Here is a 69,644-nt window from a genome sequence, read left to right on the forward strand (position 1 = left end):
TATGTGTTTCAAGTCGCCCCAGGTGAATTCATATACAAATTTGTAATTTTTAGGGTTTCTAATAGGAGGTTACCCAATTGCCTAAATTTTATGATTTCGCTTAGGTTATTGATTCGCTGATCGAGTATTTAGTGAAGACGATCATCAGCGTTTTGTCATCTTCGGTTACTTTCAAGGTTTCGCGGCTTCAAAATGAAGAGTTTTTGCTTATGGATAGCTCAAATTTGGGTCTACATTGCGTGGAATTGGTTGAAATGTTTAACAACATTCACGCAAAGATACAAGGAAAAGGTCAATTTTTTTATGCTTCATTGTTAGTACTAGTTTGAAATTTATTTGAATTATACTAAATAAAGTAGTGGAGGATTAAGAAGATTGATCTTGGAGAGCGGAACCTCCTTTTTTATTTTTTGAAATAATATGCTTTTGGTTATTTGTTCTTTAGATTTGGGATTGAAATATTTTGCCTTGTTTATTCTATGATTTTGGTGGATCTCATTACCTGTCACATAATATGATCTTTGTTTTGCAGGGTTATTTTCTCATTTGCTGTTACGAGCTGTTTTAAGGGTCGCGGTTTTGGCATCTTGCTATCTGTCTTCATCCCCGCATAAACCTATTCTTGTAGAATCAATTGAAGGAAGAAGTGCTGCTGTTTCCAAGTTGCATTGTCATTTACCTGCTGAACTGTCCCTCGAAAACGAGGAACTACCATTGAGGTTCGTTGTGAACAAAAATTGCTACTACACTATACAGAAGTTAACCAACTTTAGTTCTTGGTTAACTGTTGATAAACTTAGCATAAGGGGAAAACGGGAAGAGTGAGAAGTATATTGAAGCTTGATTTACATATTTTAATAGACTTTTTACTACTATTTACCACTTTACACATAAGTGCTCAAATGTTTTGTTTTAGTCGAGTTATGTAAGTTATTTTTCTTAAGATTTATGTTTTATTCTTTGAGCAGGTTGTTCTTCTGGTATCTGGACCCCCTAACTCTAAAGCAAGCTGTTTCAAAGATATTACAAGATACCAGAGAAAGGCCTTTCCTTTGTTTGAGTGAGGAATTTCACCAGAGAATGGATTGGCGTGCCATCATAATATGCTTGGCACTTTCTCCTGTTATGTTTATCGAGACCAGAGCTCTATTGCATAACTGGTTTCTTAGAACGTAAGTTCCCGTCTCACATATATTTCAGTTTCTTGTGACTATTGTTTTAATATCTTTGTTGGATGCACTAATTATTTTCAGAATGTGTTTTCCAATTGGTTCCACATTACTTATAGCATAAATAATTTCCAACAACCTGATTTCTCTCATTTTCTGCAAGTACTTATTTGTCTCTTAGGTGTATAGAAGCAGCTTTGAATTGTCTCTTCTTTCATGTATATGTTATGCACTTTTTCTTTTCACCACTGTGATGGTCATTGTGATTGATTCATAATATGTTGAGATATTGTAATGGAAGCATGTTATGGCAAACTCCAAGGGACTTAAAGTTGTTTACAGTTTGCTGATTCTATTGACAATATATTTTGACTAATAGATGCATGTAAGATGTGTTATATCATTAATTGTATTTGTTTTCATCTAGTGTAACTTAATTAACAAGCATTTCCTCATTATTAATTTAGTTTTAACACAGGGGTCTGGCTTTTGTACTAGATCTTCTGGCTGGACTAGTGGTAGCAATTTTGGATGTAATTTCCAGACCAACATGGTGGGGCTTATCTGTGGAAATGGGATCTAAGCTACCATTTTCTAATGCATATTTCCCAAATAAGAACCATTTATTGAGGATTTTAGTTGGAGCCTTCTCTGTTGAAAACTTTATACATCTAGTGCATGCCACCAGTGAACTAGTATCTCTTGGTGGGGAACAACTGTGTCCAGCTATCAAGTCGACAGCAGTGGCAGTTCAGAGCATAGATCACAGATCTCTCTGGTAAACTCCAGTACAAAGTGGTTAGCCCTCACCCCCACCGTATTCTTTACTCGAAAAATTTAAGATGAAATCTTTTCCTTGCAGGGCTTTGGCAATAGACTTTCCTGATTGGTTCTATTTTGCTTCTGTTTTACTCTTCTCTGAGAAAACTCCCCAGAAGAATTTTCAAGCTAAATGCTCATTATCACCCAAAGTTGGAGAAGTACATGATAAGGAATCATTGTCTACGTTTGCTGCAAGGTATATTGCCTGGATTCTGAGTCCCACTAGTAAAACTAATCAGGATTTTTTAGTTGATTTTTTGACTAAAATATCTCTGTCTTGGGGTCTGAAACAATTCGACTTAACTATGCACAACAAAGAAGGAGCTACAAGCAAGAAGAAACTTAAGAAACCAAAAGTTCATAACAAGATGGAGGATTATGCTCAGGCAAAAGAGTATGATTGTCAAATGATTGGGATCTGGCTCAATGAAACTGAAAAAATGTACCTTGAGTATGGTAGTAATACAACCATCAATGGTTCTGCATCTGCTGATTCAAATGCATTCTGTGTTCTTAACCTGCAGCAAAATGTTCTTTTAAGGAGAATCCTATTAGGCGTATTGATTGGTTGCCCCAGTTGTATCACTGAGAATGGATGTGGACTTCTGCTGCACTATGCTGCAACAGGGAAAATACTTCAGCCAAGGGAAACTATGCACGCCGGACTAAGACATATAAAACATAAGTCTGAAAGGGAGGACTTAACTACCTGGATTGACAAATGTAGTGAAAAAGATGTTTTAGCAGGTGCCTGTCTTGTTTTTGGCTTGACAGATGCTCTTGATAGTATATCTGCTTCATTTTTCGAGACTGAAGAGAGTGGGATAGATTTTATTTACCAGGTGAAAGTAAAGGCTGGGAAGTATTTAATGAAGTGCATCAATAGACTATGCCAGCTTAACAATGAAAAAGGAGTTTCGACGTTAAGGGACGTACATAATAGATTGGAGCGATGGAGGCATCAAGGGCGGGAAATATTACTAGTTCAGACAGATGTAGATGATATCATCAATTACTTGAATCAGAAAATCGTCAAGTCAAGTAAATAGATCAAAGAGACACTAACATCTTCTGTCAAAGGATTCATCATGCAAAATGCTATTGAAATGCTTGGATTTATTACTTTTCCATTTACTATTACAAGGAGAAGCAATGAAATTGCTTGCCGCTAAAGACTTTACAAGCATAACTTGATTCCAGCAAAAGCTAGAGGAATCCTGGGTATTAGAAAGTGATCCTAAGTATGCTTTATAAAGCTGTGTCAGACAAATAATAGCTTCTCTATGTACATAAAGCTTTCTTTTCCGACCATTTCACAACCAATATTTGTTGTTGGCCGAACAGAGTATGCTGTACTTCACTTGATTCACACTTTATTGCCTTCTATCATATTCAAATCAATATCTTCTTTGCAGTAACGGAATGTGTAAAGCTTGAATTACCTTTGAAACTCACAAGGAGACTGAGTATATATGTACTGAATATGAACTAACTGAACTTCATTATCACAAATCTATCTCTTTAGACATCAATTGCAGGCAGCTTCAACTGAGAGCTTCTTCATGCGGTTGCAGTTCTTTTAACCAAAGCAATCCTAGATGGATCACCACCCCATTCTTCAAACACAACCAAAAGGTTTCCACTTGGCTTCACCCATGAACGTGGAACATGGTACCTGTAAGTATAAACTCTACCATGAATACTTTTGAATCGGCTAAATGAATCTAACATAAACTGAATATAGTTTCTCACCATCTTTGAGAAGGCTCTCCACAGTTAGTTCTACATTTCTTGTCAGTATAAGTTCCGGCATAATCACAAGCACCGCAACTACCTCGAGCTATATATCCAGGCCAGTGGCGTCCTATGCTCTGGCCATTTATCCATACTTGCCCTTTTCCCATGCTACTCATATCTAAAGCTAACGGTTCATTGCCTCTCGGTGCGTTAAAAGTTGTCTGTAAAACAACAGATGTTAAATATTTATATCTGATTTGATCTTTTCTGTCAAACATGGTATCTATTGAATCAAACATGGAAAGTGGAAACTTCCTAACCTTGTACCAAGTCATAGGTTGTTTCTTCACCAATTGTGATCCTTGAACCCATTCAACTGAAGAGCTTCCAGTAACAGTGTGAAGGTTTAAGGCTTCCCCTTTTAGACCAATCTGAAAACATCATGCCGACATTGTCTATTAGTATATCGACATGCTTGTAACTGCAACAACTCAAAACTCCTTTTGAAATGCTTTAACAAGCATTCAAAAAGTTCCAGTCTGGTAGAGCAGTAATCAGAACAAACCTTGTAAGACCAGTTTTGCTTGGATATGTCTCTTGTCCCTTCATTGAGACCCTTCAATGTAACCGGACCTAGAACGCCGGCATTCCATGTCTCAAAATGAGTGCCAACATTCTGAAACATATGAAATTCAACAATATATCATTGAAAATGAAAAAAAATCAAAGTCAACATTAGAAAACTGACTGAACTAACCGGGAGCCCAACTGCAACACTTAATAAAGAAATCCTGTTAATCCCAGCTCTTAGCTTGACATTGTTGCTGAATGTTAGTTTTGGATTGTCTAATCCGCCATACACGGTACCTGAAAACAAGAATATCAGTTCCAAGTTTTTGCTTATATTTAGGGTTTAAAGTTTAGGGTTGAGGGTAATGAATGAAGAGTGCCCGAGTTTCAGGTTTACCCGATAGTTGACCATTGGTGAAAACATGCAAAGCATGGCCTGCTGACCAAACAGTGAGAATAGGACCTTGCCTACCCTTCAAGAACCCTTCATTAGGGTCGATTTTTACACTGGTTGGACAAGAAAATGAAAGGAAATGGTGTTAAGGAAATCGAATACGATTTCAAAGGTATTGTAATACGCATTTGGGTAGGCTTACTCACTCTGTCATGTACCACAAATAATCTGAAGCATCTCTGGTGAGATATATTTGTTCCCAGAGACCATTATGTACAGTTGCTTCTCGATCATCAGCAGTGGGGCTTTGTTCAGTGTATGATTGCCAAGAAAATGCACTGTTTACAGGCACCATTGCCTTCTTTGAGCTGTGAGCACCAATCTGTGCAACAATTGCATTCAAATGTTAAATTTTACATTAAAGAGCTATTGAATTTCATGCAAAAATATCTTTTCCTTACCTTGGCTGTGTTAAAAACAGCAGTTTTACAGTCCGGGAGGATGCTGATGGACCAACGAGGTAAGTCATATTGACCATTTCCGAACTTTACTTTTACGGAATATCTCGTGTCATAGTTTGCTAGGAATGCAGCACATGCACCGGACTTAGACTTGAATACATGAGCCTAGGAAGAAAAACAGTCATCAATTAGGAGAAATTTCTAATGCCAGAACCGAAACAACGGGGAGGTGAGTTCTCAGGGAAAAAACTAACCTCTTGTTTACTTCCAAGAGATGTCACTGTAGGATACGCAGAAACTAAAGCTGCTTCACTTGATTTGATTGCTTTATGCAAATCTCTTAGATGTCCCCATTTTGGTTCCCTTGTAAGCCCTGGTTTAAGATGGAAACAACCATTCATGAAACTGCACGGTATGGAACGGTACAGCACAGTGCTCTCTGATTAAGTAAGTTTGAATCTTTAATGCATATATCGACATACCATATTCATCAATAGGAGCATCATAATCATAGCTAGTTGCAATGAAGGGACCACCGGCTGTCCGGCCAAAGTTGGTTCCACCGTGGTACTGAACCAAAAAAAGGGTTGAAAAAATGTTAAAAACAAAACCCAGTGACCTCAAGTAAAAACACAAAAGAGACCAGAGCTTAATATACCATGTAATAATTAACAAATGAACCACCATTCTGTATGAACCTTGCAACTGAAAATGCTATGTCTTCTGCCGGTCTTGTCGGAACCGCACCACCAAACTCCGTAAACCTAGAACCGAAACCGGATTAGCATAACAAAAAATCATATTGGCAGTATAAGTAAAAATTGTGTTTGACATACCAGCCTGTCCAGTTTTCAGTCCACATCTTCGGTTTATATTTTGCATTGGGTGTAAAGTTCTCACAGTAGAATCCATTGCAGGTGTTTATCTGTGACAGTACAAAGATATATATAAATATATTATTAGAAAAGACAAAAGCACTAAGAAATAGATGTGGGACTCAAAACAACATTGTTCAAAACCCCACCAAGAAAAGAGGATACAATAATTCAAAAGGGTATACTAACAAAAGCAAAAGCATTAAGAAACTTATGGCATTGAAAAACTTACCACAGGGTCAGGTGCATCGTCTTGCTTACACATAATCCACGGGACACCGGTCCGGAGTCCGACTGCCATTTGTGCAGCCCATTTGGTGTAAGATTTGCCGGGAGCACCGATTTCCCATTCGACTGGACCAAACTCATTCTCAATCTATAATATGATAAAATTCATTAAAAAAATGAAAATAAAGGTTTAGATTGAGTATCAAGATAAAAATAAAATGGGTTTTCTTTTTTAAAACCTGAGCCATAATTATTGGACCTCCCTGAGTCTGAAACAGCTTCTCTGCTTTCATCATGTTGACTATCTTCGCTGTGAATTTTTGCATTGCAGCCTATACATTATAGTCAACATCAAGTTTGATTAATAAAATCATTAAATAAAAAGAACAAAAGGGTATTTAAATAAAATCAAGATTTTAAAAATTTTCAACCTTGAAAGGTCCATTATCTGTCCTGAAAGCAATACCAGGAACATATTTGAGCCAAACAGGGAATCCCCTGAATCATTTAAAAAAAAGAGTGTATCAGTGTCAATAACAGGATTTGAAACCGTGCCATTTAAGTATCAAACAAAAACTCGAACCATTATGATTGGTAAAAATAGTAATAATTACCCAAAGTTCCATTCAGCACAAACATAGGGACCAATTCTGAGATTAACATAAAGACCAGCTTGTTGGACCAGCTTAACAAATCTAACCAGATCATATCTATCCTCAAAATAATACTGCAAAAAAAGTAAAAGAAAAAATTAAAAATTTTAATATAGAAAGAAAAAAAAAGAAGTTATGAACTTTATGAATCTGAATGAAAGTGCATTACTTTTCCAGGGGAAGGCTCATGTCCATTCCAGAAAACATATGTTTGTATAACATCTAACCCTCCTTCTTTAGCCTTTGCTATAAGATCAGGCCACATCTGCATATGCAACAAAAAATGGCAAATTAAACAGTCCGTTTAAGGGGTCTGGTCCGACTCAACTCGAGACTTAATGAAAACCCAATGTAGAGAAGCTGTTAAAATGTATATATCCAAACATGAATTGTAAAATATATATGAAAAATATAAAAAAGAAAAAGTGTATATATATACCTCAGGGTTTTTCTGGGGTGTATATATATACCAGACATGAAAACAGTCCGTTATAGGAGTTTGGTCCGGCTCAACTAAAGGTTTAATGAAAACCCAATGTGAAGGGGTGTTAAAGTGTATATACCCCGATCACCGACCGTAAATGGACATCGAAAAATATTTTTTTTTTAAAAAGTGAGCATATATATACCTCAGGCGTGCTTCTGGGGTAATGAATAGAACCAGAAAGGAGAATCCTTCTTCTGCCATTAATGATGATAGCTTTGCTATCGTAAGAAACAGTGGCTGAAACCAAGGAAAAAACCCAAGAGGAAAACAATAGCCATAACATGAACAACATGTTGGCTCTTGTTGTTGTTGATGATAACATGTTGTGTTTGGCCCACATTATTAAACAAACAAATCACTTTGAAGAAATCAATGAGCTTTTTTTTTTGCTTCTTTGCTTTTATGAATTTTACATAAATGGGGAAAGGAGGCAGAGTGTTAAAAAAGAGTTTTTGGTTTATGAATGAATGACAAAGCGAAGCTGTGCCTCTGCAACTGCTTTTTATAAGTGAGTTTGAAGGATTATAAAAAAGAAAGTGAGCCCACATTTTTGCCTTTTGTGGGGGGAAGGAAACTCTTTCACCCTCTCGCTCATACGAAAACTTAACATCCATTTCTGGTTGAACTATGTTCTTAGTCCCTGTACTTCTATAAGTTTGACATTTAGTCCTTTTTCAATTTAAGAATCCTGATCCAATCATTATTGTCATTAGTAGTTTTGACTAAAATTTATCAATTTAACATGTTTATTTTCCGTTAATCATATATCACACCAGGTAAGAACAACTTAATCTTTATTGAAAATATTTACGATTTTAATGATTAGAGAATTCAAATCATTTTGAGATTGATTCATTTAGGTTCAAATCATATCAAATTCAAATGTTATTTGTTAGGATCATTCCGAATTTAGGTCACTTAAATTCAACTTCTCGTGATTGAAATTTTTACAATCAAATTAGATTGGATCGAGTTTGTGCCTAACCTTTGTACGTGTGAAAATAGGGGCAAACAATAATGCTTTGTTGTAGTATCTTTTGAAATTGTTGTGACTTGAAGAAAGATTCTACCAGTACCAATAAAGAAGTATATTTTATTTATTTATTTAAATATTTTTTTCTTCATTTATCCATATATATACGTGTGTATATTCCATTCATAAACTATTATTTTTTGTTCTTTTTATTTATTTGAGTAAAGGGTATCAATTGTTTTGCTTAAAAGAGCAACTGGATGCTTTTTGTTTCTCTTTTCTTCAATCAATAGATATTGTCCTGTTTTGTCCACCTCTCAATTTTTAATTCATTTTCTTTTACCTATAATTCTATATTTATCTACAGTTTTATGATTATTGTTAAGTCGTTTATAAGGAAATAAACACTTCTTTTAATAGTTTTAACTCAATTAGTATGTATTTGAGTATCGATTTAATTCATTTTTATATATTTTTACGATTATGTGTGGAATTCATGGCTACTCTTATCAATAATATTATTTCCGATGTTTAAATTTATATTCTCCTTGAGAGTGTAATATGCCTTTTATGTCACTTTGTACGATTAATATTTTAACGATTTAATCATTAAATTTATCGATATAATTGTCCATGTCATGCATGTAAATTTTTAACCGATCTAAAGTACTATATATATATATATATATATAAATATTTATTGAACAATTGAATGTTTTTTTCATAAAATAAATAATTAAAAATATTAATATACATCAAATTTGATATGCATGATTTATATGAATGGAATGTGAAATATGACAGTTGGATCTTTACCCATATATATTTGTAACTATGATTAAACATATAACTATATTCGTGACTTCAAAACAAATCAATAAAATTTAGAAATTATGTGATGAATTAAACTCTTACCTTACCCTAACTATGAGTGAAAATTTTATATAAAAATATACGAAATGATGTAAAACTATTCTATATTTATCCATATCTTATATTTGTAACTATGATTATACACATAACTACGTTGGTAACTTCAAAAGAAAATTCAATCAAATTTAGAAATTATATGATGAACTATACCTAAATATGAGTTGAAAAACTTATATGAAAATGAAAATTTGGACGGTAAAATTGAAGTTTTAAAAATAATAATATGTGTGGCTTTTTATTAGTTATATATTAAAAATATAAAATAAAAGAAATAATCTCATAATATTATAATTTATTTTGTAAAAAAATATTTTTTTAAATATTTTTCAATTGAGTTAATACCTATTTAACTCGTAACATCAATTTAATAAATTATTTTTTAAGTACAGAATAGACAGGGCGAAGGGAAGGGCAAGCAGGACCCCAACCCTCTCACCCTTTAAAATGGAAGATTGCTACTTTAAACCTCAAAATTCATAATATCTTAAATTATTATATAATAAAATTATAGTTCGCCCTCTAAAAATACTAAAATTTTTATTTAATCCTTTTAAAAACCATAAAAATATAAATTAATACAAATGTGAAATTGCATTTTATTTTCATAAAATATATAAAACAACAACTATTAAAACCTATTGTTTTTATGTAAATGAAATGTCGAGGATCATCTTGTGACAAGGTTCTTGTTCTTTTTTTCTTTTAATTTATTTTTATATATTTTATAATTATTTTTTGTTATTATCACTTAAAATATTTTTAATTAGGTATATTACACAACAAGAAGCAATGATTCCTTTTAAATGGATGAATGAGACATATGAACTAAAAGAGAAATATAACTCTAGAAATAATTAAACTAATTTGGTATTGAAAATATAATTCCACGTAAATGAATAAAATATTATTTTTATTTTTACCATTACAAAGATTGTAGGATTAGGACTAACTACTACTTTAAATAAAGTCAAGCTGCCGCATCCCTAAATGTTTTTCTCCAAATGACGTATAGCTCCTTGATTTTCTTTGACCCCATATCAAATTGGATAAAAGGGCTAATTGCACTATACATCCTAAATAATGGTTTAAAATTGGTCCTCAAATTTCAGAACGTTTTAATTTAGTTATTGAAGTATTACTATCGAATCAATCAAATCCTTCTATTAACTTAGTCCGCATTAAAATCTAACTTAGGCAAGGTTTTTTCAGAACTATACCTGTAGTTGAATTGGTCAAGCCACTGGTTCTCAATTTTTTCGATTCGAACAAATAAAACATTAAAAATTTCAAATAAATAATAATAATAAATAGAGAAAATCAGTTTAACCGATTTGTTTAATCTGATTCAACCCCTTTTTTCGAACCAATACTCTGCCCCAACTGATCCGACCCGATTTCTGAAAACGGTAAACTTAGATCTAACACCAACCATATTTATATAAAGATAGTGGAATTGGGATGAGATCATTAAAATATAAAACAGCTGTATCATGCTTGGAAATGAAGACAGTAGAGAATAAAAAATCATTGTTTATTTAAATAATTAATAATGGGTTTACGTTTATAATTGGTGCTTCATTAATCGAACATCTTATTTTTTCCTTTAATTAGAAATAAAAAAATCAATATACAGTTGTTATGGTGGATGCATAAATAAATAAATAGGTGATCAACAATTGATTTCTTTGCTTCGCTTTTAAGGGCTAATGTTGGAATTAAATTGTATATTTTATAAAATTAAAACAAAAAGTTATTATTTTTAGGAGTTAATATGTAATTTTATATTATACGTATGCATGATTTTAAATTTTATATAATATATAGAAAAATAAAAAATATACTCAAAATAATATTTGTTGCCTTCTAAAAATAATAATTTTGATAATTTTATAATTGAATTAAAACTCGATTAATGAGTGATATTGATTCAATTAAAATTTTAAATTATAGTATACATAAATTTTATCCACACAAACATACTCATGATGATGACTACGATAGAGTGAAGAATATTAATTTAAATTTATTTAAAAGAAATTATTAGATGTCGAATAATTAAATCCAATCATTTCGAGAATTTAATTTTTTATATTAATCATCGTGCAAGGAAGTTGATTTGGGAAATTTTCTTTTGTGACCCACTATTAAAAAATTAAAATTTAATAATATATAATGTTTATAATTAAATTTTAAAAAATTTGCAATTATTTAGTTTGAATTTATTTTGATCCGAGATGAAAAATATTTCACCCAAACTCAACTAAAAATTACCGACATAATGAACCAATTAGACCACCCGATCTATGAATAGTTTTACACTTGATACATAACTTATCAATGGAAAAAGAACCTACTTTTTTATATAAAATAAAATAAAAATTGAAGTTATTAATTAAAGATGGGTTACTTTAAACTATGCTTAGATACTTTGCCTAATTTTGTGATTGGTAAAAGTGATTCCTTCAAAAACTTATGGCTTACCTTTATCTTTTGACAAAATCCACTATTTGATTCATTTAAATCATGTAGATAGTTTTGAACCATTTTTAAAATATGGGCTTCTTTATTTTTTAATTGAAAATTAAAGATATAAATGTTCTTATCTAGCTATCCAATCCTTATCAACTTCTAATTAATTATATTATGCTATTAGTCCTTCTAATTTTGTTTTTTTTAATTATTATATTTTTCGAATTTTGAAATTTTAATTTTTGACTAAACGGTGATTGTTAATTTTTTTCTTTTTGTTATTTTCAAAATCTTATGCAGCAAACATATCATCACATGTGTAATACCATGTTTGCTTGCTGTTTTCTGGCAATACTCGCAAAAAAGTCAATTAATGAATTTAATGGCTGTCGTTTGCATAGCGATTGACATATCAAAATTCGTGTAAAGTATAGGGATTGAGAATGGTCAAATTGAAGAACATGGATAGGAATGAAGTCGGAAAATTACTTTAGGGGGGGCAGAGATGAATACTAAATCTTTTGTGATGGCCAAAGTGTAATTTTACCGTTATACAAACTTATAATTTCGTAAACTTCAAAGTGACTAAAAGGCATATTTACGTGCGTGCCCTTAGCTACACCCCTAAATATAGACTAAATCTGACTTTAGCATAACATGAGATAAATAACAAAATTTAACCAAACATATTTAACAATTATTGTTTGAATCATTATTAAAATTTAAATTTTAAAATGTACAATGACTAAAAATGAGTGATTTTACATTTAAAAATAAAATATATAGATTAAATCCATAATTTACACATGATATATGGACTAATAGTGAAATTTGGCTTTTTTAATTTAAATTTTCTTTTGTAAACTCAAGAATCATTTTAACATATAAAACATGTTTTTTTAAAGAAAGTTCTTTTTTTTAATTTTCTAATTTTACCAACTAATAGCAGCCCATTTAATGTGTGAATTAAATTAGTTTCGTAAGTCGTTAGGACATAAGTCTAAAAAGTGGTTCATGCAACCTTGTCAAATTACAAGACATGAAGTAGGTTTGGATATTAAAAATTTATTGTCCTTTTGACTCAATTGGTTGAAACTTTCATTTTTAAAATTTTAAATTTATAAATATAATATTTTTATAACTTTATTTATACTATTTTATTAAAAATAAAATAATATTGTTTTAATGATTAAATAATAATTCACTAAATTGAATCGAATTTATTATATTATCAATGTTTACGTATTACTGATGTGATGGGTGTTTTTTGGCTTTTTAGCAATAGTTTCTTGATTGATCGGAATTTGTTATTAGGTTGGTCTGATGATGGAAGGTTAGGATACACTTTTAAGCAGTTTGATTAAAGTGGTGCATCTCTAATTTATCTTTAAATTCTTTCAGTGTTGCGTACTACCATTTTGTATTCCTCTTCTTTTGGGATTATTCTGCAAATGGCATTTGTGCATCATTTTATACTGTGTTATTTATCGTTTATATTGTGTATTATATTTTTACATTCTTATTGTTCATAATTCCTATTAATAATAGTATTTTATTAAAAGAAAGTAAAGAAGAAAACCATTGGTGAAGCTAAGAATTTTATGTTTGGGTAAAGACAAAATTATAAAATTTTGAATGTTAAAATTAAAATTTGTGTTAAAAGGAATTAAATTAAATTATTATTTTTAAGAAAAGATAAAATGAATATTTTTATCTAAAATGTTTATATGTTGAGTAGAATTGAATTGTGAATTGATTCTAAAAATTTTCCGACCTTATACTTGCTCAATTGTCTTGTTTTAATGTTTAAAAATAGTTTTTATAATTAGATTTAAATAAAATATTTTAAAATTTATTTAATTTGATTTGAACTGAAATAAGGAAATTCAAGATTAAAATTGATACCTAAACCTTAAAGAGTATATATATATATATATTTGAACAATCTAATTATAAGTTCTGATCATATCTATTTTCTTTTACACAATACCTAGAATTATTCATAGCCCCTCCTCAACCCATAATTAGGAGGATAATATGCTTTAACACACTCAAACCCACATCGTCATGTATTGACAACAATATTCATACTAATCGAGCTAATATTCAATCGACTTAAGAAATATATATATGTGTGTGCAAGTTTAGTTAAAGTGTTATGTCACGTTTTAGTTCTTTAAATAGGAGTATATTTTGGTTGAAACTTTAAATATTTACGTTTGCCTTATTTCATTATTTAGTTCTCTCTTTAGTCTAGGGCAAAGTCGAGAATATTTTTAGAGGCATCGAGAAAAATTATAAAATTTAAAATTTAATTTTTTATTAAAAAAGCATAAATTGAATTATTAATATTTTAAAGGGTCAAAAATAAATTTTCTTATTAATCGAAAAAGCTAAAAAAACTTAAATTGAACAATTAATTATTAAGTGAAGCTAAAACTAAAATTATTCCTTTAATCAAAGGAGCTATGCCCATTGCTTACCCATATGTATTATTGTGACGTGTGGGTCTCTGTGTTACCATGTGTATATGTTATATGTAGGTTCGATTTGGTTATTCATCTGTTGTGTTTTGTACAGAGGTGAATTTAAAGGGGGCATGCAAGGGGCTTGCATAAAAAAATTGTTATTCAAGCCCTTAATAAAGGATTAAATTATAAATCGATATTTGATGAAATTGTACTATGACCCTTTAAATAAAAAGTTTACTGTCTTTTTAAAACCAATAAAATTATAAATTAATACACGATAAATTTATATTTTAACATTTCAATTTTTATAATTCAATTTTATTCTTAATAAAATTCTAAATTCGCCTCACTTTGTATTGGTACGGTTCTTTGTTATAAATACACAACGAAACTATAAAAAAGCATACTTAACAAAACATAAAGGATAGGAATAAAAGGAAAATTAGCCATTAATATTTTATATGTTATAGACTTGTAGGCTTTTAGGTATTAATTTTTTTACATGTAAATATAAAAGAAATATCCATTTCCATTCATGCCCATACTTTTTAAAAGCTAATTAAATTAGTTGTATATGTAGAAAAAAAAGTTATTTGGTTAGATAGGTTGGTTTTTTTTGATAATTTAAGGAAATAGGTCATTTTTTGAGAGAAAGTGTGAAGGCGCATCCAATTGGGTGAGCTTTTTGCACAGTTGGCAGGGAAAGCATGCCCAGTTGAATGCATTTTTTTTGGAATTTTCAAAAAACACCTTTAGCTGAACGTGCTTTCCTTGACATGTTAGTAGAAAGCTCACCCAACTGGACGGATTTTCATACTCTTTCTCTAAAAATGACGTATTTTTCTATATTTTCAAAAAATCGATCTATTTAGTCAATTAAAATTTTTTTTTTTACATATATGACTAATTTAACCAAAATTAATAGGGTCCCACTTTTAAATATAATTTTAAGTGATATCTTACGTGCAAAATTAGGAAAAATGGGGTCCGCATATATCCCATAAAACGGGTCGGGTTGGACCTGTTTGGGTCCCTCCGAAGATTAAACCCCATACGTTTTATCCGAATCAAGCGGCCGAGACTCAAAGATGGCTAATTACGTGGTTAATCGTTATATAATGACTTAAAGGATGAAAATTGGACACGTCATCATGTTTGTGGGACCCTGTTTCTTATCTGTTTTAATCATATGTGATAACGTTCTTGATATGTAAATGATCCAACGCTTAGGCAGCCTTTTATGGATAGTAATCATTGTTAAAGTTTTTGGTTAGCTCACCCAATTTGATATGGAGGTGTTGATTTCATGGATGGGTGTTTACTCCAATTTCAATTTATTTATTTTTAATTAAATTTAGAATTGTTTAAGGTTAGGTTACTAGCTCGAGCCTAAAAACTCACTTAAAATATAAGAGAGTTCGAATAAAAATATAGGATTCGAAAAAATGGATTTGAGCAAAAAAAAATTTAAGCTTGTTTAAAAATATGAACAAGACTCAAGCTCCAACTTTCAAGTTTGAGCCTTGCCCGACCCGGTCCTATTTCTACTTTTATAATATGTGTTTTATTTTATATTTATATATTATTTAATTTATATCATATAAAATTAAATATATGATTATATATAATACTATAATGTAAAACATTAAAAATATATATTAAGTTGTTTATGTGTAAATTTTAATAAAATATATACAAATATTAAATTAAAGATAATATGTTATTTTTAAATAATACAGATTGGGTCCAAGATGAGCTTAAACTAATCATCTATAAATATGAGTAGACTTGAGCAAATTTTAATGTTTATATTTTAGATCTAATAAGACCTAGACAAACATAAAATATACTAATATCATATATAAACCTAATTTATAAATATTTCTATTTAAATTCGAATAATATCAAGTCAAAATTTTAGAACCGAACAAATCACCCATTCCGTGAACAAGTCTAATTGGACCAGCTTCCAAATCATTAGGTTGCCAATTTCCTTTGTTCATAAGAAAAGAAAAGAAAAAATAACATTGCCAATATCCTCAATTCATTGGGGGGGACCATTTTGTTCGTGAAGAATCGTGTGGGTCCTTTTAACGTGGACTTGATTGAAATTAAAATTAAAAAAAAAAAATCAAAGTTGCTTTTTATTTTTTCTTCGATGGAAAAGCAAAGACAAGTTGTTTCCTTAAAGCAAAGAGTGGAATGGTGTACCAAATTTCATTCATCTTCCTATGGGTTAAGTTGTAAAATTAAGAAAATTTAAAGGTTGCTAAAGATATCGATGTTAAAATGAATTGAATGATTAATATTTTGGAGGGGGCAAAAATAAAATTTCCCATTAGATGATTATATCATTTAATGAAAGGAAGGCCAAGACTCCTACTTGACCTTTAGCTCTGCCTTCTTGTGTGCATGAAAATATTGATTCGATAGTGAAATGATTTATATGATTCAACTCGAGTTTAATAAAATAACTCATAATTCGAATAATTATTTATTATTTTAAAATTTTATTTAAATTTAAATATAAAAAATTTAACATCTTATCCAAATTCAACTATTCATTTTTATTTTATAATAAAAACCTTCAATTATTTATTTAAAAACCCAATTTTTTATCATAAAAATCATTTTCATGGGTTTGTCTTAATTCCATGCATTGAAAAGTAAGTTTTGGGAGCATAAAATAGAATATAATTTCAAATCTCAAACTTTTGTTTGTGTTAATGTTTTAAGACGAATGAGTCTAACATTTGTTTTGCTTTCATTTTCACATGAAATATTATTATTCATTCTAGATGTGGACGGCTAAATAAAATCAAAAGATTAAGAGAGTGGAGGAAGGTCCAAACTTTTTAATAAAATTCTAATTTAATCATATCTGGAATTATCAATAAATTTAGTGAACAAATAATTAGCGGTGAAGCCAAAAAAATACAAATTTAAAGGGTCAAAATTAAAAATATTGTGTTAAAAAATTAAATTAAATTATTTGTTTTCTAAAAGAGCCAATTTTTATTTTATTTTTACGTTTAATTAAAAGCTTAAAATACTTATATTTAATATTTTATTTTTGGAGGACTAAAATAATCATTTTCACCTATTCACATTTGGTGCATATAAAAAAAATAGGGTTCAATGATTTTAGTCCATTTTGTATAATGTAAAACCAATCATGCATTCTTTATATAATTTTAACATGTTTTAAGACTATGCACATCATCTTGCAATATAAAATTTTTCAAAAAAAAGGACTTAATTCAAAGTTAAATAATATAAAATATTTGATCTTGGGAGTTTAAAGGGTCATATTTTCAATGCTCAAGACTCGTGATGAGTTTACTATTACCCTAATAACAATGGGCTAATTTCATTAGGTGCCTTCAAACTATAGTCAAATTTCTAAATTGATCCTTAATTTCAAACTATTGGTCTTATATGTAATGTCAACAAATAATTCAAAATTTTTAAAAATTTATGAAAAGTTCATAAAGATTTAAAAAAATAGTATGTCTTGAATGTGGGTTGTCACATGAGTTGTAATGTTTAAAAATTTAATGTTTTAGTCAATATTTTTGTTAAAAAAATAATTTAACTCTTTTAGAAAGGTTGATGGTCAAATTCCACTCTTTTTAAAAAGTTGAGAGCCAATTTTAGCTAAAAAAAAAAAGAATAAGGGCTAAATTGATGAAAGTTGTAAACAGTGAAGGCAAAATTGACATTATGCCACAAAAGTATTAGTAAGATTTTGGATAAACAACATTTTTAGTCACTTATGTATAGTTTAAATTACGTTTTGGTTACTGAAATTTAAAAAATTACTATATGGTCACTAATATTATTGATTTGTTACATGATGATCACTGAGCCATTACCTACTGATAACAATGTGAGGGTAATCTGGCATTGACGTAAACAATAATTTTTATTTATTTTCCCTTTTCTTCCTTTTCACGTGAACTTTTTCCCCTTCTTTTTCTTCTCCTCTTCTCTCTCTCTTATTCTCCTCCTTGTCCTTCTAATAGTTGTCATTCCTCTTCTTCTCAAAGTCTTCTTCAACCTATTCTTGATGCGAACCCGAGGGGTAAACTCTTTCGATTTCAAGACTAATACAAACAAGGATGGTAAATTTTATTAAACTAAATTCACTAAAGTTGTTGCTTTTCAAGTCAATAACATCAAACACAACATATTTTTTTATGAGATTTGGGCATTTCTTAATTGAGTTGTCTTATTATGTATTGAAAGTTGTCTCTTAGCTTCGGAATGCACTTTGAAACGTTTAATTTAAGTTTAAGAGTTCAAGTTATAACTATTTTAGCGAAGACTACACAAGCAAAAAATTTTGGACAACTTCGATATAAAGTTTTTTTTTTTTTACCTTGAATATGAGTGTTTTTGAGTTGAAGGTTTTGGAAGTCTCTTTAGTCACCAATTGTTATTCTTTAGGCTTAAGTTTTACAGTTTTAGGTCACTTAGAAATTTGTTTAAGCTGGTTATGTGTGTTAAGAGATTAAGCATGCGGTTAAATAGTTGTTATAATAGTGGTTTGTTAGTTGAGTGATTGTAGTTGCTTTAATTTGGTATGAGTGGTCAAAGAGTCTCTCACTATTATAGATAGTCTTTGTAAGCTTGTGTATTCCTTTAGCCATTTATGGTTAAAAGAGAAGTCATAGTTCACTTTTATTTTCTCTTAGTTTTTTTATTAACTTCTCTATTTCATCTCTTCTTCTTCTTGGTTCATTCTCTTTAATTTGTTTATGAACCAAGATTTCAACAATCTGAATGTTAGAGATTGTGTGACCCGTATCTTGTAGGCAATATAAGGGGATTTGTGGTGGGCTACGGCCTCGGGCCGAACGGACCATACAATACAAGTTGAATCCATATAGAACTATTATTTTTCTATTTGACTTTGATTAGAAAAGGGTTTTTCAACCCTGTAGTCGAAACTCTTATTGTATTATTCGTTTTTCAACATTGGTGAATTTTTCCTCCTCTGCCCGTGGTTTTTTCCCGAAAGGGTTTCCATGTAAAATCTGTGTGTTCTTTTTTCTTTTTTTTTGCTTTGCGATTGTTCTACCACCATTATCGACGTTTATTATAACACTGAACTTTTCTTTTCGCTTTGATGGTGCAAATTATAATAGATGAAAGCAAAAGACTTTTTTAATTCTACTTGACTCTTTTGAATTTTCACCAATTAGAACTCGGTTCTCCTCAATTGATGCAAGATAAAACAATGGTGGTGGGGAAGTTTGATATAACATGGAGTAGGGAGATTAAGATGATGCCTTTTAGAGTTGGAAGAATAAGAAGAGAGAAAAAATAAAAAAGGAATGAAAGGAAAAATAATAATAATAATATTATTAATAGTCATGTTAGATTGTCGTCACACCATTAACGACAGGTAATGGCTTAATGACTATAACGTAACAAATCGATAACGTTAGTGATCATATAGTAATTTTTTAAAATTTGATGACCAATATGTAATTTAAACAATACATAAGTGACTAAATTTGTAGTTTACCCTAAAATTTAGGAGGGTTATTTAATTTATTTAACATGTCAAACTCTTGCCATGCAATTACGTTAGGCGTGTTTAAAAATTTTGATTCATGTATTTTAAATATACTTTATATCAAATTGAACTAACATTTAATATCCAAGTTGATGGTTGGATTAGCAAAAGATCGATTGATGTGATAATACTTTAAAGATTCACTTACAATATTTTGAAGCTTGGAAACTAATTTAAAATTTAGATCGTAGTTTAAGAACCCTAGTGTATTTAATCTTAAGTTTTTTTTTTTTTTAATAAGGGGCCGAGGATGGAGATTATTTTAGGATTAAACTCGAAATTGGTATCAATATTTGAGCATAAATCATTTGTTACTTCGCCTATAATCCAATCGACACAATTCTATAATAGTAATTTAAACCCTAATTCATTATTATCTTATACTAAAATTAAAGATAAAGAAGCAAAAGATGGAGATAAATGGTTATTCATTCATTATTTTTTATTTGTTAATATAACTTTTAGCTCATGAATTTCGCAATTAGGTCCACTTTTGTACCTATATTTTTTTTATTCATTTTGGTACATAAACTTAACAACTAGATCCATTTTAGTCATTAAACTTGAATTCCATCAAAATTTGAAGGTGTGGCACAATGCCACATCATTAAACTTTTCCATTTGTCAAGTCCATGGACCAAAATGACTAAATGAGCTTAGTTGCCAAGTTCAGGTACCGAAAGTAGATAAAAAAAATATAGGTACCAAAAAGGACCTAATTACAAACTTTAAGGGCTTAAAGTTATATTAACCTTTTTTTTCAATTTACTAGTGATTTTTTTTTAGAACTTATCCAAAAAAATCCAATGGCAAGCTGATGACTTGTCGTTTTCTTACAGGAAGCCGGTTGAAAAGTATGTCATTGGTTTCGGTTATCCAACTAATTTTGAGGTTGAAATGTTGATGGGATATTGGAGTAAGCCAAAATGGAGAAGAGTTTTTGAGTGCAAAAAACAACCAATACTTATGCAATAATTTATAGACAAGATTAAGATTATATTCTCTTAACCAAAGACATGATTTTTGACATCAAATCCATTATAGTTTGTGTTTGGTAATGAAGGTTTAACTAACACTTAATTTACGTTGTTCAAATGTTTATTTCTTTGGTTTAGTCTCTAAATTTTATGAAAGTTATAGATTTAGTCTTTATCTTTTGATTTAATCAATTTTAGTTGGTATATTTTTGAATCGTTCAATTTTATCCCTAATCCAAATAGTAGCAATTAAATTTATTTGGTTAAATTCAATTACTAGTCATGTACTATGCATATAGTTGTAGATTTAATCTATATTCTTTAATTGAATCATTTTAAGTCCTTATGCTTTTCAGATTTTGAAATTTTAGTCTTGACCTAAATGACATTCATTAATCCATTAACCGGCTTTTTAGGGAGTAATATGTAGAAATAACAAATTAACATGACATTATATATACAATAATACGTTTGCCATGTTAGATTTTAGAAATAACAGAACTTAATGAATTTAACAATTATCGTTTGATGATGACTGAAATCTTAAAATTGAAATGTATAAAGACTAAAACTGATCAAATTAAAGTATAGAGACTAATTGCATAATTTAACTTAAAAATTTTAATTATTTAATTTGAGTTCCAACAGTGTTAGACTGTCCCAAACTAAAAAAAAAAAAAAATCTTGTCTAACATCCCAACCAGACCAGCTGTCTGGTCCATAGACTGGTCTTAATTAGTTTATGGTGGCAAAAATAAAAGCAGAAGATGTTGTTCTTACAACATGGTTGGTTATGGTTATAATGGGTACAGCTTTACTTGACATTGAAACTACTTTGCGATTTTATTTGTTCAACTACCGCTAGTTGTTGACTTCCCCCAAAAACGAAAAATCAAACAGTCTAAAGCTAGTTTTTGCCTTCTATTTGACGATTTTGTTGCATTTTGTAACCAATTTTGTTCCAAGTACTTGGTTAGTTTGTGTCTTCTATTGGATCAGTGGTTAAATTAGTTAAAATATTGATTCATTAGTCTGATCAGTCTAAAAGGTTCGATTAAAAAATCACTAAGAAAAATATCAAAAAATATTAAAAGCCAATTCAACTAATCTGTACTAATTCGTGACTCAATCAGTTTGAAGTTTTTTTTTTTTTGATCGATACCTTGACCAATTCCTAGTTCAATCAATCCAACTTTCCCAATCCTATTCAGATAACCATACTTATAAGTGACAAAATCTTAAAGAGCTAACTTTATGTTATGGACAAATCGATCGAGCCGGAATACAATTGGGACCAAAGCGTATCATCTACCTTTAAGTTGTGGATTGTGCCACATGGAACATTAGTTAGCCATGTCTTCTCCATATGTTAAAGACATGTTGCGTAAATGGGTGAAAGTGTTTGTTTGTAAGGAAAATTCTTTGTAATTGTTTCAAAGTTTAACCAACTTCAAAGCATCATTCATGATTAATGACCATAACAAAAAATAAATTGAAATTTGGGTGAGGGGCGAATTCAACAAATTTAATTATAAATTTTCCAGAGATTATAATTTTATTATTTTTGAATGAATTAAAGATTATTTCTTTTTCATTTTAGAGGACAAAATATATTTTTACTATATATTTATTTATAATTATAATAGTATTAAATTAATTTTTTTGAGAGCCAAAACCTCTGTTTGTCCTCTCAAATTTACCTCAGATAATCTTTTAAATATATAAAACTAAATAAAATAAAATAAATCTTGTATTCAATATTCATATTTGAAACTTAATTGATTTTGAATTTAAAAATGAGATATTTCTAACACTTGATTTCAACTATTAATTAAAGTAATAATTAGAAAATGGACAAGCATTTCCTAGACAAGCAAATTTAAAATTATTACAGCTAGTTGGGTTCAACTCAAATCTCTGGAAGATCTTTGATTGACTTTAAATATGATAATAATATACTAATAATTTTGGTGTTCTTCTTAATCAAATTTCTATCGGATTCTTTTGAGAAATATAAATACACAATTTTTATTGTTTTTGAAATCGGATTGACGATCGAACTGATTTCGATCAAACCATCAATTTAGTTTCAATTAAATAAATTATTAAAATTTCATAAAAATTTTAAAAAATATATTTTCAATCGGTTTTTATCGCAGTTTGTATTAATTTATAAGTTAACAAGTTCTTTTCCTTCCTCTAAACCTATGTTATAACTAATTTTCGATCCAATTAATCCAATCTACGTCTCTATTCCGATTACTAAAGTGCTTTTAGGGTTTTCAAACTTTTAGGCAAAGACCATCCCCATGTTTTACCAGTAAAATTAATAATAATTGAGAAAAAAAAAAAAGAAGAAGACAGAAGCCACTTCATCCAGTCAACATGTACACACAGCAATTTAATTAAATCAGCTTTAGAGTAGGCTACCTAATGGGGAAGTTTTAAAATAGGTTGAATTTTGGTTTTCATCCTTGAACTATACTCAATTTAGGATTTAATCCCTAATTTTTAATTTGACATAATTTGACCCAATGTTATTCGTTAGTCCAAACCATCAACACCGTTGCAAAATCTTATTAGTTGATTGAAGTGGATTATAAAAAAAAAAAAATCTCAAAACTTGAAATTTGAAATTCTTTATGTAAAATGTGAAATTATGGAGCTCCAAGTACTTGTTTTCCACTAATGTGTCATTTTAGGGGGAAAAAAATACCAACTCAACCTCATAATTAGGATTTTTTTAAATATACATATATACACATTTGATTAAGGCATAACATTGATAATAATAGGAAGACCAAACTATGTAAAATTAAAATAAAAGGATTAATTTTTCAAGTTGAATATAATATAGGGATGAACACCATCATTTAACCCCAAAAATAGGGGTCTAAGTTGAAACTTGCATCCATCTATATCTCACCATGAACAACCTTCGTGGCATGGGTCCATTATTGTAGTCCAGACTGGCAGAGATAAAAAAAAAACAAAAAACAAAAGGATTAATATAATGGTGAAATGTTAAATTGCTCCCCCTTAAAATTAAAATCCAATTCTAGCCTCTCTAGAATGAAAATTTCATAATCTAATCCTTCAAAAATTATAAAATTTTACATTAATACAATAATAAAATTGCATTCTAACTCTCTCAAAATTTTATAATTTAAATCTAACCCTAAAAGAATTGGCCTAGGCATAGTATCTGTTATATGTATATAATTAATGCAATTGGGTCCACATTTCATGAGAAAATCTTAGTTTTTTAATGACAACTTATGATGTTTTTGTCTGAAGGATAAGAATTAAAAGAAAAAGAAGAAGACATGCTTTATCATTGCTTTATCATTCCAAGTCATGCATATAAGAGCTTCCTTATCTTTTATTTGTTATCATCATTTTATGAGTTTGACACGTTTGATAATCTCCATGGGGACTTGTACATCATATAAAAGTTTGCCCTCCAATCACTTACCAATTCTAAAATTTGATTCCGAATCGATTCAATTAAATCTGATTTTATCATTAAAAAGTTAATAAGAATCTAAATTTTATAAATGTAAATATGAAATGATCTAAATTCCGAATGACTCAAAACTTGGAATAACCTTAAACAAACAACTTATAAAATCTGACTAAAATGTAACCCGAACCTAATATGACCTGCCTTAATTAGTTAAACCTAAACTCAATTTAACCCATTCAATTAAAAGGTCCAATTATAGTGATTGTTAGATATTTTATGTTGACGTCACGATTAAATCTGGAGTCAAGTAAAATCGATATCAAAACGGGAGGCAAAATATGTTAGTGTTGTTTTTACCACATACAAGATTTGAACTTGAGATCCTGCTTAAGGGATATAGACTTTCTTATTACTTGACTTAATAGAAGCCGGTATATTTAATCGAGTGATAAGAAATTCAATGTGTTTGGGGATTATAAAAACTAGGGTGGGAAACTGCGGAGTGTTGTTGAGGCTCATAATGCAAGTGGACAAGGGTCAAATTTTTTGGTTACAGGACACATTTGCCATTGGACTTAAGTCCAACAAAAAATTAGAAGATCATTTAAGAATAAATGGTCTTTTAGAGTGAGAATGGCCCAATTTAAGACTAAGTTCTGTCAAGGTCTAATTCGTCCTTAGTCCCTATAATTTTTTATCTTTTGAAATTTAATTCTTTTATCTTTAATTTTTTTAGTCCTTTACTTGCTCGATTTAAAAATTAAAGTTTAATCAATAACACTGCTATCTAATTTCCACTTAATTTGAATGTGTTATCAGTTGGATTTTAATTTTATAAATAAGGTATTTGAATATTAAAATGTTATATTTTCAAAATTAACAAAAATTCATTAACAATTGTATCATTTGGCCTTTAAGTTTTAAATAAAAATTAGATAAACTAAAATCTTAAAATTAAATTAAAATAGACTAAATTTTAAACGTTGGAAGAGTAAAAAGAAGTAGTAATAATTAAATGGCCTTCGCATCATAGGTTAAGAATTAAATTAGTGACCACAATATTGTATTTAGGGATGAAAATGGATAGAGGTGAAGTCAAGGGGGTCAGTAGGGCTAAGGCCCTCTAAAATGGGAAAATGTCACTTTGCTACTTTAAATTTTATTTTATTGTAATTTAGTAAATGGTTAAATTGCAGTTTAACCTCCAAAATGATAAAAATTTTGATTTAATCTTTCAAAATTGATAAAGATACAAGCTAATACAATGGTGAAATTGTAAGTATCTCTCATAAATGTATATAACTCAATTTTGTCCCCAAAAAGAAATAATTTCTAGCTTCGTCCTTGACTAAGAATAAAGTAATTTTATATATTCGAATATTAGAGATTCAAATAATATTTGGTTCTGGATACTCTAGCTATTAATCATCAAATATCCCTCATCCAAATTCGTTTTACTTTTGTGGATAACAAACTCTAATATTGTATATTTTAATTATATGAATCCAATAATTGAATCTTCATACTATTATTAATATTATGCCTTGATCCAAATCACTAACACAATCGAGAAATTCTATTAGTTGGGTTTAAGAAAAATCAAACTAGAATTCTTTTTCAAATGATAAATTGATAAAAGAAAGCGATTAATATACTATTTAGTATATGAAATTAGTTTCTATATTCAATTTGGTACTTGAAGTTTTTTGCATCTTGATTAAGTACCAATGTCTTTTTCACTATATTACATGTGTCAAACATTCACTGGGCCAGTGCACGTGTTAAACATTTATTGGGTCACATGATGCCGGGTACTAAATTGAACAATATAGCTAAATTCAGGTACCAAATGATATATTAACTCATAGAAAACAACTATTTTGATAATCATAGATTAACGTTCAATTCCCCAGGTTTAGGAGCCAAAAACAAAGAGCTTGGATTGTTGAAACTTGAAAGTGCAAATCAAAGTTTGAAAAATTAGATTCAAAGGGGGTTAAATAAAACAAACAAGAAAAACCCTTTAATTTACTTCAAGGAGAATGGAACCATCTCAATCTCAAAATGAAACCCTTCCTATCTCTTCTAAGGAATCCCGCGTTAACCGCTTCAAGCCCATTTGGCGATTTTTCTTGATTTCCAATCTCGCTCTTGGAGGTAATTTGCTTTTGTATTTTTCTTTTAATCTGATGTTAGTTTCTTAACAATGGGTTGATGTTCTTTTTAGTAATTTTTTTCGTTTTTACCTTTGATATAATCATGTTTAGGATGTGTTTGATATAATGTTTAGCTGAAATATACTGTGTTTCATATATGTTTTTTGGAAGGTTTACGCTAATGGGTTGAGAAAACTTGCTACGAGACTGTTGTTATGATATAAGTTAGAAGCTGAAAGATTTGTTGCTAAACACATTGAAATGAGTATATGTGCATAATATAGTTTTTACTTCCTATGGGAGGTTTAAAAATTACCAAGACTTTCCGGTCATTGATCGTGTTGTTCAAGTATCACATCGATGAGCATTAGCTTTTAGCATTGGTGATTGGTTCATAGTAGCATCGAGTCATTGGTTCTAACATTAGTGTTGTTGTTAAGTTATTATTTTAGATAATTATTTCTTAGTTGTGTTGTCATTCATGAGGATTAGAATTCTGAGATGAATTTGCCTTGCATTTGGTTATAATTAGCTCAATCCTCTATTTATGCATTTGAATTCTATGATGGGACATACAATTTGTTTCGTTTCAAAGTTACCTTTCGGGATTAGCTGACATTATTGCTTCCCGTTGCAGCGTATATATTTGCACAGGCAAGAAGGAAGAACTCAAGCATTGCTGATAACAAACCTGCTAAAAAAGAGGAGGAGCACAGCAAGAGTGAAACTGAAGCAGATGTTTCTTCTGATGCAGTGACGGATGCTTTAGTTCACGAGGAACCGCCGATCCTTCCAATTGTTGCAAAACCCCCAAAGGTTTTGGATCCCATTCCCGAAGATCAGCAGCGTGAACTTTTCAAGTGGATGTTGGAAGAGAAAAGAAAAGCCAAGCCTAGTGACCCTGAAGAAAAGAAAAGAATTAATAAAGAGAAGGCTGTTCTCAAACAGTTTATTCGCACAGAATCTCTTCCCAGAATTTGATTATCACATCTCGTCGTACTCGACAAGTTCTTGCTTTATCAAAGAACAAATTACTATTGAGGATGAATTGAAATATCACATGTCAAAGATGGGATTCTGGTTTTTGGTACCCATCTCTTGTGAAATTGAATTATAAGAACTTGTATTACATTTTGACAGCAGCTAGACTAAGACATTCTTCACATCTGATTCATCGGAACTAATTGAGTCTTCTTGATTGGCTTGACAGCTAAAGAATTGAGTATGCTCAATGTATTTGGCAGTGAAATGTGTGTTTTTGCTTTGATTAGTAACAAATTCACACACCTATCAATAACGGAAGGCAACAAAAGTAAACAGAGGTTTGGGCCCATAGGCAATTGTACCTATTGGCTCTTAGGTGAGACAAAAAGATAAGAGATTGGTTCCCTCAATCCCCAGCCTTAGTGGGGTCCATTATATAACCTTTTCCTACAAGACTAGCCACACGTTTTTTCATCTATCATGCTTATAAACTCTACCAGGTGGAAATGCAACTGAGCTGTTCTTAGAAGTTTTACATCCAAATTATCATATTGAAATGATATGGTTTAGTTTTAGACTTTTAGTCGCTGGTTAATCTCTTATCATCATCTCTACTTTTCTAGTCGTACTGCATAGCTTTCTTGCAAATGCCGGGAACCATCCAAGTTTCAGGTACCAAATGCTATGCTAACTTTAATTCGTAAAATGGCAGTTAAAGTTCATATGCTTTTCTTTCGAGACTTCCTCATTTGATTCATGTCAGTTCTGGATTTCAAGGGTCTCCAATCAACATCACCATCTTCACAATCAGTAAAAGGTAGTCAATCATTACCTGTTGTTCTACTTTCTTATCTTGAATGACTATAAATATACACAATGTGAGAAGAAAAAAATTGTGTTAATTCATCCTTTATAATGCAGTTTCCATGGGAAAAACAGAGTACCAGACTTGCGACAAGGGAGAATTCTTGTTGTAGAGATTCTGAACACTGTTTTGACTTCTGTAATTCTGGTTTTGATTTAGCTATATTCTTTAACTTCTGATTTTTTCTTAAAATCCAACATGCTTGCTGTGGCACAGTCCCTTGACAACCCTTCATGACAATTTGATTATAACACTTCAAGGTGCCGACGGGAATGAGATTACGCATGCAGGTTAGTCCCTATTCGTTTTAAAATGCGTTGGAAAATTGGATTTCAATTTAGCGGTAAGGCTTATTGAAATATTGATGGTATGGAGCAGTAGTTGAGACCAAATTGGTGGTTGAGAAAGGTGTTTGGGACAACATATTTTCTCTCGAAGGAGGTTGGCACGTACATATGAAGTTGCAGTTTGTCCTCAGTGAAGAAGAGCACCAGAGAATCCGAGTAATGGTATTGTTCCTTTATTTTAGCCGTTCTTCTTTTGATGCAATGGATGGTTACTTATACTTGATTTGCATTCAAATAAATTTATTATTATCCTTATCATAATTTTAAATTATTATATCTTATTTTAAATTAACTGTTTGAATTTCTATTTTAACTGTAACCATCTACCTTTACCTCTATAAATAGAGGTTTTCATCAATAAATCGATGGAGTTTTTTTAGTAGCCTCCCATTACTTAAATATCGTATCAGATTTAATCTAACACTCTTGTGAGTTCGATCCTATAGCTCACCTATCACTCTCAAATAAGAACATGGTTCTAGATCTTGGCCTATACACATTTTCTTACACCTTCGTTCAAACAAGTATATCTGTGGACCTTCATAATCATATGGCCCCAACAATTTCAGTGGAGTCATCTCTTATTTATCAAAGCCAATCAGTTGGCTTTCTTTTATCAATAAATTAATGGAGCCATTTAAGTACTCTCCCATTACTTCAATAAGATGTGGTTATACCCCAAACAATGAACCGCATTATGATGTATGATAAATGCAAGCCCTTGGTATCCCCTTTGAATGTTGGAACCCTGGTAAACGTATTCCTTTCACTAGCACAACTTAATTATGTTTAATTTCATTTTCAGAGAGAAGCTGCACTAAAGAAGAAACACGAAGAGCTTTGCAAAAGTGGTCATGGAAGTCCCGAACGTGCTTCCATCGGTTACAGTGAAGTTTCAGGTTCGATTTTTTCACAGTCAACTTTCATTTTCCATTTACCAGAAAAGCAAGGGAACATTGAAAAGAATATAAATCAAGCAGTGCATGAAACTTGCATGTACAAAAGCTTTTACTTAACATATTGAGTACTCCATTTTCTCAAGGTCCAGTAGAAAGTTTATCCCGAAGTGGATTGCTAGCCGATGAAGATACCAAATTCGACAGAAGTTATCCTATTCAGAAGCAAAAGAACACAGTTAAGGATTGTTTATCACTGCAGTAAAACTCTTTTTCTCTCGGCTAATCTTGTGTTTTCTTAATGTTCATTTTGTATGCATATTTAGAATAACAGAGGCGAAAACAAAGGAAATATTTCGGCCAAGTCCATGTGACGAATCATTTAATGTCCATCTAACTGAATTATGTTACCAGGATACAGTTCCTCTAGAACTAGAGAATGTTAATACCTCCAAGAAGCAGGGACCAGCTGTGAAAGCCCATAGCAATATAAAGAAAATGATAAGTGCATTTGAGGGTAGTCTAAACCAGGTATATTAAGCATGTTTCTTAAATTTATCCATTTGTTATTGTAACTTAGCATATGATTAAAATTTCTTGAACTTGATCTGTGGCAGGATGTGAAACCTTCTGCTAAACCACCGCCAACAATATCTCGGACAAGGAAGATTGGAATAGCAAATTCACATCTTAATGATGTTGAGACAGAAAAAATGGTACCACCAAAGGTAACTTTAGGAATGGTCACTACAATGAATATGAACAAACAAAAAATGTATTAAGGAAAAAGTCAAAGACTATATTGGTTCTTTCAAACCTCTATATCGGTCTGCATCATCTAAAGAAACTGAGCAGTTGATGGAGTCAACTACACCGCGTATTGAGAAATAGAAGCAAAATTTTAGATATGAAGAATAAATTCTGTTGAGGAGGTCGAAGTCTTCGATGTGTCATCCGTTGGGTAGCCGACTGGACCCACAACAATTGAATGTATTGTCCCTCAGGGAGGGTTTTGTCTCCTGTGCTCTGTCAAGAGCCAGCGTGCCATGAGCGGCTGCCCTGAGGGCTTGGTTCACAGAGTTGGGAGTGCCTCTATTGTATGTGGATGTACGGCCACGCACCAAAGCAACGTGAGCATCTTGCCTTTGGTGGGGTTCGAACCCCTGACCTATGGCATATAGGTCACTTGTTGGGGAGACAAAACCCTCCCTGAGAGGCAATACTTTCAGTTGTTGGGGGTCCGATCGGGTGCCCAGCAGACATACTTCGAAGACTTTTCCCGAAGGAGTCGACCCCCCTCAACAGATTGAAGTTAAACAGAAAGAAAGTGATGTGAATGAGGAGAAGAATTATTCCAAAGATGTCAAGAGAGCATCAGCTATGGAGAATGCTTGACAAGCATTCAAAAGGCAACCAATCTTGGAACCCTATTTTATAAAATAAAATAAAATAAAAAAGCAACATTCAAGCCGAAAATTAGTAAAAAGAGGATGGTGCAGAAGAATTTTTTCTACTTCAAATGATAAACTGAAATCAGTGGCTATTTAAAGTGATGGCCACTGTTCCATTGGTAGCTCTGGTCTCTGGATATTTCTAGGTGAAGCTAAATCTTGCCTAAGCATAACAACAGGGGCCAAAGAAATAGTGGACCTAATGGGAGTGTGCTGGGATGAAACAAAGAAGCTGAGCTCTTGTGATCATATAGTTACAGGGTAGGTTTGCTAGATACCCCATGTATACATATTGTTGTAGATTGTCATCTTTCTTGAGTGGACATAATGCAAGATACCCCCTATATATATATTGTAGATTGTCATCTGTCTTTAGTGGACATAATGCAAAGGCGGAAAGTACATGTATTCATATGTAAATATGTTCAAATTTGGTAACACTGGATCTTTTTCTGTAGATGATTGTAATATCCTAACCAAACTGTTTTATTTGCCTGTTACGTACAGGTTGATGTTGATGCTGCCACTGCTACTGAGATAAATGAAGATGGCAACAATTCTGAAAAGTTAAGACCACGGTCTGAGAATTCAGAGGATCCTCAAGACTCTATAGGACCTTTTGGACAGGTTATACTTTTTCCTTTACTATTAAGTATCAAGCATTTACCCTTTGCTAGAAGGTGTTATATATTCCTTGAAATCTTATTAAAGTTGTCATAATGCAAAACCATTTTATTTTCCCCTTGAGTTTAATATGAATTGAAACCGGAACCTTGCAAGTGAATCATGCTCTAATGACTATGTTTTCATTGCACCATTGATATCAACTGAAATGAAAGATAAGGGGGATCGGCTTCTTTGGGAGAAGTCTTCGAAGTGTTGTCTGTCAGGCAGCCGATCCGATCCCCTAACAACCAAAGGTATTGTCCCTCGAGGAGGGTTGTCTCCTGTGTTCTGCTGAGAACCAGTATGCCGTGAGCACTGCTTGCCCTTGGTGGGTGGCTGTACGTCCACGTACGGTCGAGGCATTCTTGGCTATGTGAACTAGGCCCTCGGGGCAGCATCTCAGAGCATACTGGCTCTCGGCAGAGCATGGGAAACAAAACCCTCCCCCGGGGGACAATACCTTCGGTTGTTGGGGGATCAGGTTGGCTGCCTGGCAAATGACACTTTGAAAACTTCTCCTGAAGGAGCCGACCCCCCTCAACAATTCTAAATCCACTTAGTATCTAGAATCCCATTGAAACTTGAATCCTGAATGTTTATATATGTACATCCTCCTACTGTAATCTCTTTGTTCTCAATACCTTGTCAATAAGAACAAGCGAATGATATTATTTCTGCTAATTTCTTTTTCTTTACATCAGGTAATTAAAGTCATAATCATGGTAGGCTTTGCAACACTAGTTCTCCTAACAAGAAAAAGGACTTACAGGTACCAATATATATACATGTATTTGTTGTTGAATCTCATACTATTTACCCTAAACTCTACAATCTCTGCAGTTTTTTTTTTTTATCGAAATATCGTGTAAATTATCGAATACTTCATTTACATGCATTTCTTTGAGGGGGGAAATTGCAAAACCTATAAATCCTAAACAAACATGAAAAAGATATCTGTTATGCATTTATCAGCTAACATGTATTTGTCTGTTTTATGATCTTGCAGATAAAGTTAGCTGCTGAGAAATGTATGTTATTATGCTACAATTTAGAATCATTTGGATCCTTTTATGCAGACTCTTTGCTTCTTCTTTTAGTTGATTTACTCCTCTACTAGCAAATCAAAGTGGGTTTTATACTCAAAATATCTGTATAAAGATTCATGTAAAATTTTCTGTTAATATTCAATTCTTCAGGAGCTCATATGTAATTTGCACTTGGTTAAAATATGTTCCGAGTCGGAATTTAGTCCCTCTACTTGTCAATTTTCAAAATTTAGGTCTAATTGTTAACTCTGGCTAAATTTTTCTGCTAAATTTGTTAGTGTGCCATTTTGACATAAAAAGAATACTTACTTCGTAGTTATGTAATAAAAATAGCCTTGTAATAAACTTGAATTTGACAAAAAAAATTAATGGTGTTAATAATTGAACTTGTATTTTAAATTCAAAAAGTAAAGTGATTAAATTTATTGAAAAGAATAGAAAGATTAAATTTCAAATATCTGAAAGTAAATAGTCTCAAAGCATATTTTAACCTTTGCAATTTTATTGTAAATGCTGAAATTTGTGCAAATTTACATCTGTGTTCATACTCACAAATGTGTCCACATTTTGCAATTAGATCAAATACATTTATGTAAACAACATTATTATTTAAGGAGGAATCACTTACACCAGTATAAAACTAAAGTAATTTTACACATTTTGTTTATTTTTATACGATTAATGTTTTAACGATCCAACTCCTAGTATTAATTATTTCTTCATCTAAATATGTGTAAAATTTATTCAAATTTATATAGAAATGGAATTAGAAAACTTAAAATTAAATCAAAACTTTATTTCTATGAAAGCCATTTGTCATTACATTAAATATTTAATTTACATATAAAATTTCATGTGATTATGATAAAAAATATAAAAAATTACCTAAAAATTAAATATTTCTAGTGTTTAAAATGCTTTTACCATATTTCATGATAATGATTGAACTAGGATTTTTAAATTAAAAAGGGATTAAATAATTTAGAGACCTTAGTAACTAGGTCAACTTTGGTGCTTAAATTTGGCAATCAAATCCATTTTTGTGCCTGAATTTGGATTCGGTCCAGATTTGATGATGTGGCTAGTGTTATTGGAACATGACTGGATTGGTCGATTGGACCAGTTGGATTGAGAATCGATTGATGTATTGGTCCAAACAAAAAGGTTGAATCGATCTAATAATTTTTTATTATAAATTTTTAATTAATTATTGTTGGTCTAACAATTAAACCGATCAAATAGATAAATCAGGAACCATTGATCTGATTGGTTCAATCACCGGTCCAATTATTAGAACACTGTAAATGACATTTTAAGATTGTATCACATTATCAGTTGAAAATTAATATAATTTTTTTAATTTTCAAGTGATGATATAGTGCCACATCATCAAACTTTTAAAATTTCCAAATTTAAGGATTAAAATGAATCTAATTGCTAAGTTCTAGAGAAAAAAATATTATTCTCAATTAAAAAAGTAAGAGGATTGAATTTTTAACTTTTTAAAGTAGATGGAGTAAATCTCTAATTTTGTCGAAGTACAGGGACTAACAAAACTTGTTAACCTTAAAAAATATTTAGAAAATAACCCAAAAAAAATTCTAACCATTTGAAGCATATAAAATCTTAAACCCTAGCGGCCACCTAAAAACCCTCTTTGTTTTCTCATAGAGTATCTGTTCTTCTACTCTGATTTATCCTCCAAAAGAATGGCTCGCACTATCAAAAACCCTAAAAAAGCTAAGAGAAAGAATAAGGTTCAATTGCAAAAAAACTCACTCTTAATCTTTTCTTCTTCTTTTTTTTATCTTTAAAGTTTGTTCCTTTTTTCACTAAAATTGCTATGTAATTGGTTTCTTAAATAGGGCTCAAAAAAAGGCGATGGAGCATCAACGTCTTCTTCAGTGCCGACAATTCAGCCAAGGGTTTGGCAACCAGGAGTTGATGAATTGGAGGAAGGAGAAGAGCTTCAATGTGATCCTTCAGCTTATAATTCACTTCACGCTTTTCATATTGGATGGCCTTGTTTGAGGTACTCTTTAGTTACCCATCATTACTTGGTGTTTGTTTGCTGAGAAAGTAGTGGGAAAAGTTAACAATTTAATAAGGTTTATAAAAAAAATGAGCAAAGGGTATTTGAAAAAGTATTTTCTATGTGTTTGAATTTAGAAATTGGGTCATTTTGTTGGCAGCTTTGAGGTACTTTTTAATTACTCACCATTACTTGGTGTTTGTTTGCTGAGAAAGTAGTCGGAGAATTTGTTGAAATTAATAAGGTTTAATAAAAATTATACAAAGGTATTTGAAAAAAATGTTTAGTTTGCATTTTTTATGTGTTTTAAATTAGAAATTGGGTCGTTTTTTTGGCAGTTTTGTGGTACTCTTTAATTACCCACCATTACCTGGTGTTTGTTTGCTGAGAAAGTAGAGGGGAAGTTGTACAAATTAGTAAGGTTTGTAAAATATTCTGCAAACGGTATTTGAAGAAGTGCTTGCTTTGTATTTTCTATGTGTTTTAATTTAGAAATTGGGTCATTTTTTGGCATCTTTGAGGTACTCTTTAATTACCCACCATTACTTGGTGTTTGTTTCCTGAGAAAGTACTGGGTAAAGTTGAAAAAATTAATAAGGTTTATAAAAAAATGTACAAAGGGTATTTGAAAAATAATGTTTAATGTACAAAGGGTATTTGAAAAAAATGTTTACTTTGTATTTCTATTTGTTTTAATTTAGAAATTGGGTCATTTTTGACAGCTTTGATATCGTACGTGATTCGTTGGGTTCAGACCGGAAAGATTTTCCACATACGGTGTATTTTGTTGCAGGGACTCAGGTTTGCTTCATTACTTACTAAGTGCTAACTAATAGATGGGACCAATAAGGAACAACATTTGTCTTATTTGAACCATTAGGAAGAGATGGTCAATCTTTTTGACTTCTTTTGTGTATATTGATGTAATTGTTTGATTTCACAGGCAGAGAAGGCTTCTTGGAACTCTATTGGAGTGTTTAAAGTAAGCAACATTTCGGGAAAAAGGCGTGAGCTGGTTCCTAAGAAATCTTCCGAGGATGATCCTGATATGGATGGTGAAAGTAGTGATAGTGATGATAGTGAGGATGAAGAAGAAGGTGGTTCTGGTGCACCGGTTTTGCAGGCAAATTCTAGTTTCTTTTGATTTCTAGTTATATATCATCTCCGGGGTTTATTATTAGACTTATTATACATTGTGCCCTTTTTTTCCTTGGAACAGTTGCGAAAGGTTGCTCATCATGGATGTGTTAACCGTATACGTGCCATGGGACAAAATCCTCACATATGTGCATCATGGGCTGATAGTGGTCATGTTCAGGTCGGACTTATAATCCAACAATATATCATATTGTTCCTTGTTTGCACTTTAATGATTGGGAATACGTTTCGATACTTCTTGTTGCAGGTATGGGACTTCACTTCTCATCTGAATGCTTTAGCGGAATCGGAAACTGAAGGCATCCAGGGAAGTTCGGTTTTTAACCAGGCTCCGTTAGTTAACTTCCGTGGCCATAAAGATGAAGGCTACGCAATTGATTGGAGTCCTGTTGTTGTTGGAAGGCTTGCAACCGGTAATTATCGAGAAATAATTGTGAAAAATCTCTTTTTTACTTTTCGGTATTATCAAGCTTTCATTGTGAAGGTGCTGTTTTTCATATTTTCAGGGGACTGCAAGAATTGTATTCATTTGTGGGAGCCTACATCTGATTCAACTTGGAATGTTGATCCTACTCCGTTTATTGGACATTCTGCTAGTGTCGAAGATCTCCAAGTAAGTAATCATGTTGTGATGTAATTAAATCTATACTTTATCGTTAAAACATAATTTAATAACACCATTTTTATGTTAATTTTGCAGTGGAGTCCAACGGAACCTCATGCGTTTGTGTCGTGTTCCGTGGATGGGACTATCACAATTTGGGATATCCGTATAGGGAAGTCACCGGCAGCTTCTTTTAAGGCACATGACGCAGACGTGAATGTCATCTCATGGAATAGGTATTTCAGTCTTAATATATATACTTGCTCTTTATTTCAACACATCTCTTTGATGTTCAAACTTTTGATGTTTGTGCATGAGTCAATCCTCTTTGGTCATGATATTTCAACAGTCTTCTTTCTAGATAAAAGTACCATGGAGGCTCTTGTATTGAGAGTTGGATTACATTTCGCCCCTTTGACTCAAAAAATGGGACAAATTAGTCTCTGTACATTTGACCAAAGAGCAATTTGGTCTTTTTGTTAAAATTTTCATCAATTTCTACTATTAAAAATTGGTCTATGTAAGTTAGCGTAAGATATACGTGGTACACCATGTAGCATTGTCTGGTTATTCTGTCAGTCACACCAGTTTTTAACCATACAAATGGGTTTTTTTATCAAAAGGACCAATTTGATCTTTGATTGAACGTACAAGGATTAATTTTCTCAATTTTTTAGTAGAGGGGGCAAAATGTAATTTGACTCATAATACAGGGGCCTCTGTTATACTTTTACCCTTCTATCGACAAATTTCTGACATCTTTGCATACTTGGATCTTTATTTAGGCAAGCTAGTTGTATGTTAGCATCGGGAAGTGATGATGGCACGTTTTCAATCCATGACTTTAGGTTGCTCAAGGTATGCCTATTATTACCTATGACACGATGATACTTAAATCCTTGAAATAGGAAATCCAGTCGTTGACTTAATTTATGTTCATCTTAAATGTGATACATCTTGTTTCGGATTCCACATTCATTGGCATTTGGCATCCGATTCCATTCTATGTTGAGGCCAGAATGGTACTGATTTATAATTTGTGTTTGCAGGATGGAAATACAGTGGTAGCTCATTTTAAGTACCATAAATACCCAGTAACATCCATCGAGTGGAGTCCACACGAAGCCTCCACATTGGCAGTTTCATCATCCGATAATCAGTTAACGTAAGTATATGTAAAGCACTAGAATATCAAAATAGGGATGAGCAAGAAAAACTGAGAACCGAATCGAACCAATATCATCCCTAATATCAAGGCTAACAAAGTTAACGTACATGATTCCCAGATTAGGATCTTGGACATTTGTACATATTCACTTACTTTTGTTTTGCTTCGGTTTCTAGAATATGGGATCTTTCTCTCGAAAAAGACGAGGAAGAAGAAGCGGAATTCAAAGCTCAAACAAAGGAGCTTGTAAATGCCCCGCAAGATTTACCTCCGCAACTTCTTTTTGTTCATCAGGTACTTAAAAATCAGAGTATTGAAAATTGAATACGTTTTCAGGATTCCTTTTTAACACAATTCCCACCATAAACAGGGACAAAAGGACTTGAAAGAACTTCATTGGCATGCTCAGATTCCTGGAATGATTGTGTCAACTGCCGCGGATGGTTTCAACATCTTAATGCCTTCAAATATACAGAGCACTCTCCCCTCCAATGGCTCTTGAAAAGAATAGTGTCTTTTTGGCTCCTTGCTGGTAACAAATGAATCAACAGCTAATGCAAAGCTCATAGGAATTCATGCATGGAATATGGAGGTTTTTTTTTTCCTTAAATTATTATTTTTGCATGGTGATGTCAATGTGTTATTTGTTACGAAGGTACTCAAATTTGGAACCTTAAAGCATTTGTGTGAATGTAGACAATTGAATTTATCTACCAATTCACCTATAGATCCCCTCACTGTGATAAAGGAACAATAATTTTATGAAGACAATAATAAATTTAGCCCTTTGTTAATTAGTATGAATAATTTATAATAAATACTATTTAATGTAATTATTTAATAAGTCAAAATTTATTAGAACAACATGAATTGGACAAGGGCAAAGTCATAATTTTTTCTAGGGGTTAAGATTAATTTATATATTTTTATGAGAATTAAAATAAAATTTGTGCTGGTATATATCTTTATAGTTTTAGGATTAAATAAAAAATTATCATTTGGGGATCAAACCATAATTTTATCATTTACTAACCTTAAATTTTATAAATTTAGAAAAGCTAGAGTTAAAAATTTTCATTTTAGGGGCCATAGCCCTTATTTACCCTTACCTTCGCCCTTGATAGGAGAATGTTTCAGGCACTTTAATTACATTCAATTCAATGAGATTCACTAACAACGAATATTCTAATATACATACACATATGTAATTAAAAGCTTAATGTGCATATCAAGGTTGTGAGCACTCTTAGTGAATAACAATACAATTTTTATTTTTGTAAAACAACAGGTGTACTCATCCATTTTGACGATAAGAGCTTTGTCCTATTCGAGGCTAGTGGTAGTATTTAGTAAAACCATCTTAACAATATCAACTTCAGAATTTAAACTTGATTTAAATATTTGTGAAATAGGAAGTTCACTTTCACTTTTTCCAATCACTTATTAATATAACAATATAATACTTAATCATCTGTGAAATTAAAAAATAGCGAAAAACTTATAGATAATATTAATTAATCTTTATTTAAATAAAATCCAAAACTTAAAATTCAATATAAAATTTAAAAATGAAACCCTAAATATAAATACTAAACCTAAAATTCCATATTAATCTTAAATCTTAGATCATAATCTCTAAATTTTATTTTTTAAATTGCATTATTCTTTATCGATAATGCATAAAATTTATGTGTTAACGGAGTTTAAGGCATTTATTCTCTTAGTCGGTGCAATTTTTAAATATTTACTTTATTAAGTAAATTAATAAAAGCATTACGTGAGTGGGAGGTTGTGCATGCCAATGCTAGTAGGGTTGCTCCATTCTCCCAAAACATAGTCAAACATTTCAACGACCCCTTTTGTTTATTTCTACACACTTTTCGGATATAAAGAACCTTTATTTTATGGGTTTTTTTTTGTTTTTTTTGTATAATAAAGAGAGAATCTTGTACTCGTGAATGAAAATAAAATAAAGCTCAAGATTCTATTCTCGTTTTCATTACACAAGGTGGCCCTTTCATTCATTTTTCTAGATAAAAAACAAAAACAAAACAAAAAAAACACAGATCTGTCCTGTTGGAGTTTATTTGGGACTGATGAATTTGGATTTTAACATTTTCTTGATTTCGACTTCGAGTTTAAATTATTTGTGTTTTTAGATAATTTTATTTAGTTAATTGAGTGAGATTCTTTTAAGTTTGAGTTATTTTTTATGTTATCTTTAGTTACAATCATTTCATGTTTAAGTCATTTAGGATTTAAACTTGAGTTAGAGTTATTGTAGATTACTTGTTCAAGTCATTCTAAGTTCAATCATTTTGAGTTTGTGTAATTAATTGTTCGGGTTATTCTCAGTGCAAGTTGATTGTGGGTCACGATTTAATTTAGGTTTTAAAAACTACGAGAAGTATTGATAATTTAAGGTTCAAGTCATTTTAGTTCGAGTCAATTTAATTTTTCCAATCAAGGTTTCAAGTCGATCATTTCAGGTAGAATCAGACAATTATAGTGACCTAAAATTTTGAGAAGTTTTGATTTTTCCCTTGAAACTTTTAGAATTTTTTTTAAGTCTCCAAAAATTTTGAAATATTTCATTTTTCCTTCGAAGTTTTTAGAAAATTTTAAGCAGTCTTATTTTTTTTTAAAATTCTCATTAAACTCTTAATTTAAAAAAAATTATTAGGTCATCTCAAATCTTAATATCAAGATCCGTCACTGATTTCAAGTTTGAACTACTTCAAATTTTGCTATTTGGGTTTGACCATCGAGTTTAGGTCTTTTTTTTTAATTACTTATTCGAATTATTTTTGAAGTCAAGTCAGAAAAATTCCACTTGTCCAAATTCAAATCCGAATTAATGACGTAAAATATTGAAATCCAAACAGAAAATAACAAATCCACGTACTAATAATTACGATAATATTCATTACATCTACAACCCCAACACAAACGCATCCAACAAAAAACACATAAAAGAAACCTCAAAAGCTAGCAGAAAAAGAGATAACTTCCGATGAAGAAACCATTGTCAATGTTTCCGGCGGCTAAAGAGTTCCTCCGATTGGACATTTCTAAAGGCACTGCAAGCAATAACATAGACCAAAATCAACAGCACCACCGCCACAATTAGAATAATGTTGGCTTTCCTCCATTCGGTCCTTAGGTTCCCTAACAAACCAGCCCTGCATGAGTTACAGTTGTAGCAGAGCTGGGTCTGGTCATTACTCCATAGGTAACAGTCAGGGTCGCCGGTTGGGTTCGTTGGGTTCGTCCACTGTATTGGGTTCACAAAAGTATAGCCACAGATCGTTGGTGGCTTACAACATCCTGACTGTCAAACAGTAAAAAAAGAAAATTAATATTTGATGAACTGAGGATATTAATTTTACACAGCATGATACGTCGTTAAAAATGAATTTAAATCTAAAATTTTGTTGATTAAAGAGACAAAAGTTATTAGCAGACAAAGTGGATTACCTTATTTAAAAATGGACACCTTTTTATTAAGTCAAAAATTCCATGATTTCAGGCTAATAATTCATCCCTTAGGTACTACTTCCATTGGCCCTAACTTTTCCAACCCACAAATTGGAATTTGAAGCCCCACACCCCACACACCACACACCATGTTTTCTTCTTTAATCCTAATCCTTTCTAGATGCATTATGAAAAAAAAGGGCCATGATTTAAGCTATGATTAACATAACAAAAAGTTGTCAATTAGTTAGTGTTTGATGTATTGGCCATGAGTGTTTACTTGAGTACTTCAAAATTTACGTCTTAAGTTCGAATAATAGGTATTACATACAAGGGTGGAGGTAAATGAATAGACAATAATCTTAATCTCTAAATAGTAAAATTATATTTTAACTCTAAAAAAAATTTTGATTCATCGTAGACCCTTCTCTAAAATAATTTTTTCACTTCATTGCTAATAAATGACTAACCTCAAATCTAGAGTTTAAATGTAGACAATTCCCTCTCTTTGGAAAATAGATATGCAAAAAAGTTAGTGCTAACAAATCTTGTGTGGATCAATTTGATCAATCCATGGGGTCCCAATGAATCGTGGTATTGTTATCTACCCTAAATTAAACATCAAAACACCATAATTGTGGGTCCTAAAGTTTATATTATTTAATGTGAAATTTGGCCCAACTTTAAGGCATCAAAGTCTTGTCCTAATATATCCTTATAATACTAGCAACTTCCCCTAAAAATTAATATTCAATTATCATCTAATATAACCCATCAATATAAAAATACATATTATCTATTTCGTCCTTCAATTTTATAAAAAAAAAATATTTTAACACTTCATTTAATTTTTCATCATTTTAACTACTAAAATTGTATCGTTTATCAAATCACCGAAAACATAAGAAAAATAATATTTATTAACTTTATCGACATTAAAAGTTATAAAAATGTTTTAAATTTTTTAAAATTAATTAATTGTTAACGTAACATACACGTGGATCAGTAAAGATAATAAAAGTTAACTTTTTATTTATTTTAAGATGATTTGATAAATAATATAATGTTTAAAAATGAAAATGAAGTAAAAATTAAAGGACAAAATAATTCATTATACTTTTCTTTTTTTAAAAAAAACAGAAGTAAAAGAAGGGAAAAAGAAAACACAGATCTCTTATGAAAAATTAATGGATCATTGAATCACGTAAAAGATGGTAGAATGCATTAAATATAAATTCTTAAAATTTCTGAATTTTAACGAAATATGTTGGATGTTTAATGTTGAAACATGATATCATTTTCAATCTATAGTGGGACAAATAAATTGGATATTTATCCAGATGTTTCTTAGAACTAAACCAGTAAGAAAATGCCATATTCTTTTAATCCAATTTTCTAACACTGATTAATGTAAACATCTAAAAGACCGGTTTGCTACTTTGTCTGAAAACAAAATAAAAAGTTCCTCTAGTTGTCAGACAAATATAGAAAATGAACATGATAATGTCTTTTCTATACCATATCCCATTAATATCTCTCAAAGCTACTAGTATTTCATCATATATTCGGGAAATATGTTAACAATCATATTTTATTTTATTTCTTTATTTAAAATAATAAAGAAATTAGTCTTTTCTAATTAAAAATTATCTATTTTATTTTAAAAATTAATATAATTAATAAAATAACTAAATTATTATGATATATAGAGATAAGCTTTTAACCCGAAATACATAAGTGTTCATCATTTCAATAAAAATTTTTAGTTTTAATATGAAATCTTAATATGAAGTTAAATTAAAGGTGTATGTATGTAAGAAAACAGAGCATGAACTTGCCTGAAGAGGAGAGATATGAGCAGCAAAGAACTGATCGGCGGTAATAAATTTTTGAGTCAGCTTAGGACAAACACCGGTATCAGCCAAACAAGCCTTGATTTTTCTCCAACTCTTGTTATCAACCACATGGTCTCGAAGCCAAGCGGAGTACCCATCAAGCCTGTACTCTTTATAACCTTTTCCGGGCACGTCATAGCTGCCGTCCGGCCTGGTGACGACGAAAGCGAAGACAAGCAAAATTAGGAGGAGGGCAATGAGGATGGCCATGCAACAAAGGTAGAAAGCAAGGAGGGTTTCTTTGTAACGGTAAGCGCCGACGAAGCCGGCGAGGGAGACAAGGAGGATGAGGAAGCCGAGGAGGATGACCGGCCACCGGATGAGGTGGACACAGGCGTTGTCGGGCTTTTGGTCTAACCATATGCCGGCGGCGATGATGGGGATGGAACAGAGGAGAGCAACTATGTTGAGAACTGCTGTTATGTTATTGGAAACTCCCATGGTGTTTTTTCGTGGTTAAAGGAAAGAGATGAATACGATGGAAATGGTGTTTGAAGATTGGGTTTTTATGCTGTTTTTATTAAGGTTTAAGAGGGTTAAAAGTACAATTTGTACCATTAACCAAGTAGGTTCACCCCTCATTCAAAGGATGTTGAAGTGTTCAGGTGATTGAGTATTTGTTAACATTGACAAACATATCTACTTAACGAATGATTCGTAAGTACTATTTTTAACCTTATATTAGAGTGGTAATATGTCGTCATTAGGGTTGAGTAAAAAAATCCAAATTGAAATATTTGTACTATTTATAAAATACAAGTTAAAAAGTAAAGATTACTGAAATTGAACTAAATTCTATTTTATTTATAATTAATGTTATTTTTTATGATGTAAAACATAAATAGTTAAAATAATTTTAAAATCTATATAAAATTTATTTTTAAAAGGATTGTTATATAAGAGTATCGATTAAGTTTTATTTACTTAAATTTTTTATAACATTTATAAAAATAATATGAAACTTTATTGATTAATATCCAAAACTCATTTTATTATAAGTCCAAAATCTTAAAATTAATATGAAAATATTATCATGAATAATTAGAAAAATGGGAAAAGTTTGACAAAATTGATTTCAAGATACCCCAGTACTCACACACTCTCTTTTTTTTTTTAGAAAGAAGAAATAAAGGATGTGAAAAAGTAATACAAAGGGCTTAATCTTTGATCTCTACTAACATTAAAATATTATGATAATACCCGAAAAGAAAGAACAAAAGAAGCAAAGTATGAAGACATATTGATCCAAAAATACTTGAATGCCGACTGATTATAATATGGCTATATGTATGGATTTAATTGGAGTTCTTGAAGTGTAACGCCTAAACTTGTTAATATTTTCGATATGGGTTTGTCTTCATGAATTGAGATTTTAAGTCCAATAACAAAATTAGTCCCTTCTAATTCATCCTCACTTCGTATTAAACTCTAAAATTTATCGCCTTAAAACTTCAACTCTTCCTATCGAAATTTCTTTGTGATAAAATCTCATGATTAAGTCTAAATTCTAAACTAAGTCCATTTCCCTCATGAACTTTGAATTGGGTCGGGCCACTTGTATCAAAAGAGCTTAATCTTGATCATTACTAACATTAATATAATGTGATAACACCCAAAAAGAAAGAACAAAAGAAGCAAAGTATGATGTTAGTACGGTACCAACATGATCTTTTGCCGGCAATTATGTTATGTTTCATCTTTTGCAGTTTGCTTTGATTTTTCTGTTTCTTAAAACAGTAAAAAGGTGGTAAATGTCAAAATTGAATCATGTTCCCAGCAGCTCAGTGAAGTTAAATTTGAGGTTCAGACCAGACTAGGCCAGGCCATTCTGTTTTGGTAAAGACAACAGTGTCTTCTGTCCCTATTGACTCACACAAACTTCAAAATCTCTTCTTTTTAATTTCAATTCAAACTCAAGTTAATTTAATTAAAAAAGATGATACTAATCAACACCTAAAATGATGTGATAAAAAGAAACCCAACAAACAAATTTGAATCTAAAATACCCAAAATTCTTAAATTTGAATTCAACTAATTTAAATGGATTCGATCCGAAAAATTAATCGTACTTGTTCAATTAATATAGGCTACAGTACTATGTAAAGATTAATTCACTTTATTTAAATAATTATATTTAAACTTATCCATGGATCAAGTCAAAATAGATCGTAACTAAATCTTTTTAAAGAAAATTAAGGATGAGATCAAGCCCAGCCTGAACAACTAAAATAACTTATATTACTATTTAAAATTATTAAAAAATATATTTTAAAATTATTTAATTTAAATTTGATTCAAATTAGGCTAGGACAATCTAAAATTAAAAAAAAAAATCCAAACGCAATTCAAGTTTCATGGATCAGATAAATCACCTAACCCGTGAACAGGTCTAGAGAATTTTTTTGAATTCCCCCTAATTCCAGTTTCTAATGGGCCTGTTGTACTTCCTTTACAAATGAAGTTTGACCCATTGGATGCAAATTTTTAGCAACTCTTAACAATTTTGATTCTATTCATACAAAATTTTTCCTCTAAGAACGAATTTTTTTTTGTTATATGGGTATGGGTTGTACAAAAATCAAACAAAAAAATAGTATTAAATGAAAATTAAGCATAAATTATTTTCCTGATTAAATCGATTTTTTAAGAAAGTTGGGGTAATTTACATTTTAAGTCACCAAACTTAGCATCAATTTTCATACGAGTCACGGATATTTAATGTGATCAAATTATATCATTGAAGTTTATTATTGACAAATTAAATCTCTTTGTATAAAAAAACACATGTTAAGTCTCTTATGTTAATTTCATTGAATAATTTTAATGTAAAAATTGCTTCGTCATGCATATGTGACTTATTTTTAAAAAGCTTAATTGAATGATAAGTCTTCAAACTATACCTTTTTAAGTATTTCAATAGTTTTTTTTTGGTTGAATTAAGTACCTAAATTATAATTCCGTAACTATTATGGGTTCCAACCGTTATCTCCGTTGAAAAAAAAACACTTCATCCAATCAAATAACGAAGATAATAGTTATGACAGAATTATAATTTAGGTACTTGATTCAACCAAAAAAAAGTTTAACTCAAAAAAGAGTATAGTTTGAAGGCTTATCATTCAATTAAGCGTTTTAAAAATATAAAGAAACTTTGAGATATGTCAAGTCATGGATAAAAACTTTTCAATAGAATTACTTAATGGAGTTGGTGTAAGTTACCTAATTTATTAATAATAAAAGTTTAGTGATGTAGTTTGATGAAATTAAAATTTGTGATTTATATGAAAATTAATGCTAAATTAAATGACTTAGAAAGTTGATGCTTAGATTTTAAAATATTAAAGTTGGTCCTTGAACTTTACTATTCAAATCAAGTTATGCATGAATAATCTTGTGAATCCTTTAACTTTACTCCTTAAATCTAAATGATCATAAAAGTCAATAATATGAATACACCAAACTGTATTAAAAAATATCTGACTTTAAAAGGAATAAATATCAAAGTTATATATGAGCTTTGGTCTAATGTGCGATTCAATACATAACCTTTGATTTGGTACTTGAATTGTGGTTCATACGTATATCGTAAAACTTTAATTTTGATTCAATTGTATACGTTTAGATAAATGGATACATATATTTATTTTCATATTGGATTGATATAATTATTTGTGTATGTAATATGTCAATATAAAATGGTGTTAATTCAATAATGTTGTTATTGGTTTGTGAAAGTTAAATCAAATTAAAATTTCATGTATAAAATTGTACAAAATCAAAGTTCATGTGTACTTTTGATATTTATCCCAATTTAGAATGATACAAACTTGAACTAAACGGAATCTTGAAATGACTTAAACTTAAATGTTAAACATGAATAAAAAAAAACCTTAAATGACCCTAACCCTAAATCATATGAACCTAGAAATGGCTTGAACTTGTAAACTTGAATTGACCCTAACTAATTTGACTTAACTCAAAGCTAATCAACTTGTCCAATTGACAATTTTTTTTTCTGATTCCTACTAATTTCCCCAGATCAAGGGCGAGTTAGGAGTCTGCAGGGCCTTCAACTGCTCCCCTTAATATAAAATTTATATTTACCATTCTTTTTAAAAAATAAGTTCATAAAATTACACTTTAATCATCTCAAAAAATATATAATTCAATATCAGTCCCTAAAAAATAAAAAAAAAATTTATAATTTACTCTTTCAAAAATGTTAGAACTTTTAAGTTAATAAAAAATATTTCTTTTTCTTTTTATTATTTTAAGAAAGTTGATGCCTTACTTTTTGAATCTTAATTACATCCTTGAACTTTACTAATCATATCAAGTTATGCATGGCAATAGAGAATTGGGGCATATGCATGAACCAATGTTTGTGACCATCCTTCAACTTTACACTTCAAATCTCTTGTCTTAGCATTAAGCAAAAAAGTTCAAACTCGGAGCCCAACACCCATGTTTCATGTCGGATAAATACATCACATGCATTCTGCCAACTTGAGGTTTTTATAGTTAGAATCCAGACTCAAATTCTACTAACATCATATATGATATAGTTGTCCAGGTTGAATCTCTTTTGAAAATATGAGCTCATTATAGGTTATTTTGCACGATATTTAGAATTATCTATAGCCCCTCCCCAACTTATAAATAGAAAGATAATGTATTTTAGCGCACTTAAACTCACATCGTCCTACATTGGTAACATACTCATGCCAATCGAGCTAAGACTCAATTGACAATATAAATATAAATTTTATGTATTTTTTATATTTGTAAATATCTAATTTATACCGTCTATCATTTTCTAAATTTGTTTTTAAAATATATGTTAATAATCACATTTCTAAGGTAAGGTTTTCTGCTTATATTATGACTAGCGGACGTTTTCATTAGCTGACATATCATACTTATTAATATTAAAAATTAAGTGGGTGTTATTAAGAGCCCGATGTTTATATTTTGTGTAATTTTATGTGGAATTATTTATTCAATTTAATTTAATTTTTATAAATTATTAATATAGAATAAACGTTAGAATTAGAATTAAAATTAAAATTTAATGTGTATGATTAGATTAAATTAAAATTTATGTTATCTTAATTTTAAGTATACATTTTTCTATTGAAAGGATTTCTCGAATCCAGAAATTTCAAGATATTAAAAAAAAGCTGTTTTCATTAAAAAAAAGAGAGAATACAAATACAAATATTTTTAGATAGGAAACAAAGCAACATAACTCATAAAAACATATATAAAACTGTATTAAAAAAAAAAAAAAAAACCCCCCACTTTGAGGCCATGCAAATCACTGCTTTTTTCAACCATGGTGACCATTAACCATCGTCGTCTTCATCGATTCAAACCTTGGTCCTTTCTCCAAAAACTTTGTAGTCGAATATAGTTTCAAGTAATCCCCAAACTGGTAATTGCCCGGGTACAACAATTCCGGTGCCGGCGAAATCACAGCATCACTACCAGGGTTATAAAACGTAGCAATGGAAAGCCTATTCCCTTGTTTCTCAGCCATTACACGATGCAACACACTCTTGTACTTCCCATTGCTAATCACTTCGATTTGGTCGCCGGTGTTGACGAATATGGTGTTGTTTTTCGACGGTGGGATTCTAAACCATTGACCGTCTTTGAGGAATTCGAGGCCCGGGACTTGGTCGTCTTGGAGAAGTAAGATTATGCCACCGGCGTCGGTGTGCTCTCGGAGACCTCGGACGAGGTCTGGGTTAGGACATTGTGGGTATATAGCCACTTTGGTGCCGATGGAGGGGCCTTTGGTGCCGCAGAATGTTTGCTTTATGTGGTTTTGGTCTAGTCCTAGATTTTCGCATATCAGCTCCGATAGGGTTTCAGCTAGTTTAATCAATTGTGCTATGTATTCCTCCATTGTTTCACTGTAAAACCCAAAAACTCGATCAGATCAATTCGAACCCTAACTTTAATTTAGTTTGGTCAATAATTCAACTTCAACCCAAATTGATTAAAATATTATAGAATATGCATGTTATTTATTTTTTTATTATTTTTATGCTCGTTTTACTGTATAAGTTCAAGCTTTGTGGTCGTTTCTCTCAATTTAATATTTCAAAATTATGTTTTCATTACCACAACACTTAACTTTCCTTCGTTATATTTTGTTAATCAAACTTAAATTTAAAGGCACAAGCCCAAAACTAAAAATGGGTATATATTTTTTATAACAAATATATTTTGAATTCAATCTAATTCCAACTACGGTCTCATTACTTAAATCCAGTTATTTAGATTTAAAGTAAGTGTCAAATACTGAGTATGTGTTTAGAATAATATTCAACACTTATATTGAGTTACTTAAATTACAGTATTTTAAGTATATCTGTTGATAAAATTTATTTTAACTTTAAAATTTATAACATTATCCTGACTTTCAATTAAAATTTTTACCATCTCAAAAACAAGTTTTAAACACAAAAAAAAAGAAGGAAAAATCATAACAACGATTGAATTGACTCACCATAGTTGCTTAGTTATGTTTGGGATTTGATTGATGTTAGAATTTGGACGGTGCCAAATGAAGAAAGTACTTTCCCAATCCATGTCGGAGATTTTCTCATTCTTGTTCAAACTTTTAGTCATCTCTGATTCATAAAACTTTTCCTTCAAATTCTCATCATAGTAACCATTCACCATCTCTTTCACTTTCTCCATTAACTTCTTATCAACTCCATGGTTATCAACCTGAAAAAAATGAATTTTATTCATATTTAATACACTGTCGGTGAATAAGATGATGGTAATCCATCATCGAAAATGAAGTTATATAATTATTTTCTGATTCACTAACAATGTATAAAAAGCGAAAAAAAGAAGAAGAAGATAATTTGTTAACCTGAAAGAAGCCCCATTTCTCACAAGCTTCATGAAGAGAAGTCATTGTTTTGCTCCTTCTGTCACCATGGAGCTCAGCAAGATCTATCACTGGAATTGCCATATCTAATCCCAATTGCAATAAAAATGGTGAACTCGGAACACTATTTATAGGCCATCAATACATTGATTGTGTGGACCTAGCTTATATAATCTTCAACTCTTTTTCCCTTTCTAAAAGAATTTTCAAATCCCATTTTTTTCACTAATTTTAGGTAAAAATGACATTAGGTAGACTAGTTAATTTTGACTCCAACTTAAATATTTAACCTGTTGAAATTGAATTCAAACACAAAATTAAAACCCGTTATGATAATAAATTAGAGCTTTAAAACCCGAATTTATAATGAGAAAAATAACTCATTTTAATCATTCAACTATTTAATTTTCTTCTTTTTTTTACCACTTGCTAGCTCACATAACAATGAAAACACCAAAAATTCAAGATAATTTTTATATGAAAAATCATAATTAAATAAATATTAATACAACTTACCCAATTTAAGATCATCCAAATCCGAAATTAAGTCGAGAAATACTATGTTGGGTTGATTGAAAGAGAAAGATTAATATAGTCCAAGTTCAATTCATTAAACAACATGGAGTCAGTGTAAATTTAATTAAATTACAATCAATACATGCAATATTGCTGTGTTTATGAAGGGAATCATGATTTTCTTTCATTTTCTTAAGAAACAAAAAGGGAAAAAGAAGAGAGTTTTTCCTGATTGGGTTTCTAAGATACTAGCTGACTCAGAATAATTATTTTATTATTATATTTCAATTTGTTGGAAATGTAAACTGCCCAATCGCCAGTTTCTTGCATTCAGCAAAACCAGGGGTGGGAACTTTCATTGGTTTCAAACAAATATACCCCCTTAATTCTAGAGACAGATTTTTATATACTACAGATTAAAAAAATATGTAAATTATAATGATGAAGTTAACTGTGTATCATTTATGGTGTTTAAGGTTTAAATTTTATTAACATTGATATTGTTGTCAGCGTAAGAAAATATAAATTTAAATATGTTAAAATACATTATACTCTAATCCCGAATCCGAATACAACTATAGAAATATTTTTTTTTCTGAAAACAACCAAAGAGAAACGGGGGGAACAAAAATCAAGGAAGGAATTTTAACAATGGGCGCTTTCTGAGTTTTTCTTTTCTTTTTCTGACAGAATATCATCATTTTGCATTTGTCTTTACGTGATTTGCGGGAATTAGTGGCATTATGAGGCTATTCGTTGATTATTTCAAGAGTTTGTTGCAGTGCCAAAATTATTATAAACCCACCATTCTTATGATATGGTTCATAATCATAGTTAGCATTGGGAATTTAATGGGCAGACAGAAGATAATATCCAAATTAATTTATTTATCGTAAAAAAATTTAAATAAATAAATAGTTAGTCACGAAATCTTAGTTTGTTGTACTCTCACAAATTTAGAATATAATCAATGTAATTTTCACATTTCCAAAATTTAACTCAAATGGGTAACATTATTAATTTTTTTGTTAAATTAATTGGTATAATATTTTGAAATAAAAAATATGGTAATAATGTAACTAAAATTAATGTTATAATGAACTTGAATTTAATAAAATAATTTTAACAATACTAACAGTTGAACATAAATTTTAAAATATAATAAATAGAGGACTATATTCATATAAATAAAAGTAGATGTACTAAATTTAAAATTTATAGAGTTTAAAATAATATAAAATTATAATATATATAAAAATCTAACTTTAATCATTTTAATCAAATCACTAGCATTTCATCTTATTCTCCAATCTCATCCAATGGCCTATATATTGCCAACAACCATGATATTTTTCATAATTATCTTATTTATGAAATGACTATTTTGCCATTAACTTTCTCTACAATTTCATTCTTGAGTCGTGACATTTTCTTTGTATATTTACAGTCCTAATCGTTCTTCTTTTCTTTTCTTTTATTTTTGCTGCCCTATGCTTTTCACTTTATTCAAGTTAGTCCCTATCTCAATTTTCAATTTCAACATTTCAATACATCTCAATGTCACATTCATAGAAAAATATTTCTTAAATTTTGGGGCTTTTTCCTAAAATGGCAAATTTACACTTTTAATCTCTCAACTTTTAAAATTTGCAATTTAATATCTTTACTAAATTTCATTATTCGTTCTTTCTATCCAAATACTTAACTCAGCTTTAAAATACTTGTCTTTTCTTAAGAACCAAAATTTTGAGATATTACGTTAGTAATAATTTAAAATGACTGGTGTGGTTTACCCTAACTTTTTTTATGGAGTTAAACGTTTCATTGTTAATTTAATATATATATATACATGAGTTAATGCTTAATGTATCGATTATGTGTAATTTCAGGCACTTATAATAAATCATACGAAACTAAAATAAAATTAAGTCGATATAATTTTAATTTTTAAGGCTTAAATGAAAATATGACCCTGAACTATAATGTTTTCCATTTAGGTACCTTTTTTGACCTTTTTGGGTAAAAAGCGGTACCTCTACTTTGAATCTGTTAATATTTTTAGTCTAACCATTTATTTCCGTTAAAAAATTCCATCTGCCAATTAAATCATGACAAGTGTCAAATTTTAATTAAATTTAATTTTCCTCCATCTCTCCCTCATTTATTTTTCTATATCCAAATTTAAAACTGGTTCAATCAATTTTAGATTTACAGTTCAACTGATTTAATCCTTTTTCTAGATCAATATCCTAAGTCGGTTTTGATTTAAATAACCATGCTAAAAAAGCTTTTGTTTTGGTTTTTCTTATTGTGTGATAATCATTGTGGAAGGGATAAAGTATGGTTGAAGTTTTATACATTTCAAGATAATTTTTTATTTTATTTCGAGGAATTTAATTGTTTTTAAAATTTAAAATTGCAAACTTTCTTAAAATTATTCTCTTAAATTTAGGTTTATTACATTATTTACATTATCTTTTATACAAACTATTAATAAATTTAATAAAAGAATTTTAATAGTATTGACAATTGAACTTGATTTTTAAATTTTAAAATTACACTCTTGAAAATAAAATAAAAGGATTAAATTCTAAATATATAAAAATATAAAACTTATACATGAAAACTCCTGCCATTGCCACATGAATTATCTAATGAAATTAGTTATATTAGAGTTAATTGCAATAGACATCTTAAACTATGACCCTTATTTTAATTGGTTCTCAAATTGTAAAATATTTTTAATTATATATTTAAACTATCAATGTTATATTAATTAGGTCCTTTCATTATTAAAACAATTTTTTAAAAAATAATGTTTTTGTATAACTTTTAAAAATAAAAAAATCAGAAAGAAAAAAAAGAATGAACAATAAAACTTTTGTAAACATCGACTAATGCTTCATTTGACTTAAAAAACATAGATCATTTTGTTTTCTTGGAAAATGAAGGTTGAAAATTCTAAAATAATTTTGGAAAATAAAAATATGTAAAAATTAGAAAACAATAAAATAATTTGTAACTTAAAATGAATTGACATTATTTTAAACTCATATAAACATAAAATATTATTTTTTTCCGATAATTATTAAAATATTAAATCTGCTATCCTGTTTAAAATGCACTTTATTTTATTTATCAAACGTGTTCTGTAAATGAAAATGATATTTTCAAAAACCAAATGAAACTTTGTTTTACACATTCATTAAATAATTAAATTAATAATTTTAGTAATGAAAAGACCTAATTGTAATTAAAATGATTTAAAGTTCAAAAATGAATTGAAGTTAGATTTTTGATCCAAAATGACCAAGAAATAGAGTAAAATATGGCAAACAATCAAAATACATATATATGTAATTATTTTGTTGCTCATCATTCATCATAAATAAAATCCCAAATCTCCTTAGAATTTACATACAAAGTTCAATTGACTCCTCTTTATGACTGACTACAAAAGAATGATTCCATGTTTTTTTACCCATTATTATATAATAATTTTAATAATAACAATAATAATCCCTATATTCTTGCTTCTTTATCTACATCATCCTCTCCACCACCTCCCACTTACCCAAACCGTGTTTCTTCTATCCTTATACATGATTTTCTTTTTTCCAAAAGACAAAAATGAACCGAAAAACAAGTAAAATCTTAACAACAAAAGGAAATTTTCCATCTTTTTTTTTAGTCCCCCACCTTGTCAAACTTCGAGTGAAACTCGGGTTTTTATCGGTTTTAGCTTCAAACCCATGCTTTCTGGTGAGAGTAGCTCCGGTGAGATGCAAGACGGACTTAACGGGCTCCTTGGGCTGTCACTTAAATGACAAGGCCTATACAAACCATACCGCATGAAGAAGTATTCCATCGGTATTAGCATCGCATGTGGCTGTTCTTCAGTCACCATTGATCCACAAGCCTGGACCTGCAAGTAAGCATTTCCATTATTATGCCCTGAAATCCCGAAGGGCCAAATCCTGGTAAAAGTACCATTGAAGTCCTTGTAGTGGTTGAATTGCATTTCGTCCCTATGTTAGATCAAAGGGCATTTCATACATTTGTACTAATAAAAACTGGTGCGGCTGACAAAATAACTAGACAATGACTCGTGGCATGCCATGTGTACCTTATGTTGACGTATAAGGACCAGTTTTTAATAGTAAAAATGAATGGAATTTTCAACAAAAGGACCAATTTGCTCTTTGATCTAATCTACAAGGACTAATCTACTCATATTTTGAATAGATAGGGCAAAATGCTATACGACTCCTAGTACAGGGGCATTCATAGTACTTTTACCACCAAATCCCTATCTCTAATGGAATTTTTTGATACTAAAACCATTTTGCATCATTCGACATCCTAGTAACAAACTAACCACTATAATACATAGTTTGTACTTACCTCGACTAAGGCACTAAATCTTCTATCCAACTTGGATGTCATATAGAGGGCCTCGGAATGAAAAGGTGAGCTATCCCCAACGAATATTAAGGTACGGCATCTTAGCCTTTTCAACTCACTGGTAAGATCAGGTCTTCTGCAAATCGGGGATACAAAGTTTTCATGTAATAAAGCCGAATAACATGCAAAAAGTGACAATAGGAAAGCAGTCATGTTCTTTTGTATCGTACCTATTAATGGCTTGAAGAAATCGCATCACGTTTGACCCATATCTCTCATCCAGTAACTGAGAAAACAAACATGCCGTAGAAATAAAGTGAATCCAAAGAAAAAAAGGAATCAAAAGCAAAATGTAAAAGAAATGTAAAAGCACTTACTCTTCGGCATGCTTGAACAATATCTGATTCGGGAATTTCTGCATTACCACGAACTTCCTGTTACAATTTACAGAAATCTCGTCATTCGGCGTACTTGAGAGGTTAGAATATAACAAAAAAGAAACTTAAAACGATAGTCTACTAGGAAGAAAATGCTTGGATACCTTACTAAAGTATCGTTGAAGCAAAATTTCTTTAAGCAGTCCACACATTCCGTAAAAATATAACAAGTTCGACATCACCTAGAGATTATAAGTCATTTTAGTCAATACGATATAAACGCATAACAAAGGATGTTAATTATAACCAACAATGTTAGTAACAAACCTTGTTATAAAACCATTCAGTCCAAGAAGGTGCTCTGCAAAGCGGGGATACAAGTATCAAACCAAGAACGCGTTCTCTGTATTTTATCTGCAATGCAAAAATCTTTGTCAATGAACCCTCATCAAAAAATTTAAATATAATACTCAAAAGAATTCATACAGAAACCTACAGCAAATAGAGTAAGAATGTAAGCACCCGCCGTTACTCCCATGCACATCACTGCACCTAGCCTGAACAGATTCTCAAGTATTAAACCCCTTTTCGACTAAAACATTAACACCAACCAAATCTGATAGCTCTCTACTAAGATACTATCGTAAGTGAGATGGCAGCATCGAGTAAAAAAAAAGGTCGTACTTAGAAAACCAAAAAAAAGATTACCCGAAAAAGTTGAGAACCTCGAGGATCTGATCGGCCAAGTCGTCAGCAGAATACGGGGAAGTGCTTGGACAAATTTGAGCAGCTCCCAACTGCAAGAACTCTTGTGAAAGTGCCAGAAAGGAGACTATGTGAATAATGAAATCCAATAATTGATTTCGTTGCAAGGAGATAAAATAGTGTGTAAAAGGCAAATATGAATATGACAACAAATTTACAGACCTCATGTCCGGGAGGACTAATATGATAAATGCAGAAGTTGTGCAGCAGCAAAGAGGCCGCTTCTGGACAAAAGAACAATCCTTGGAAACAAGACATATCTGAAACATATACGAACCATACAATGCAATTGTTAGAAAGCAGAATCGGAGATAAACACCGACCAAGCAGAATAATACTTACAATTCAATGCCAGATCCGGATATGTAATTAGTGCAGGCTTGTCTTGATCCCCATATACTATAACAGACACAGAACCACAGCGCGTGCGTACATGATGTTCCTGATGTAAGATTGAATATAAATCCACATAAGAGATAGAGTTAAGAATTCCAATCAATAATAGAATAGATGTATTCGAAACTTTCAAGTACCATAATGTTTTTCTAAGTCGATAGTTTATTTTTTTTTAGGTTTCAGTTATATAAGACAAATCATTAGTTTCATGTGACCCTTAAAAAAGGAAGAAAAGAAAAGAAACACTTCAATTATATCTAAAATAAAAGTTATTCATCAAAAAGCACATCCCATGTGCACTCTCATCCCTTTCATCAAAATACAACTTAAACATAACTTTGTAAAAGAATTTTAAAAATAAAAAGAAAGAAAAGACAGATGAATCAAATGAGTGGTTCTTGATATTAATCATTGCAATTCTTCAAAAAGGAGATGATAGTCTAAAAGGAAAGCATGGGATGCTGGAATCTCTCAAATATTAAAAGAAGACATTGACATTAGGTTAATGTAAGGAAAAAAAGTACATTTACAGCTAGGCAATTTTAATATATATATAGTGAAACAATGAAAAGGTATCTTCAAATGAACTGCATAACACAAGTTGAATAATCCCATATGAATCAATAGTTAAAAGAATCCATTATCCAACCTATTTTGTCATCATAAGCAACTAAGAAGGAAAGAATCTTCAACCAATTTAAAAAGAAAAAGTAAAAAGTAAAAATTTATACATAAAACTGTAAATGAATTGCTAAACTTAAGAACACGATAATTTTGATACAAAAGAGGATAACCCCATTACCATAACAAATGTAAAAAAGACAAAGAAGGTTGTGATTTGTGAAGAAACCAAAAAAAAATGATTGCTCTACATATATAACAAGAGCAGAAATGGAAACTGCCTCAGCTTACCAAATGTGTAAAATACAAGCAAATTTGACCAAATAAGGAAGATTTAGTGAAACCCCATTTTGTTAAATCCTTGGTATTGTGAAAAATTTCAAATCAAGTTCAAATTAACCCAAAATTACCTCCCATTTGAAGAAAAAACGGGGGAGGGGGGGAATGGAATCTTTACTCCAATTCAACAAATGAAAATATGTAATAAAATAAAAAAGACCAAATAAGGAAAACATAGATCTAGTGAAAACCCATTTCGTTAAATTCTCAATATTACCTAATCAAATTCAACCCAAAATTCCACCATTTTCAGTATTTCAAAAAATCTTTAAAAAAAACCCAAAAAATTCAACAATGCAAAATGGGAAATGGGTAAAAAGAAAAAAAAAATTGGGTAAGAACCTTTCCACCGAGATAGATCTTTTCAGCATCAAGAGGAATGGAATCGTTTGATTCAACCATGGCTGTGGCTCTTTCTCTGTTATATTCAAACAAAGAAAGAACAAAAGAAAAAACTTCTTTTTCTTCAAACAATAACAGCTTTTTTTTTTTCTTTTCTTTCCTTTTTCTCAAGAGAAATATAAAGCCTTATTGCTTCGATTTAATGGCTTATAGATCAAGCGATTCTTCTTCTTCTTCTTCTCCTTCTTTTGGATTATTTTTTATAGCCATTGATGAAAGCTCCACCGACGCTTTAATTGAACCAAACGGATTTACTTCTTTTAACCTTACTTCTGGTTAAAATCTTGACCCTTGGTTAAGTTTATATCAACCGCAACAGCAACTAACAAACGACACCGTTTCAACAAAACGAAAGGTTCTATATAACTTAACATGGATTCGTTTGTTGATGATTAGCTTTCGGTTTTTTTCTATTTGTGTTAATTTACGTTTTCGTCTTTTATTATATTTAAATTTAATATTTAATATCTATATTTTAATTTGAAACTGTTAATCTCGGTATTTTAATTTCAAACAGTTAATCGATTTATACTAAATTCATGGAATTAAATGTAGATTGACTAGATTTTAAAAATTCGAAATAGTGCAAGAATTGAAAGTTTAATTGTTATACCCCTTTTCGGCACGACATGTGGCACTACGAGAAGACACCTAAAAGACATTTGCAAACGGTTCTCCACTTACCTCTTGGCCTACAACACTTGGCATATTCACCATCTAAGTGCTTGGACGGTCCTCTACCAGTGACCAACCACCCAAGCATTTACTTTTAGTGGGAACACACTCTCCTTTAAAAGGGGGACCATTGAGCATAACAACTTTATACTACTTCAGTCAATGGAATGTTAGAACAATACCATGCATGAGGACCACTCATATACAATGGTCTTGCCACCTAGCTGATCGCACGATCATCATGTCTCGAACTTTTCGATGATGTGGCCTTATTGAGCACAAGACCTTCCCTATAAATACCCTATAAAGCGATGAACGAGGGATCAATCCTTTAGCCTTTCAACAACCTTAAGCACTCCCTAACACTCAACCTCCTTTGCTACCTTATCCTCCTCACTTACCTCATTTCTTCGGTTATTTAGTTGAACCGACCTTCCTTGCACCACTACCGTCTCCTTATTATTTCCTCCCTTGTCGGCACTTATATCAAGAACAATTTAATCAAATTTCTATATTAAAACGAGTGTTTGTAAGAAAAATTAAGTAATTTAACCTGAATAATTAATAGTGGTAACTATTTAGACTAACTAACGATATTACAAATGCAAAGAGATCAAATTATGTCAAATTGAGATGCATAAATTAAATCTCAATGTTAATTATAACAAAAGGACCAAAACCACAATTTAACCATTCTTTTTTGCGGAGAATATTTAGAGAAAAAATGAGGTTAATGATTATCATTTGTTTTTTAACTAAAAAGAAATTATTGGCGCCGCAGACACGTGTACATGTTTCATTGGTTGCTTTTTTTAGTGGGTCCATAGTATTTTCACATGTGATAAAAGAGAGATTGGCGCCGTATTGATATATGTACCTCTGTCATTGGATGCTTTTTTTCTGTGGGTCCATTTTTAATTTTTATATATTTTATTTTCATATACATAAATTGGCCTTAGAAGTTACAGTTTCTTTTTATTTTTAATTTGCTTTGCCGTTCATCTAACTCAAAATTGATTTATTTAAATCAATGTGTCTTTATCAATGATAATTAGATCCATAATTTGATTATTATTTACTGTAATTATAATTACACATTTTGTACAAATTTTAATACATTATCTTTTGTATTTGAAATTATAAGGTTTTAAAAGTTCCAAATTTTTTCATCACACAATTCAAATGTTATTGCCACTAAATCGAGAAATTATTAACAACTACAAATACACTTTTAAATACAATTATAATTATAAGTATAAAAGAATATACATTTAAAAAATTATCATTTTAATTAATCGTTATAGAGCATGGTCCAAATTTGATAATTGGAATGTACCTAGATAAGGTTCTCGGAACGAATTTTAGCGGCAGGAAAGGGCATTGCTCCCCAAAAAATAAAAAAAATTGACATTTCAATCCCTCATAAAATATTAAGTTTATAATTTTATATATGATAAAATTACAATTTAGGCCGTAAAATAGAAATAAAATTATTTTAGCCCTTTCAAAGATAATGAAATTATAAAATCCTAAATGATAAAATTATATTTTGATATCTTAAAAATTTATAATTCAATTTCGCTTCCTCTTAAAATTTTATATTAAGTTTCCTAATTAAATATTTTATTATAAATTTGGAGCATCGTTTGATTTTATTGATTTGATTCTCTTTTATTTTTTTTCTTTTGGAACATAATTCTCACTTTTTTTATTTAATGGAAATTCTCGAAATGAATTCTATGTTAGGTTTGCAACAATTTTCTCTATATAATAGCATATTGTTATAGGTTTATAATAGTCGCCTCTCTATATCAAACAAAATATTGACAAACAAATGGAGTTTTTATAGGGAGGATTGAATGTATATAAATGCATAGATAATATATCACATATATTTTACTTATATTCATTAGAAAAATTCAACAAACTCCCTTGATTAGCCTGTGGCTAAGGATTGTTCACACATAGAACCCACTCAAGTTTGAACTTTCGGAGGAGCAATGGTAGGCCTTTATATAAAACAACTTTCTTTGTGTAATGTGCGTGTGTGGTGTAAGTATGCTTCTACCATGAGTGCATGCGTACTAGACTTGATCATGGATTGGGCCACTTGCCCAGGCTCAAAGACTTGCCCGAAAAATGAGAGGGTTTAGGCAATAATATAGGCTCTAAAAATGGCATTAGACAAAAAAAAAGGCCTATTTTCTAAACGGGTAGGGCCTCAGTAAGATTTTTTTGGCCCCGGCCTGGGTCAAATTTGCCTAAATATTTTTTTCCACTATTGTTTGCTGCCATTTTAATGTTGTTTTGCTACTATTTTGTTAATATTGCTTGGATATTGGATAACTCTTGTTTTATTATTAATTTTGCTATTATTCTAGAAGCATTTGTTTGATAAGTTGTAACTATCTTAGTGCTATTAAAGTATAAAAGATTTTTTTAAATGTTTTTATATAAAAAAATTAATGCGAGTGGATCGGGTCAGACTTGAATTTAGCATTTTTTATCTGGACCGGGTTTGAACAAAATTTTAAATTTATTTTTCGAATCGTACCCAAGCTTAGAATTTTGTAATGACCCAACTCAGTCTGACCATGATCAAGTCTAGTGTATAGTAACATTTTTAATTATAAAAATATGTGATAATATTCAAATTTTTTATATTTTTATTTAACTAACTATAACATTTTTTGAATAAATAATATAAATAGAGAACCAACATAATAATTGCGATTTCTGAAAATAAACAAATCACAAATGTCTACAAAAGATTTTGTTCATCATAATTTTATTAATGAAATTTGGGGTCCACCACTTTTGTTTTTTAAATAAAATTTCATCACATTTTTTATAACCACAATATAAAATAAATTCGTCACATTTCAACAATTTTTACCAAATTGGTCCAAATTTAACTTCTTCTTTTTTATATATGGTTCAAATCAAAATTTACTATATGCCCAATCTTTAATTTTTTTCCTTTTTAAAAAAGTTAAACATTTATGTTGTTTACTTTTTAATTAACTTGCATAATAAAAATAAGTGCTTTATTTAACCATTTATATACAAAAGAACCATGCAAAATAATGTGGGAATATAAAGCTTTTGGCAGAATTGATATTACCTATTACTCGGGATGTAATTCAATTGTGAAATTATCAAAATTATTATATTGTAAGAATATTTATGTTTTTATATTTTGATAAATCTAAAAAATACATATATATAATAAGAATTATAAAATTTGAACCCAAATCGTTATGATCTTTATGCTCCATTTTAATCAAAGTTATTTTTAATTTTCATACCAATTTTCTCTAATTTATGCCATAATCTAATATAAATTTATGGAAATTCTATTTATTTATTTAAAATATATTTTCTTAAAAACAAAAGTAAGTATTTCAAAATTCACTTATTGCAAAATGCCAACTGGAAAGGCCAAGCAGACAGCAAATATCGTCTTTATTTTATTTTTTCACGTGGGTGGCTTAGGGAATTACCATTGATGGGTCAAATACCATGAGTATATGCCCACATTACATTACCATTTTCTTCATTCATTTTGACAATGTTATTTACTTATTTATTGATGCATGCATAGCCTGGTGGTGTCTCCTGATTTTATTAAATCCACACCTGATATATACTACACATTACATTACCATTCAATTTATTGTAAGGATTAATAGATTTTCTTTACGAATCCATTTGAAATTTTACAAATTTATAATTAATAGAATCAATTAAAAAAATTAAACTCATAACAAATATATATATATATATCTAAACCGTCTAAATCAATTGAGTTGATTTAGTCGATTTTCTTGATTTTAACTGAAATTTGCTTATTGTGTTTATTATTAAAAGAAGTGGTTTTCATTAAGTTATTATTAAGAAAAGAAATGAAGTCAACCTCATTATTGTTCATTGTGGAAGGGGATTACGAAAGTTTAGGATGAGGTTGGTAGAGGTATAATATGAAATGTTGGTAATGGTAGGACTGATGTTGGACCCCTCATAAAGCATTTTTTTAATAATTTAATTATAGATTTTGATTATATATGCTCTTTTTGACACAATGGTTAGAAATACTCGTAACTCCTCCCAACCCATCAATAGGAGGATAATGTGCTTCAGCTCACTTGAACCCATGTCCTCCTATATTGACAATAATACTCAATCAACACTCATAAAGTATTGTTAATAAGCCAGAATTTACTACAAGCAATGCGCCTGGCCAATGAGGAGGCTTTGAAACGACCGGAAGCAAGATGGCTCAAGATCAATACCGATGGAGCGAGAAGGGGGTGTTATTAATGGTTGGTACTTGGGTCATGGGTTTTGCTAACTACCTGTGGCTGTTGGGAGCTTGTGAGGGACTCAAACAAGCATGGTAGTTAGGAGCGAGCCATTTTGTTGTTGAAATGGACAGACAGTGCACTCATGAAGGCCATCAAGAGGGTGGTCGGTTGAGATTGGCGGGTCAAAGTTCTCCATGTTTATAGAGAGGGCAACACTCGCATTTTCGAAACCACTAGGTATGCACACAGTTTTACAGACTCCGAATGAGATACTTCGACTTCATCACGATCTCCATGGTGTTAGTCTACACAGAATGGTGATGCTTTGATCTTTTGTAGATTCACCCTTTTATATCAACAACAACAACAAAAAAATCCCACATCAATCTATAAATGAATTCAACTCAACCTCATAATTTAAACTAAAAATAAAATCTCAATGAAATGTTTTAATGCTGTTAGTGACTTTAACTGGTCATTAAAAAATAAAATCTCAATAAAAAGTTACAAAATGGTCAATTAATTATATGAAAATTTTATTTAAGTTAATAAGCTATTCAAAAGTTTTTATTCAAGTGTTAAGTTTTTTTAAAAAAATCTTACTAACGAGCTTCAAATGACAATTCGACGATCAATATAATGAATCAATATCTATTAACGAGTAAAAAACCATACTTTAAAAAATTATTTTGCAAGCCAAATTTTTTTCCTAACAGCAACAATAATCCAAGCTTAGTGCTTTAAATATGATCTGCTCTTTAGATTTATGTTCCTTTCAACAAATTATGATCAAATTAATTTCCTTTTTGTTATTGTTGTTTTTGTCGTCGCCGTTCATCTCGGCATTCACATGAGACGCATCATCCTACACGAGCGGGTTATCAACTTCACTGTCACTGCTCATATCATCATCAGAGGCACCCGAGTCCGAGCCTGAAACCGAGACCTTCTCTTTAGCTGCTTTAGATTTGCTTGAAAGATCATACTTAAAATACTTGATCTTTTCCTTTTCTTCACCCTCACTTCCTTTTCTTTTTTCCCTCGAGTTATCATTTATCAGCCTCATCGATCGGGCGGCAGCCACATATGCTGCTGTCATAGCTTCATTTTTTTCATCTTCTCTGTCATCAAGGGAAAACAACGGTTCATCATCCTCGAGTTTCTTCTCCTCTACCTTTGTTACCGATTGCTCATCAACTTCCTTGGAATCGCCGACGAGTAATTTTGCATGGTATTTCAATATGCTATTGCTGAATAGCTTTATCCCTTGTTTCTCAAGCTTCAATAGCCGCTCTGCACAATGGCAGTTTAGTAACATAAAACTTAAAAGATACAGACAGTTACTCAATATACTAAGAAAAGACTATCGAGTGGTTACTTACTTATAAGAGCTTTAGGTGAGGATCCACTTACTCCTCCGGCTTTCTCATCTGAGCTGATCAGGGTCGAGATCCATTTGGTTATTTGAGAATGTAAATGGGAATTCGCAAAGGCACTTGTATAACAAGTAGCTCTTTTTTGATCCCTGTTTTTTCTGTGACAAAGTGGATCGAAGATGAATACGAAAACCAACTTTAGTTTATGAATTATATAACATCTATTCATACCTGAATAACTCGATGGCCTCAAGCGTGACAACCAATCTTGTCATGGCAATACCTTTTACGTGCTCATTTGATAGGTGAACTGTCTTGGACTTGAGGAAAGTGTACTCTACCAAAATAACAGCATCATACAGAATATTTTTCAGCAGATTTCCATCTTCGGGTCCCTGCACCACGGAGCGTCTCTTCAGTTCAAATAACCATCAATAAATCAATGCTAATTTAGCATTTGATCTACGAAAAGCTTAATATTGGCAAATGGACCATGAAGGCCCTTGAACTAAGAATCAGATTGCATTTTGCCCTCTTTACTAAAAAAATGAGCAAATTAGTCCCAGTACATTAGATTAAAGAGCAAACTAATTCTTTCTATTAAAAATTTCATCCATTCTACAGTTAAAAACTGGCGTCACTGACAGAATAGTCAAACAGTTACACATAGTGTGCCACGTGTATCTCAAGCTGACATACAAGGAACAATTTTTAACAGTAAAAATTGATGAATTTTTTAACAAAAAGACCAATCTGCTATTTGATCTAGCGTACAGGGACTAACTTGCCATTTTCTGAGTAAAAGGGGCAAAATGCAATCTGGCTCGCAGTACAAGGGCCTTCATAGTACTTCTACCCTTAATACTCTAAGCATGACATAATAAAACATCATTGAAGGAATCAACTGTTTATAATAGAATAGAAGCCAGATACAAGTTAAAGCACATCTTGCACTGGAGCTACAAAGAGGAAAACGAGCACGAAGACTTGGACTGAGCTCAATTATCAAGCCACTAATACTTCATTCCCTTTGCTCCCTCGTAACACCCCCATGTTTACTATCTTGCCTATGAAAAGGAAAATTGCTATTCACTTCAACATGGAATTGACCAATGCTTAGAAATCACGAAAAGACTGGGATCCTGTGTATGTCCACCAAAACATGGAAAGCCAAAAGAGAATAACCGGAAACCACGATCCAAAGTGGCAGAACCGTTAATGCAGCATAAGCATTTCAATAGTTTAAACATTTGTATGGACAGACAAACACACAATTTACTGTAGAACCACACCATTTACAACCCATACGAACTCAACTCCCATAAGCATCAACGAGCAGTTTGACGTAAAACACAAAAAACATAGTAAAACAGGAGGAAGAGATATAACGAATTTAAAATAATCAAACGCTGCAAACTAACCACCAAGGCAGTCACTGGCAAAGCTGGCTGCAGCAACATCCTCGTAAGCATTTCTGATCAGCATAAAGCGATAATTAGATAGTAAGTATAGCAAATATTGCTCAAGAGAAAATATACATACATACATACATATATACATACATACTAAGCTACATATATAAGCTTATGATTTAGTCAATGTTGAACAAATATGGCACAAATAAATAACGTACAGCACTAACCAAAGAAATAAAAGTTGTGAAAGCTGGAAATTGAAGCGACAGCCCAACTTTTTAGCTCTTTTTCTAACACAATCCCTTCAATCCCAATCCTTAAATCCAAGCAAAGTTTCAACAAAAATGCTTCCACCATAACCACACCAGCCAAGTAATTCACATTAAACCCTCTTTCACTAATCATTCCACAAATCTCACTACTCACTAATGGCAAAAAAGATTGTAAATTTACATTTCTATCTATCCAAATAGAAACTAAATCCTCAACTGGAATCACCAAATCCATATCAATGTTTTCACTTTCCTCACTAAAACCCTTACAACAACACATGCTTATATACCCAATGATCACTTCAACAAGAGACTTAATCCTTTTATTCACTTTCCTTGAGTCCTTTCCTAGTACTTCCACAACTAATTTATAAACCTCGAAAACAATTGGTGCAAGCAATGCTATGCTTTTGGAAGAATTACAGGGACTTGAGCAAGAAGAAACTAGCTGAAAGAGATCATTTATGATTGATAATCGATTCAAAGGATCTCCTTTTTCGAAATTACGGCTTCGAAACGACAAAGCAGTGTATACCCAGATTGATTCCAGTGGTGGGTCGAATTTTGCTTGCATTAAACTGTGGAATTTATCAATGAAACCAGAGAAATTTGGGGTTTTTTTGTGGGTTTCAGCTAAAAGGTCTTCCATGGATTGTTTTAGAGAAAGATGGTAGTTTTCGCCAATTAGGAAACTGGGTTTTGGGGAATTCGTAGAAGCTTTCATAGATAAAGCCATGGCGTCAGCTAAAAATAACTAAAAATTGTGGAATTTAGAGTTACGATGTTGAGAAGAAAGGTTTCAAGAGCTAAACCCTAATTGTCCTAAAAGATTTTAGTGAAGAGAATGTCAATTTAGGGTTTTAGAGGGGACCGGGGTTTCGGTTTTGGGCTTTCAGATACCATCCAGTTTCATTGTCTCCGGTTCATACAGTTCTTTCATAAATCTGCCACATAAGCAAAAACCAGTTGAGCTACTGGTTCGTAAATCCGACCTATAAGAATTAATTTTTAACAATAAAAATGTTAAAATTTTAATAGAAGAACTAATTGGTTATTTGATTTAACATATAAGGATTAATTTACTCACTTTTTTTAATAAAATGGGCAAAATGCAATTCCTCTCCTAATACAAAGGTCTCGATAGTACTTTTACGGGCAAAATCTTGTGTGTATGCAAAATTTAATCTAACTAATCTAAATATAAATCCAACTTGATACGATTTAATCATAAAAAAGGTTTGTTTATACCCCTAGAACTTGGACATGTGTCAACACAACGAGGTATAAAAATAAACTTATTGTAATTGGGTCTCCCTTACTCGGACATCTTTTCAAGCTAGACCGCTTGCTCTCTCCACCTAACCCTCCACGTGCTCTCAGGTAAGAACTCATACTGCTTACTCCTCCTCGAGGGTCCATCCACTCTAATGATAAGGCCACCCACTCAACAGGTTACCTTATCAAACACCTGCTTTTTAGGTGCGAACACTTCTCTAAGTGTGAAAATACCAACCTCGTATTATTTGGGACCACTACATCTGCACTTCTCGCCCACTGTAACGACTCCTACTATAAAATACCCTCTCATTGGATGGAGAAAAGATTGAAACATTTTCTCCTCTAATCACCCCTCAAGCCCCTACCTACTCCAATATGAGCTTGTCCTCTTGTCCATTTCCAACTCTTCGTCTTTTTTGGTGAACCAGGCTTCTTAACATCACCTCATACTCTTCCTTCTGTTCTTCTTATCTCTTCCATTGTACATTATTATATCAACAATGTCAATAACCTAAACTCGAAATGAACATAATTTAAAACTACACAAACCTCAAATAATTCAACCATGAAATAATTTAAATAAATAACTCAAAATAATAAGAAAATGAAAAATCGAAAAATAAAAAAATTTAAATAACTTCAACTCAAAATAAATAATATCAACCTAAAATAATTATTTTGAAAGAAAAAAAAAAACACTCAACGTAATAAGTACGGCTTTGGTAAACCAGAAAAATATAAGTCAGCCATTAATTAAAATTAAATCACAGACACACACACGCAAAAAAAGAAAAAATAGAACTACGTGTTTTCTCAAATTCTATTGGTCCAAAAAAGTGGACCCCATTCTTTAAACCCTCAATTCAACCAATCAAATTCATCGAGACACGTATCAGTTCTTTTATCATATAATAATATTATTATCAATTTATTATCAATTATTATTAGATTAAACTACCTAATTGGTCGCCCAACTATTAGGGTGCTTTCATTTTAGTCCTTTTTTTGAGTGACCAAAATGAATTAGAAGTTGGATGACCAAAATGGAAGTCTGAACATGATGTTGCTTGTACAAGTTAAATTTCATTATAGATTTAATGCTTGGGGGTTAAAATGAAAGCGCACTAAAAGTTAAGTGACTAAATTGTAAGGATTTCATTTTAGGTAACTAAAATGAAAGTATTACAAAATTTAGGTGACCAACTAAGAGAATTTACCCTTCCTATTATTTTTCACAACACTTTGAAGTGGACTTCGAGCCTTCTTCGATCATTTTCCATAAAAAAGAGATCTTTTTATAAGAACTCTTCCAAGGATTATTTCGTTATTATTATTTCTACAATCTAAAGAGACAGAGCAATGGGAAAAACAGAGCAAAATTCAGTTCTTTTAGTCCCAATTTTCTTCTTTTTATTGACAATATCATTGCCTGTCTCTGTTTATGCCAAGAAACCAGTGGCGATTCCTCGAAAAGAAGACATTCCTTATATTAAATGTCAAGTTTGTGAGAAGATAGCATCACAGTTGGTTCAACAAGTTCAATCGAAACAAACCCAGATCTCTCCCAAGAAGGTATTTTTATAATCTGGGTTTTCTTTGGTTTTTCTTTAAATTTTACTTTCATGGAATTCTGATTTGATTTTTTTTGGGGGGGGGGGTTTGATGGGGTTTTAGATCTCAGAATATCAAATCATTGAGATTGCGGAGAATGTTTGCAATTTGAAGAAAGAAGAAGCTGATTGGATTTTGAAGATTGATATAGTTGAACAAGGGGATAAATTAGAGGTAAATTGAATTATAATTGTTCTTGATTTTTTGTAAGTTTTTGTGCTTTGTTTGATAGGATATTTGTAATTAAAAAATTGAATCCAAATGCACTTAATTTATTATCAAATGCATATTGATTTAGATATTTATTCCCATTAATGGCAAATAGGTGTATCATTTCAATTAATCCTAGGGTTCATATTTGTTAAAATTTTAGTTACTATTAGGTATGCTTATTGGGTGCATAATGAATTTGCTTATGCTTTCATGGATGTATTGATGGCAAATTTTGATGGAAAATCTGTTAAGTGATTATAAGTGTAGTGACTTGTTGAGGATTGCTGATTCTATCAATAGAAGTCTGCGAAATACCGTCCTTATCTATCAATGCCTTATAACCTTATAGTTTCAAATCCCTCTATGGTCATGGTGGGTGGGTTATGGTAAAGTTGAGAGTCAAAACCTGTAGGGATAAATTTGGATGAGTGAGGGTCAGCTGACTCTCGACAGATAATACTTTACAGACTTCTTTGAATGGAGCCGAGTTTCAGTATAGCTGACTGGCGGTAAAAGTATCTTAGAGGCCTCTGTACTAGGAGTCAAATTGCATTTTGTCTTTTTACTAAAAAATGAGCAGACTAATCTTTGTACATTAGATCAAAGAGCAAACTAGTCCTTTATGTTAAAAATTTCATCCATTTTTACTGCTAAAAATTGGTTTGGCTAACAGAATAATTAGACAATTACACGTGGTGTGCTACGTGTACTTCGTTTTGACATATAGAGACCAATTTCTAATGGTAGGATTCATTT

The 69,644-nt window shown here is 30.9% G+C and overlaps 10 protein-coding genes across 18 annotated transcripts in view; 5 read left to right on the plus strand and 5 right to left on the minus strand.

Moving 5' to 3' along the window:
• Positions 1-3,040, plus strand: part of LOC105791993 (uncharacterized) — a 3,409-nt gene extending 369 nt beyond the window's left edge. The window contains exons 1-7 of one of the 2 annotated variants that reach the window (XM_052633293.1): positions 1-22; positions 105-291; positions 533-719; positions 969-1,172; positions 1,648-1,947; positions 2,032-2,187; positions 2,313-2,474. The exon at positions 1-22 is cut by the window's left edge and continues 369 nt beyond it. In XM_052633293.1, the coding sequence (XP_052489253.1) occupies positions 1-22; positions 105-291; positions 533-719; positions 969-1,172; positions 1,648-1,947; positions 2,032-2,187; positions 2,313-2,337 (1,081 nt within the window). In that variant the 3' untranslated portion in view covers positions 2,338-2,474. Of the gene's footprint in view, positions 23-104; positions 292-532; positions 720-968; positions 1,173-1,647; positions 1,948-2,031 lie in introns of both variants that reach the window. The other variant, XM_012620375.2, reaches the window with a different exon arrangement.
• Positions 3,041-3,080: 40 nt separating this feature from the next.
• Positions 3,081-7,871, minus strand: LOC105791918 (beta-galactosidase). The gene is made up of 18 exons (XM_012620260.2): positions 7,539-7,871; positions 7,079-7,174; positions 6,871-6,983; positions 6,688-6,754; positions 6,496-6,588; positions 6,261-6,404; positions 5,990-6,078; positions 5,812-5,917; positions 5,636-5,723; positions 5,408-5,526; positions 5,154-5,318; positions 4,899-5,074; positions 4,696-4,805; positions 4,486-4,595; positions 4,294-4,404; positions 4,049-4,159; positions 3,744-3,949; positions 3,081-3,666 (listed from the first exon to the last, which is right to left on the minus strand). The coding sequence occupies exons 1-18, from the start codon at positions 7,734-7,736 to the stop codon at positions 3,552-3,554; spliced, it is 2,217 nt and encodes a 738-aa protein (XP_012475714.2). The 5' UTR covers positions 7,737-7,871; the 3' UTR covers positions 3,081-3,551.
• Positions 7,872-26,171: 18,300 nt separating this feature from the next.
• LOC105791849 (uncharacterized) lies at positions 26,172-27,605 on the plus strand. The gene is made up of 2 exons (XM_012620144.2): positions 26,172-26,426; positions 27,063-27,605. Exons 1-2 carry the CDS (start codon positions 26,312-26,314, stop codon positions 27,404-27,406), a joined length of 459 nt encoding a protein of 152 aa, XP_012475598.1. The 5' UTR covers positions 26,172-26,311; the 3' UTR covers positions 27,407-27,605.
• Positions 27,606-27,821: 216 nt separating this feature from the next.
• Positions 27,822-32,837, plus strand: LOC105791525 (hypothetical protein). 7 transcript variants are annotated; one of them, XM_012619653.2, is made up of 12 exons: positions 27,822-28,081; positions 28,173-28,226; positions 28,331-28,382; positions 28,491-28,564; positions 28,653-28,783; positions 29,427-29,520; positions 29,664-29,755; positions 29,932-30,048; positions 30,135-30,245; positions 31,476-31,595; positions 32,336-32,403; positions 32,641-32,837. In XM_012619653.2, exons 1-12 carry the CDS (start codon positions 28,057-28,059, stop codon positions 32,642-32,644), a joined length of 942 nt encoding a protein of 313 aa, XP_012475107.1. In that variant the 5' UTR covers positions 27,822-28,056; the 3' UTR covers positions 32,645-32,837. The 7 variants fall into 7 exon arrangements, 6 of the variants coding, with proteins under 6 accessions (XP_012475107.1, XP_052489482.1, XP_052489483.1 ...); XM_052633522.1 differs by having other exon boundaries at positions 29,670-29,755; XM_052633523.1 differs by having other exon boundaries at positions 28,653-28,777.
• Positions 32,838-34,291: 1,454 nt separating this feature from the next.
• Positions 34,292-38,436, plus strand: LOC105791321 (protein HEAT STRESS TOLERANT DWD 1). Its single transcript, XM_012619385.2, has 12 exons — positions 34,292-34,437; positions 34,546-34,712; positions 35,435-35,513; positions 35,656-35,835; positions 35,932-36,030; positions 36,118-36,283; positions 36,377-36,483; positions 36,571-36,710; positions 37,260-37,332; positions 37,524-37,639; positions 37,819-37,936; positions 38,013-38,436. Exons 1-12 carry the CDS (start codon positions 34,390-34,392, stop codon positions 38,142-38,144), a joined length of 1,425 nt encoding a protein of 474 aa, XP_012474839.1. The 5' UTR covers positions 34,292-34,389; the 3' UTR covers positions 38,145-38,436.
• A 2,095-nt stretch (positions 38,437-40,531) lies between these two features.
• Positions 40,532-43,652, minus strand: LOC105791774 (tetraspanin-2). 2 transcript variants are annotated; one of them, XM_052633112.1, is made up of 2 exons: positions 42,954-43,652; positions 40,532-40,969 (listed from the first exon to the last, which is right to left on the minus strand). In XM_052633112.1, exons 1-2 carry the CDS (start codon positions 43,453-43,455, stop codon positions 40,671-40,673), a joined length of 801 nt encoding a protein of 266 aa, XP_052489072.1. In that variant the 5' UTR covers positions 43,456-43,652; the 3' UTR covers positions 40,532-40,670. The 2 variants fall into 2 exon arrangements, with proteins under 2 accessions (XP_052489072.1, XP_012475485.1); XM_012620031.2 differs by having other exon boundaries at positions 40,532-40,973; positions 42,958-43,646.
• Positions 43,653-48,199: 4,547 nt separating this feature from the next.
• On the minus strand, positions 48,200-50,048 carry LOC105791688 (1-aminocyclopropane-1-carboxylate oxidase 1). The gene is made up of 3 exons (XM_012619926.2): positions 49,907-50,048; positions 49,532-49,755; positions 48,200-48,932 (listed from the first exon to the last, which is right to left on the minus strand). Exons 1-3 carry the CDS (start codon positions 50,006-50,008, stop codon positions 48,344-48,346), a joined length of 915 nt encoding a protein of 304 aa, XP_012475380.1. The 5' UTR covers positions 50,009-50,048; the 3' UTR covers positions 48,200-48,343.
• Positions 50,049-53,791: 3,743 nt separating this feature from the next.
• On the minus strand, positions 53,792-57,977 carry LOC105791390 (protein NDL1). The gene is made up of 11 exons (XM_012619485.2): positions 57,685-57,977; positions 56,329-56,428; positions 56,149-56,246; positions 55,930-56,018; positions 55,718-55,778; positions 55,549-55,635; positions 55,386-55,463; positions 55,222-55,278; positions 55,075-55,130; positions 54,845-54,980; positions 53,792-54,365 (listed from the first exon to the last, which is right to left on the minus strand). The coding sequence occupies exons 1-11, from the start codon at positions 57,742-57,744 to the stop codon at positions 54,144-54,146; spliced, it is 1,044 nt and encodes a 347-aa protein (XP_012474939.1). The 5' UTR covers positions 57,745-57,977; the 3' UTR covers positions 53,792-54,143.
• Positions 57,978-63,360: 5,383 nt separating this feature from the next.
• On the minus strand, positions 63,361-66,675 carry LOC105791255 (hypothetical protein). Its single transcript, XM_012619284.2, has 5 exons — positions 65,742-66,675; positions 65,521-65,573; positions 64,331-64,494; positions 64,106-64,257; positions 63,361-64,016 (listed from the first exon to the last, which is right to left on the minus strand). Exons 1-5 carry the CDS (start codon positions 66,520-66,522, stop codon positions 63,589-63,591), a joined length of 1,578 nt encoding a protein of 525 aa, XP_012474738.1. The 5' UTR covers positions 66,523-66,675; the 3' UTR covers positions 63,361-63,588.
• A 1,667-nt stretch (positions 66,676-68,342) lies between these two features.
• LOC105791189 (uncharacterized) overlaps positions 68,343-69,644 on the plus strand; it is a 2,901-nt gene continuing 1,599 nt past the window's right edge. The window contains exons 1-2 of the mRNA XM_012619180.2: positions 68,343-68,636; positions 68,739-68,849. Of these exons, the coding sequence (XP_012474634.1) occupies positions 68,424-68,636; positions 68,739-68,849 (324 nt within the window). The 5' untranslated portion in view covers positions 68,343-68,423. The remainder of the gene's footprint in view (positions 68,637-68,738; positions 68,850-69,644) is intronic.

This window comes from Gossypium raimondii, chromosome 7 (genome assembly GCF_025698545.1).
Source record: "Gossypium raimondii isolate GPD5lz chromosome 7, ASM2569854v1, whole genome shotgun sequence".
Classification (NCBI taxonomy): Eukaryota; Viridiplantae; Streptophyta; class Magnoliopsida; order Malvales; family Malvaceae; genus Gossypium; species Gossypium raimondii.

Excerpts from the sequence above, each read along its gene's own strand:
- LOC105791918 (XM_012620260.2), bottom strand. The coding sequence starts at position 7,736 with ATGTGGGCCAAACACAACATGTTATCATCAACAACAACAAGAGCCAAC. Across the intron at positions 5,319-5,407 it reads CTCTTGGAAGTAAACAAGAG|GCTCATGTATTCAAGTCTAA; the intron begins GTTAGTTTTTTC and ends TTTTCTTCCTAG. Across the intron at positions 4,160-4,293 it reads AGCAAAACTGGTCTTACAAG|ATTGGTCTAAAAGGGGAAGC; the intron begins GTTTGTTCTGAT and ends TGATGTTTTCAG.
- LOC105791849 (XM_012620144.2), top strand. The coding sequence starts at position 26,312 with ATGGAACCATCTCAATCTCAAAATGAAACCCTTCCTATCTCTTCTAAG. Across the intron at positions 26,427-27,062 it reads TTCCAATCTCGCTCTTGGAG|CGTATATATTTGCACAGGCA; the intron begins GTAATTTGCTTT and ends TTCCCGTTGCAG.
- LOC105791525 (XM_012619653.2), top strand. The coding sequence starts at position 28,057 with ATGCCGGGAACCATCCAAGTTTCAG. Across the intron at positions 28,082-28,172 it reads GGGAACCATCCAAGTTTCAG|TTCTGGATTTCAAGGGTCTC; the intron begins GTACCAAATGCT and ends GATTCATGTCAG. Across the intron at positions 28,784-29,426 it reads ACCAGAGAATCCGAGTAATG|AGAGAAGCTGCACTAAAGAA; the intron begins GTATTGTTCCTT and ends TTTCATTTTCAG.
- LOC105791321 (XM_012619385.2), top strand. The coding sequence starts at position 34,390 with ATGGCTCGCACTATCAAAAACCCTAAAAAAGCTAAGAGAAAGAATAAG. Across the intron at positions 34,438-34,545 it reads AAGCTAAGAGAAAGAATAAG|GGCTCAAAAAAAGGCGATGG; the intron begins GTTCAATTGCAA and ends TTTCTTAAATAG. Across the intron at positions 37,937-38,012 it reads AACTTCTTTTTGTTCATCAG|GGACAAAAGGACTTGAAAGA; the intron begins GTACTTAAAAAT and ends CACCATAAACAG.
- LOC105791774 (XM_052633112.1), bottom strand. The coding sequence starts at position 43,455 with ATGGGAGTTTCCAATAACATAACAGCAGTTCTCAACATAGTTGCTCTC. Across the intron at positions 40,970-42,953 it reads TATCTCTCCTCTTCAGGCAA|GATGTTGTAAGCCACCAACG; the intron begins GTTCATGCTCTG and ends TTTGACAGTCAG.
- LOC105791688 (XM_012619926.2), bottom strand. The coding sequence starts at position 50,008 with ATGGCAATTCCAGTGATAGATCTTGCTGAGCTCCATGGTGACAGAAGG. Across the intron at positions 49,756-49,906 it reads AGAAATGGGGCTTCTTTCAG|GTTGATAACCATGGAGTTGA; the intron begins GTTAACAAATTA and ends CATTTTTTTCAG. Across the intron at positions 48,933-49,531 it reads AACATAACTAAGCAACTATG|TGAAACAATGGAGGAATACA; the intron begins GTGAGTCAATTC and ends TGGGTTTTACAG.
- LOC105791390 (XM_012619485.2), bottom strand. The coding sequence starts at position 57,744 with ATGGTTGAATCAAACGATTCCATTCCTCTTGATGCTGAAAAGATCTAT. Across the intron at positions 56,429-57,684 it reads AGATCTATCTCGGTGGAAAG|GAACATCATGTACGCACGCG; the intron begins GTTCTTACCCAA and ends ATCTTACATCAG. Across the intron at positions 55,779-55,929 it reads GAGGTTCTCAACTTTTTCGG|GCTAGGTGCAGTGATGTGCA; the intron begins GTAATCTTTTTT and ends GAATCTGTTCAG.
- LOC105791255 (XM_012619284.2), bottom strand. The coding sequence starts at position 66,522 with ATGGCTTTATCTATGAAAGCTTCTACGAATTCCCCAAAACCCAGTTTC. Across the intron at positions 65,574-65,741 it reads TCACAACTTTTATTTCTTTG|AAATGCTTACGAGGATGTTG; the intron begins GTTAGTGCTGTA and ends TATGCTGATCAG. Across the intron at positions 64,495-65,520 it reads TGCCAGTGACTGCCTTGGTG|GGACCCGAAGATGGAAATCT; the intron begins GTTAGTTTGCAG and ends TCCGTGGTGCAG.